Genomic DNA, 72,089 nt, shown 5'->3' with positions numbered 1-72,089 from the left:
TTATTAAGGTTCTATTTGGAGCTTTTTGAATCTTAAAATTATAATCCAGTGAAAATTCAAGATATTTTAATGAAAAAAATTAAAATGAAATATGAGTATATATTAATAAGACCATTTTAATATGTTTTATATTTTAAATTTTATATTTAAAATATGGTAAATTTAAAATAGAATTAGGAAATAAATATTTCTTTTGTACTCAGTTATCTAAAGTAAATAAAATAATTACATTGAAAATGTTTTATTTTATTTTTATTTGATTTTTTATAATTTGTTAATTTGTGAAAGTAGTCAACATCTTTATTAGGACAAGAAAACACAATTAAGGATCTGAAGGCAACAAGATTGACTATTCTGAAAAATTAGATATACTATATTTAATATTATTAATAGAAATGGCATGCTTTAAAAAAATCAAGCCGTATTATCAAAAACATTTATTTAAACTTTTGTAGCAATTCAATTAGTGAAATGTAATTTGACTTATATCTTTTCAATTCTACAAACTCAAAAAGACAACTTACTACAATCCTCACCTCATTATTGAGAATAATGAAAGATTTAGAGATTAATTGAATTTATATTATATCAATGGTATCTATATAACAATAAAAATATATGGAAGCAACCTTGTTAATAAGAATTCAATAGATTCTAGATCCTTAAAGAACCTGTTATAAAAGAACTAGAAAAAAGTAGAAGTTTTAAAACAAAGAAAAAGACATCTATATTTTTAAGAAGAATTACCACCAAAGAAGAAATAACACAAAGTTTATAAGAATTTGGAATAGATAGGACTTGGAGCCTAAACAAGTTAAAGATTTTTTTTTGAATTTTAATATGAAATTTTATTAAACAATTGCAATGAAGTTTTAGATTTAAATAATGAGTAGCAATTAAATGAGGCCAATTGGAATAAAGAGCAAAAATAGCTCTATATACATATATGTATGCTTAAATTAAAAAAATAAGTCTTAATAATATTTTAGTAGAATTAAATCAAAGAATAAGTATAATATTATTTGAGAGTAAAAAATAAATTCTATTAGGTTTTTTTGTACTAAAATAAAATCTAAATAATAAAAAATATATATATAAAAAAAAAAATCTACACTATCAATCCAAAGAAATTGATGTATTCTAATAGTACCAAAGATTTATATTTTAAATATAAAAAATGATATATTATAAAATTTAATTTATGAATGATCTTAAAGAGAGTCAAATATTGATATTTTAATGCTAAAAAATAATAAGAATGAATAAAATTTAAGAAAAAAAAAACTTTCTATAGATATAATAAATTATTAATTATAATAAAAAATAATTAAACATACTTCACATTAATATAAAATCCTATTATAATAAGAGTGCATGTACTTTTTTCAACATACTTCAATATTTATAATAACATATAAAATTGTGCTAGTTAAGGTTTGATATTTTAATAGATGAATATTAATTGGCTTGATAAAGTAAAGAAAATTTAGAAGAACCAATTTGATAAGGAGATTTAAACCAATAGAATTTAAATAGTAAAAAATAGCTCAAAGATACTCAATCCATGTAAAATCCAAACTTATAGAATCTAAACAATAGTAAGAAAATTAAATATATTTAATCTATATAAAAATTATATATCTTTAAGTTTAGATGAAAATAAATTAAATTAAAAATATATATACTAACTAATAGAAGTAACTACAAAGGTCAATAGTTACAAGAGAATGAAGAGAGAGAGAGGATATAGATAGCATCAAGTACCAAGTACCAAGTTCAAGGTAAAATGTTATTATTGTTGTCATAGATAATAAAATAATCGTTGAGGTAATTATAAATATGGATTACTTTTAAAATATTAAAAAAATATTTAGAAAAATTTATGTACCTACTTCTTAAAAATATTAGTGCTTACAACTTAATTGACATAAAAATTACTATTTTGCATCCAAAAAAATATTTAAAGTTTAATACTAGAACATTCTATCAGATGTTGTTCTAAATACATGTCTATCAATGACCACATGATATAATAATCATCTCTTGTCTTTATTACATCCTTCTCAAGCATTATTTTTATACTTGTGCACCCAACATCTTTGGACTAGCTATCAATGTTCTAAACTATTTTTAAAATAAATAAATAAATATGGAAGAAAGTTGTTGAATCCTTCCTTTGATGTAGATTGCTAAAATATAATAGTTCCACATTAAATCCTTCCAATTTGCATTCATATACATTCAAGATTCTAAAGAATCTATATTGTATACCCACAAGATTCTACTAGAATTCAATTTAAGTTCAAGGATCAACAATTCAATTTTGAAGACAATAATAGTTCCTTAATCTTACATTAGAATCAATTGAAGTGCCTTTGAATTGAAAAAATTTCAACAAGTTAATGATACAAAGGTTGTAAAAAAGAGAGATATTACAAGCTTTATATGAACCACTTCAACCAAAATTTAATGTGAATTCAATCTTCATCAATAGGCTCAATATGCAACACAATCTGAGTTGAGATTGAGGTCCAAAACTTCTTTTCAATGGTTGCATAATTGTTGTATGATTCAGTTGCAAGTTTGTTTCTTAGAAGATTATAAGTCTATTTAATCTAAGTCATGCTTTAAAGTGAGCATTATGCATATCTAGCATGCATAGGAAATTGAATGCAAGCTTGTCAATCTTACTCCATGAGGAAATTCACATCCCAAAGTTGTAGCTTAAAAACCTATCCATCACAATCAATAATCTTATATTTTATATCTTACATTTTATTATAAAATAAAGTAAGGATCACTAACAAAGATCCCACATTGTACGTAGAATTCACATAAAAGATCTTGCTTTATTAAACCGGAATCAAAGTGTTACAAGAGAAATAGAGATTCACTTAGACTTTATTGAAATCTACCATGAATAAAGAGGCCAATTGAGCTCACCAGCATCTAGACATAGATTTTATTTGGATGCATCTCACACATCATGCATTCAACAAGCTTCAATAAATCAAAAGCTAGAACACAAATTTGAGATGATTTTGTGCAACTTCCATAAGAATTTTTTTTCTCTAATGTGCATTTAGTTTTGTCAAAAGCTACACAATTCAGCATATGAGGGACTACTTCTAGCTTTTTAAAGATGAAAGAATGACTGTAACACTTGCTGGTAGCTTTGGATAATGTCATTGACTCATCCTACTAATAAGTGAACCATCTATTATAAGTAGTATATCAACATGTTCAGAAGAGGACTTGATTTTTGTCTTGGATAGTCTTTACAACTACATCATATTATAGATAGAAGCAAAAGAGTGCTTAATTAAGTAAGATATTATTTGATTGCATTTCATGCATTAAAATACATAAGAAAATACACGTTTTTATTTCACCAAAAAGTGCTTATAAGAATAGTCATTGTATGCAAAGTCTAACAAATAGCAATACAACAACCTTTATGGCATATTTTACAAAGCCAAAAATGGAAAATATATCCAATAATCACTTGAAGTTGTCTAGAAATAACCAAGCAAAGTATGATTGGATGTTGCAACCATCTTTGAAACAAGGCATTGGTATGAAACAAAACCAAAATGATTAATATTGAGTATTAATAATTCCAAATTCTATCAATTTAATTAATCAATTAATAAACCAAGAAAATTAAGTAATCATAATAATACATTATTTATATAAAACTTATTTGATAGCCAGCAAAATATTTTGGAGATAGTCATGGTAGTAGTTGATGTGAGTGGTATTGTTCAATTGTTGCACAATTGGCAATGTCTTTGTTGTGTTAAATTTTTCAATGCCTGGCAATATTCACATGAAATCATAAAACATCATACATACATACATACACACATTCACATATCATACAAGGAGATATTACTAGCAAATGAGATTGTGAAAGATCACACACAAATTATAGAAGAAGATAATAATAATAGCTTTAGGAATAGAACAAGTCATGTAATAGAATGAATCATGCAATGCAATATGAGAATTAAATGCAATGACAATATGATGGACTATACCACTTTTAGTAATGTAGATGGGAGGATTGCTGTAGTAGTGGTGAATCCAGTTTAGGAAGATGCAAATGCTTGATGGATAAATTCATAACCATGGTGATACAGCCTACACATGCAAAGACATGCTTATTCTTTTGTAAATAGTAAATAGTTTAACAATGGAATGTATAACGTTGTAAATGAAAAATATTATAATATTGAAATTTAAAAAAAAAAAATATATATATATATATATATATATATATAGACAAAAAAAACAATTAAGATAATAAGTGTTTACTTACTTTTGGAGTGATAATTGTTCTATTGCAAAAAGCTATGAGAAGAAATAAAATAAAATAAAATGAATAATAAAATTTTGTAATACTTGTGTATAGAGAAATTATTTAGTTGTATTGTAGATTTTTTTTAATAAATAAATTATATATATATATATATATAACAAAGAATTAAAGGTAACATATGTATAAACCCACTCCACTATCATTATCAATTGTTTGATTGGTGTGATGTGCATATTGGATTGAATAATGATTAAACCCAATCCAATCATATGATCTTTTGATCTTTTTTTGTGAATTTGTATACTTGAGCTCCTAAATATTTATGCATTGAAAGTGGATAGACTCCAAATATAATAGAATCCATAGACTTATTAAATTTTAATAATAATATTAAATATTTATATATAAAAATATTTAATTTAATATTAAATAAAAATATTTTTTCAAATATAAGAATTACTTAATAATATAACATAATAAAATTATAAAAACATAATTTTTTTTATAAAATATATTCTTACTATCTAAGATAGAATTCAAGTCCTTATTGAACTGCTTCTTTATTTTCTTTGGAATTTGTAAGAAAAAAATACCACATGCAATCATATTTAATTCCAATAGTTTAGTTTTGATGGTTTTACAAAATATGTATGTACGTAGAAGTTAATTATTTATTTTATAAGAAAAAATTAACAAATAATAAATAAAAGATAGGTAAAAAAAACTCACTTGAAATTCTTTTTTATAAATATAAACAATATGAGCACGTCTATTTAATGCATTATGTCCTATTATCAAAGGTTCTATAAAAGAGTTTCTTTTTGTATAATTGTATCAAACTTTGGAAAATAATTAAGATTAAAAAATTTAAAAATTAAATAGTAAAAAAAAAAAAAAAAAAAAGTATTAAAACATATCATTTTTAGTTTTATTAAATTATCATAATTTTAAAACAAACCAAAAATTTCAAACAAAAAACTAATTATGGAGCAAAATTTTAATCTACTTCTAATAAAGCATCAAACATTTTGTGGTAAAAATTAACTCCTTTATTTTATAATGAAGGTATAATAATTCTTAAACTTGTTATAGTTTTGACACATTAGATAACGATGATAGTGATTGATGATAATATTTTCCATTGAATTATCAATAATTGTTCCTATGCCACAAAGCCTTTAATAGCTATAATTTAAAATCAAAAAATAAAATATATATTATTATAAGTTTTAAAAATAGTATATCAAAAAGATATTTATTTTATTTTTAAATTTAAATTTTAAAATTAATGAAGAAATATCAAAAATATTAAAAATTAAAAATTAGAGAAGAAACTATACAAATTCGAGTTACAAATTCATTCCAAATACTTCTATTTTTACTTCCATGAAAAGCGGCACCTTCGAGCTACAAACAATCACAAAATCATACATTGAAAAATCGCACGTATACTTCTATATTGTCATTATATTACTAAAAATATATTAATTCCACCTAAACAATTGTATAAAAGGATGTCACAATTTCCTCCTTTTCAAGTAGTTCTTTAATTTTTTAAAACACTAATATTAATTAAAACATGCACACCAATCTGAACCAGAAATATCCACATTGAAAAACATTCGATCACAAAGCCCTAAAACTACATATAAAACAAATCTAGATATGCAAACGCATGGTGCCTGATATGCAGACCCTGCTGGTCCGAAGATAAATCCTTCAGGAAAATGGGGTCTCGTCAATTATCCAGGGAATTGCTGCGTCGCATAAACATTCAACTTCGACGCAGCAAGCGGGTCCGACGATTCATCGGAGCTTTGGCTCCGCAAACTGTAGTGATAGTGCGATCGAGCATCAGCAGAAACAAACGCCGACACCAGAAAGAGGATCACAAACAACCCACGTATGCATCTCGTCTTCATTGTAACAAGCTTCACGTAGACTGATCTGCACTTTCGCCTAGAAACGCACAAACAATGCAAAGGGAACGGAATAATCTGTACTTTCGCCTGGAAACACACAAACAACGCAAAGGGACCAGGATGAGGGTGTGCGAATGGATTATATGTTGATTTTAAGAACTCTGGAAGTAAAGCAAAGAGGAGTATACATGGGTTGATTCTAATCGTTTATAGAGTTACTGTAAAAGCCAGTGGAAGTCTTACTGTTTGTGAAGTGAACATCCGAGTACTGTTTGTGCTTTGGGTCGACATATCCTATCGAGTGGATGCGATTCGGACTTGGACATGGACGCCGTGCCCTGGAGAGAGAGGACAAAACAAAACAAAACAAAATAAGTAAATAAATGAGAAAGACATCAGAACAACTTCCACACCGGACGCATCGTTTTCTACGCATATGTTTTTTTCTTCTCTTTAGTTTTATTTTTCTGTTTTTTTCTTTCGATGCGTCAGCGTGATTTCTAGATCTTACACGACAAAGCAAGTCTCTGTTTTCTAGCCTTTTGGTTCACTTGTGGGTAATCGACTGAGGCATCCGCGCAGATCGTGGGGGGGTGACGACCGAAAGAGAGATTCTTCTGTGTGTTAAGAGTATCTTTCCACAAGTTGGTGGGAGTGTTATTCCCAATTGCCGTTTCAGTAGTGTTTTTTTTTCACGGAATGCAGGAAGCTGTGAGGACACTCTTCAATTTCATCGTTTCATCTCGATGTCATATTACAGGCACCGTTTCAGTCAGTATTACTTCAGACCAGAGTGAGTTATCCTAAACAATGCTCCAGTCAAGGATATTGTGGACCACAATGCTTGAGAGGGTGCAGGGAAAATTTGAATGGTCCTCCACTACAAGACCTGCAAAGCCTATAATGATCAGGACACCAAATAATCAGCGAAAAGAAATAGAAGCTGTAAAGCAACGAACTGGGGGTATGACACCACCACCAACTTGGCGTTCTGGCGGGAGGGAGGAATTTTTTTGTGTAGTTGCGAATTACAATGATTAAGCGTCAGGAATATCGAGCAAATACTGGTAGTTGGCTGTAGGGAAAGGAGCGCTTAGAGTGGAGCGATTTCGGAGCATCTTGACAGCTTATTGGTATGTGCTACACGAATCTGCTACAAAGCTAGTGCAAATTCAACACATATAAAGCTCGCTAATGACACACCATGGGATGTTTAATTATGCTTCGGTCTTCGGAGAACCACGCATTATGCTGCGGTACGTCTCAATCTACGTTGGATGCGCTTCGGCTCTGGATGGTTTCACAATAGGACAAAAGTGTAGTAAGAGATCACTACATTTGTCATTATTTGAAGGGTATCTGTAAAGGCAGGACGACCTTCATTTTGCGCTACTTTGACGCGATGTGATATCAAGGGAATATTATCGGTTCAGGCATAATGACCTGAGTACATGCCAGTGTTGTGACGAATATTTCAGAGCTGTATACAATTGGACACAAGGCGTCAGAATCCATAGTCTAAAAGTCCAGAAGTTCACACGCCCATTCAGACGCACTAGCTAGTTTTCGATATCCCAAAACATGCTTGAATTTCGGCTTCCCACCCAACTCAGAGAATTGAGGATAGAGCCGGCGTTTGAACAGACAGTTCGGTTGTTGAATCTAACGAAATCCTATCCAAATAAGTTCTGGAAATAGTAATTGAGGGCAAGTCCAGCAAACTTGCAGTCGCCTAGCAAGTCTACTCGACTTCAGCACGGCTGCTTTCCATTTCTGAGACGGACAGCACCGAAGTTTGTCGATTTTTTTGTTTTTATTTTTATGTTTTTTCTTTTTCTTTTCTTTTCTTCGATTGTTGGTGTTCGGAGGCGGCGATTCCACCATGATTGAAGATCATGCTAGCAAAGATCTTACAGGCGGCAACTGAGCCTCTGAATCGTGGGCTTTAGTTGTTGTTCCAACACCGGGTGACGCGTTTATTCCAGATTGAGTATTGACAGATCAGGGGAGAAGCTCACCGTCGTTGTTGCGCAGATTGAACTGTCTTCTCAACCACTATCAATGTCACCGCGGACGAAAGCAAATCGGGGTAACGGATCGATCCAGACCCCCGAAGGTCGATCCTCATATTCTTTCGCCTCCCCCCACATGTTTCGCCAGAATGGCTTAGTCTTTGGGTCATAGAACTACGTCTGTCGGTCACGAAGACTTCGTGACGCATCCCCAATGGAAAATCCGCTCCGAGGGGACAGCATCGCAGCTCTTGCTCAACCTTAACTGTCGAGACTGAATTCAACCCTGCAATCGACGAAAATCTACGTCTTGGATTGCTGGTTTCGACCTTGTAATCGATCAAATTCATCCTCAAGGATTTCTGGATTCTTCTCCTCTTGGAAAAATCTTGATCTCGTCTTGTCTCGATTGCGTTACCGACTTCATGTCTGTATTATGGTTTTTAATTGTGAGTGGATAGTATAAAATTTTCACTTTTACTAGATGATTCTTTTTGAATGAGGGATATTGTTTTCAAGTTGGATTTAAGGTCGGATGATTGTTTCTAATTTCAAAATCAAAATCACATCAGAGAATTTTCTGAAATTTTCGAGGAATGAAATTTCTTTGTTAATTGAAAATAATAATTGAATCAGCTCATAACTTTATGTTTCTATGTTGGCATGATACAATATGATAATATTAATTTATATTTATATAATAAATAATTTTGCAAATGTCTACTTTTAGAATGTTTGAGAATTTTGTACTCTCTTATTAATCCATATAAGTGATTTCTTTTTCTTTTTTGAAATTTGAAATTTGTTTTTTTATAAACTAGTCATAAATGTATGAGTACTGAATCTTATTGAGAAGTTTATTGAGTAGCTTATAGAAAGTTTCTGGCAACTTAAAAAAAATATTATCTAAATTTTGTAGTTAATATAAGTAAAAGCAGAAATTAAGGTGATACTAAATTTTGATTATCGTGTAACCTGTGTAAGTCTTGGCACAGTCATTTAATTCTCATTTTATATTTTTATAGACTACAATGTTTTTTCTATTTCAAAATTTTACATTCAATAGATTACCTATTTTTATTTAAGATATGTAGCAGTGTTTTTATTAAATAAAAAAATTAAAAATTAAAAAAAAAATACAAGTCTTTCTTTATTGAAAGAGAGTGCTTTAATATGTATATATAACATAATATTGATTATTTTTTATATTGGATTTTGAATTCAAGTGTGCTTCCAAATTTCGAATGAAAGAGTGAGACCACTATATGATTAAAGTCTTCAAGACCTCATTACGTTTTGTAATTGTTTGCACTTGATAGTATATGTAATGACTAGCAATGACATATTGCAATTGCAAAATTGATTTCTTCTATTGTGAGAATCTCAGTTTGGAGTTAGTATTTTACTTAGAATTAAGAGAATTGTAAAACATAGACTTCAAGGAGACACAATTTGTCTCCACAATCACAATCAGGCATTGAACCATTTAACCAAATTTAGTACATTTACAATAAGAATTTTTGTTTTCATTCCCAACAAGGTTCAACATTTAATTGAATTACTTGATACTTTGTTGCTAGTTGATTTGTGACAATATATAAATTTAACAAAGAATTGTGTCATATTAATTTGGTACTTTAAAATCAAGTATCACCTATTACCTCAAAGTATTGAGAGGAATTAAAAATTGGTGGAAATGGTTTGAAGTTTAGACAATCATGAAATTTAATAAAAATGATAACTATTAGATCTTAAAAGAAATTATGATGATTTAAAAATAAATTAAATTAAATTAAATTGTAACCTACATCTTCAAACTCATGCTTTTCATCTAAGTTTTTGTGGCTGCTTTGAATTCATAATCAACTAAGTTGTGTTTTCATGTAATTATTATTTCACAATCCTTTAAAAGCACACATTTACTAACCTCACATCCAACTATTGTTTACCTAAATAACCTTGTCAAACTACAATAAAAAATGAACCTTTGGAATCAACTTAAAAGTTGTTACTTTAGAATGAAAAAGTATAAAAATAAGCCTAGAAAGTTAGGCAATGTAAAAAAAGAAAAAATGAAAAAGAAAAGATCTTAAACAAGCACTCATCATCTCGTATAAAACCCCACAAACATGTCATAATCATAATCCCATTCACTAATGTTTCCGATGAAAATGTGCATATCACAATTACTACATTTTTAAATGCATCTAGGCAAAGTAAACTAAGAATATAGGCACAATTTAGGCATAGAATAGACATATGTTAAATGCAAGCCAAAGAGAGACTACAAACCTAAACACACCATAACTTTACCCCTATCTCTGTTTATTCACTCAATTTTTCAGAAATGTTTTACAATTCATTCGATTATAATTGCAGGGGGAACATAAATTTCAATGATATCACTGTTCCAATTCTGTACATGAATGGTGTGTCTGTCTCAAAACTTAATACAAATTTATCGAAGGCAACCAGTAGAAGACCAGAATGGTTTTGCAGAATGGCCAGTGTAATGTTCACTACCTTGTATCCTCTTAATCTTCACGCCAATTCCCAGAGTTATCCCACCTAATCCAGGTTGAAGGAAAGTTTAGAAAGTCGGTGGGGCACCTCTATAAGTCGAGCCCCAATTTATGCTGTAGGAGCCACAAATCCTGCATCATACTCGCTCCTGCTAACTCCTTGCCAGAGAGCGATGGCGGGAAAAAGTTCCCGGTCCTCCCACTCTGGTTTTGTGGAGCCATGCAGTCGATACTCTTGGTAAGACAGGTCAAAGTGTAATTCACTGCCCTGCACGCCAGCGCCAGAATCCACACAGCAGGGGTCAAGCCACTGCTTCAGCTGATGGCTTGCAATTTCGTCGCCTATATGGATCTCGCTAACGAACATATTGACCGATGGTACTATCGCCTTGAAGTATGGGACATTCAAGTCCGCGAGCCGCGACAGGGTCGCCTGGTCGATCTTGTGCATTTCGTGGGGCTTGTTGTGATTTCGTTTGTAGAATGCTTCCACGCCATTGCAAAATAATAAGATAGAGTCTAAAATCTACATTTAATTTGTGATAGAATTGCACCTAATGCAAAATTTGATGTATTTTTTTCCATAAAAAAATGGCTTAAAAAATAGGAGTTTAAGTAAAGGTTGTGTTTAAACCTTAGATATGTTGTAGTAGTTTGCATATTCAAAAAATTATTTAACATCACATATACTTCTTAGATTTTTCTAATTCATAATAGTCTTTGCATTCTTAAAATCCATTTACAAACTATCCTTTAAAATTATGTATCCAAAAGCTTTTTCTAATATTGTCTAAAATACACAATTCTTCATCTTGGCATAAAATCCTACATTTCTAAGTTTTTGTGGTATAAGGCAAACATGTCGTCCATGTTCGTCTATATTCATGGAATAGATAAGAAAGTTATCTAAATAATATATAAAATATAATCTAAATATTTACAAAATTTATCATTTATCAAATGCTAAAAAGTAGATAGAGCATTTGTAAGTCTAAAAAATATGATATTTTATTCAAAATAGCCATATTGAATATAGAATGCAATTTTGAATTCATTTCTTTTATTAATACATAAAAAATCATAGGATCTTCTTAAATTTATTTTAATATGGATTCTAAATTCACTCAATTCATCAAAAAGTCATAATATGTAGAACAAAGCGTAATAATTCTTAATTGCCAATTTGCTAAGTCTATAATAATTTGTGCACATTTTAAAGGATCAATTTTTTCCTTCACAAAGAAGTTGGTGCACCTCTAAAAAAATTTTAATATTCAATATAATTCTTTATAAGATTTTTATAAATATATTCTGTAAAAACAAGAAGTTTATTTTGGAAAAAATTATAAATTAGACAAATAGAGGTTGAACTCTTTTTTGAAGTCAATTGTGTAGTCATGAAGTCAATGTTTTAGTAATATATTAACATTATTTTTTTCTAAGACATCTTGATATTTCTTATATTGCTCTAAGTTATTACAACTTCTATTTGAATAAAGGCTTGGTATTCAAAAAATGAAAAATAGATATTTAATTTAATTTTATAATATAATTGATAAATGAAAGAAAAAAATATATATTATAAAAGACCTTAATTAAAAATATAATAAAAAATAATTTTAGAAATATAGATAAATTTTAAAAAGGTAGTAAAAAATATAATTTAGTATAAATTTAAACCAATATCACTATTAAATATAATAATTATATTACTATTAAATATCACTATTAAATTTTAAATCTCAAATTAATAATTGCTATTAAGTATAAAAATTTGCTACAAAATTTATTTGGAATTTGGTTAGAATTTTTTTAAATTTGATTTAAAAAATTCATATATTAAATATTTAATCATGATTTAATTAAAATTTTATAAAATATATTTAAGATTTAATTAGAATATGATCTAAAAACATTATATTTATTTATAGTTTGATTAAAATTCAAAAATATTTAATTAATATTTGATTAGATTTAATTAGGATTTAATTAGGTCTTTTTTAGGATTGAATAGAATTTAGTTAGGATTATTTTAGAAATTCTTTAGAATTTTTTTAAAATTTCTTGATGATTTCTTTAGCATTTAATTAGAATTATTCAAGAATTTTTAATTAATTAGAATTTAATAATATTTTTTTAGGATTTTATTAAATTAATAAGATATATTTAGCATAATTGGAAGTTTATTAAAATTATTTAAGATTTCCAATAAATAATTTTAAATACCTTATATATATTTTTTTGGATTATAAATCCAACTTTAAGATAAAATAAAATTATTATATTATTAGATATCTAATATATTCTAAAGTTAATTTTGACACAATATAACACCTCTTTTTTATAACTTCTACTATTAAATAAAAATTTCGATACAAAAAAATAATCTATTCTCTTTAAAAAAAAAAGAATTGGTGTTTGAGTATAAAAATATATTATTTTAAAAGTAAGTAGTATATATAATTTTAAAATATAATAATATATAATTTAAAATATTATAATCTAATTATTTTAAATATAATAATACATAAATACTTAAGGTTTTTGTCTAACTATTAAAGATATGAAACACAAAAAAAATTTAAAGAGACAATACATTCTTATATTATTAAAAGAAAGAAAGTAGACAAATCAAAGATGAATATAAGATTAAAATTAAAATGGCTATTGCCAAATATAAAGAGACTAGAGAGTCTTGAATTAAGAATAGAACACAAGAAAGATCTTAAGAGTAAAGAAGGCCTTATTCTTGCTTATATATATATATATATTATTTATTAAAGAGCTACATAGCAATATTATTTTGTGTTTTATTCTTAATATTATATATAATATTAAATAATATATATATATTAAATAATATATATTATTTATTAAAGAGCTACATAGCAATATTTTTTTAAGTCATATGACATGTGTCCAACTTGTGCAAAACATGTCTAACTTGTAGAGCAAGTTTCTAACATGTGCAAAATATGGCCAAGTTTTTAACCTATCAATTACTTACAAATAATTATAAATTTTTTTAACTTCTAAGAAGTTTTTCAATGAGATATTTATTAATTTAGTATATTTTTATTTATTTCTATCTAATTCTATTTATGCCTACTTATTCAAGTAAATATATCAGTAAATATAAATATCTACTATATTAGGATAGAATTGGCTTTGCTATATATTATAAGGTAAATGTATTAAAAACTAATAGCATTGATTAGATAGTAGTTTGGTGGTGATGTAGGCTTATTTTGGTACCAAATAGTAATAAAAGATAAGTATTAAGCTTTTTATCTTAAAGTAAGGATTATAAATAAGTATAATGATCAAAATATTTATATAATATATATGGAAATAGTTGGCTCTTGTTATAATGTTAATTGAAAGCAAGTTGGTAAAAAAGTGAGATTGCAATAACTACCACAAGTGTAAGAAGAAGAGTTGTATTTTAATCTAATGTATGAAGTGGTTGGATATGAGAAACATATGAGCTAAGTATAATTAGGCTTGTTATATCTATGGCATTATTTGCATAGACTATTAAAAAATAATTTAATAAAAAAATATATAGTTTGAATAATCTATCTTTGGTATATTTTGCAAAAGAGAGGCTTTTAAATAAGATAGCTTATAAAAAACCAAATGTTGTAATATTAATATATTCTAGTAATTTGGCACAAAAGTTATTTAATAAAAATGTATTAATAGAAAAGACTTTAAATTTTATAAATAATAACACTATATAATTATAATAATCATAGCCAGATTTTATTGGAATATTATAAAAATCTTAAAAATAAATATACACTTAGTTTCTAATAAAGAAAAATTGATAATAAAGCTAAATTATTACAAATATATCTTCAAAGAAATAGGTGGAATTTATTATAATGAAGGTCATAAATCACTTGTGATTATAAAAAACTTAGAAGCTATTCATGAATAATCGAAGTTTAATGGTTTATGAATTTTTCTATTAATATTAATAATATTATAGAATCTACAAGTATGTATCATTGAATACATTCTATTCTAGTAAATTGGCAAATTAACCACTTTTTGGATAGTAGTGGATTACACATTCATATATGGAATTAGAAATGTAGGTGATGTGAAGTCCATCAATGATCAAGGAGAGTTATGCTTGAAAAGAATAAATTATTGGATATTTTGAAAACAAATGTTGTTATAAGATTCGCTATTGAGAAAGGTGGCTAGAAAGAAGGTAGTTGATACACAACTTCAACAAGAAAAAGATGCTATAGGTTTGTTAATTGGATTGGCAACTTCTTAAGTTGGTGATTTTTTATCTAGTGTGAATTCTTAAATGCAAGTATAGATAAGTAGGCAGCAACCATTATTGCTTGAGGAGATGCCATAGTTTTTAATTGATACTTTTTTTGCAATAAAAGATGTAGATATTTAGAATAAATAAGATAAAAACAAGAAAGACCAAAAAATATATATACACCTCTTAATTTATAATTTGGACATTTTTTTGTAGAGTCTTTTGTCTAAACTTCAATTTTGTAGTCATTTGCCAATCCAAAGTTCAATATATTAGAATTAGCAAAATTTTGTAGATGATTTGGCCAAATTTGATAGTCAAATTTAAAAAATTCTTAGATAATTTTAATTAGAATTAAAATTATTTTATAATAAAACTCAATACAATTAACTTCTACTAAAATAAATAAGTTGAAACAAAACATAGATTCTAAAAATTTCTATACCAACAACAATTACAAGCAAAGAATAAAACAACATCACTTTCATTAATACAAAAAAGAAGAGGAGAAAAAAATATATATTAAAATTAAGTTTGTACTATAATAATTTAAATAGGATGTAAGAATTTAATAAGATCAAAAAATACTAGAGAGAAAAAGAAATCCTTTAATTTTGATTTGTAGTATATTTAAACTAATTTTATCTAATTATGGTAGCTAATTATTTATTTAGGTGGCTAATTTACTATTATGCCTTGATTTGTTTAAAACTAAGTATCTAATTTTTAAGTGAGTTAAGTATTTTTGACTTAATTTTTTTAATTTGATTTAGGAGGTTTAATTTTTAGTTAGATCAAGTATGTCTAACTTGCCTTAGGCTATTTTTTTAGATCCTACTAATTTAGATTTTTTTTACTATCCAAATCTTATTGGTGTAAGTTTAATGTTTAGCTAATCAAGCTAATATCACGGACATACTCATGTAAGCTAGTAATTACATATACAATTAGGTAGAAATAAGTAAAAGTAGGTAAAAATAAGTTAATTCTATAGTATTTAATATAGAAGCTTCTTAAAAGCTTCATAGACGCTGCTTTGACTTCATAGGTGTCTTTAATTGACTTTTTGGATTAGAAACGTGGTCAACAAGTTGGCCATGTGCCACACATGTTGTTAGCATGAAGATCAAGCTAACTATGTGGTCCACACGTAGAAAAACTTGCCTTGTAAGTCAAGGCATGTGTCCTACAAAGTCGAAACATATTGGAGGTCCTATAGAACGTCGCCACATAGCCCCTAATTAGATAGTATATATAGAGACAAGAGTGAAGCCTTCTTCACTCTTGTCAACTCCTTTCTTGCTTCTAGTCTAGTTTCAAGGGTCTCTAATTTTCTTGTCTTTTGGTAATAGCCATTCTAGTTTCTCTTTCAATATACATACTTTTTTATTTATATTTTGTTACCTTTCTTTGAGTGAAGGCTCACTTGTTTGGATTATTTTTTCATCGAGTTCTTGTCCTTGACAGATTGACAAGAGTACACTTACAATATCAGAGCTTTGTCTAATCTTGATTAAGAGTAGATTACCCTTTTTTCTTGATAAGATATAAGCATATTAGAAGTTGCGGATTACCCTCTTCTAAACTGATATTATCTTTAGTATTTTCTTTATTTTCAAGTCCTCTCTTCTATTTGACTTAAGCGATATTAGACATCTTCTCTTTTCTAAGTATTATCATGGCAGAACTTGTTGAAATGAAGAATGCAATGGCACAAATGTTAGAGCAATTGAGGGAGTTAATGCTTGCAATGCATCAACTCAATTTACCACCACAAGGAGCAACAAGATTGGCAGGAAGTGAAGATATAAAAATGGTTGGAGCTGCTTCAACATCTGCACCAAACCATGTCTTTTCTCCTATGGTGGAACACCCTTCCAGTATTAAAGAACCAAGAATTATCCTACCCGAGAAGTTTGATGGCACTAAATCCAAATTTCGAGGATTTATCAATTAAGTGTAACTTGTGATTGAACTTCAACCCCAAAGCTATCCTACTCCAAGATCGCAAGTTAGATTCATTGGTACGCTTCTTTCAGGTTCAGCACTATCATGGTTTTCATCTTTTCTTGAATGACGAGATCCAATATTGGATAATCTAGAGGCTTTTCTGGTGGAGTTTTGATCCATGTATGGAGAACATGATGCAATTCGTATTGCAACCAATAAGATCCATATTTTACGACAAGGCAATCAATTAGTAACGTTGTATGTTTAACAATTTTGACAACTTGCAACTGATATCAAGTAGGATGATGCTGCACTTATTAGCCAATTTCTCTATGGATTACAATATGAGGTAAAAAAATTAATACTCAACTTATCTAATTCTCAAACATTGAGTCAAGCAATTGACTTTGCTGTGAAGTGCGACAATTACCTTTTTGAATTTCGATCTGAAAACCATACAAGTAGACCTCAACGTTACTAGAATTCAATGGCAACACCAACACCTCTTCAACACATACATTCAAAAGTGGAGGATACGTAAATTAATGCAGTACATTTCAAACCTCTTATTAAGCAAGAAAAGACTCGTTGTCGTCAAGAAGGATTATGTTTATATTGTGGTTTATCATGGTTAGAAAAATACAACCCTCAAATAGATTGGATTTCTTGAACTCTTACTTTCTCTAAAAGTATAACTAACAGTGTAGTTAATCAAGTAGAAAGTCATAAGTCCAGTTCAATTAAACCCATATTTATAGGTGCAAAAGCTTTCTTGCATGCTGCTATGAAAGAATCACCATATATTATTTATGCCACACCTATTCCTATTAGTTAAAAGACTTCAAGTGGCATTTCAAGCCAATATCAAGAATTTCAAGATGTATTTGAAAAAAAGAATGCAGATACACTTCGAAAACATCGTCCCTATGATTGCTCAATTGACCTTCAAGAACAAGCACAACCGCCATTTGGACCAATCTACAGTTTATCACAAAATGAGTTGACTGAATTCAAGGAGTATATTGAAGAAAATCTAGCCAAGAATTTCATACGCCATTCTAAATCTCCGGTAGAAGCTCCAATCCTATTTGTGAAGAAAAAAGATAGATCATTGCGAATGTGTGTTGATTATCGAAGATTCAATAAGATTACCATCAAGAACAGGTATCCACTACCTTTAATATCTGGACTTCTTGATGAACTGAATCAAATTAAGATCTATACAAAAATAGATCTTCGAGGAGCATACAATCTAGTATGCATCAAAGAAGGAGATGAATAGAAGACTGTGTTTCGAACTAGGTATGGACATTTTGAATACAACGTCATACCTTTTGGACTTACAAATGCACCAGCAGCTTTTCAACATCTAATGAATGATGTTTTTCGAGAGTTTTTGAACGATTTTGTCATTTGTTATCTAGATGACATCTTGATCTATTCTAAGAATTTAGAAGAACATGAACTTCATGTTCGTCGTGTGTTACAAAAATTAAGAGATGTAGGACTCTATGCCAACATAGAAAAGTGTATATTCCACACCACTCAAGTCGATTTTTTAGGTTACATCATTTCAAATGATGGACTTATGATGGATCCTAAGAAAGTTCAAACTATTATAGATTGGAAGATCCCAAAAACGGAAAGAGATGTCCAATGTTTTTTAGAATTTATCAACTACTATCGGATCTTCATCAAAGACTTCTCTCGAGTTGTAGCTTCACTTACACGTTTGACTTGTGAAGACAAACTCCAATAGAATCAAGAAGTAGAAGTTGCTTTTGAATCTTTGAAGACAGCGTTTGTTTCTGCATCAATCTTGTATCGTGTTGATTTTTTCAAAGCATTCTTTCTAGAAACAGATGCATCACACTTTGCTCTAGGTGCAATTTTATCACAAATGGGAACAGTTGATAAACTTCATCCAGTAGCCTTTCAATCAAGAAAATTCTCAGTAGCAAAAATCAATTATGAGATCCACGACAAAGAACTTCTTGCAATTCTAGATTCTTTTCAAGAATGGCATCATTATTTAGAAGGTGCTTCCAATCTAATCATCATGTATACGGATCACAAGAACCTCGAATATTTTATGTCAGCACCCGTATTAAATCGTCGTCAAGCTCGTTGGAGCATGTCTTTATCAAGATTCGAGTTCATCATCACTTATCAGCCAGAAAAATAACAAGGTTTGTCCGATGCCTTGTCTAGACATTCTTATCTTGCACCAAAAGAAGGAGATGCAGCTTTTGAGCAACAAAGAACAGTTCTCTTGAAGCCAAAGCAATTTCATCTTCGAGTAATAAAATCAACATTGACTATTGATTTAACTTTTCTTAAGCAAGTCCAGTTAAGTATGTCTTCAGACCTTCTTGTTCATGATATCAAGAATAATTCTTCTAAATCTCATGATCCCTCTAAATTTGAATTCAAGAACAACCTACTCTATTTCCAAGGATACTTATATGTTCCAGAAGGGGAAGCACATTTTCGTGTTCTTCAAGCTCGTCACGACTTCCCAATAGTAGGACATTTTGGATATAATAAGACTTTGGAGCTGATATCTAGGGATTTTTGGTGGCCTCAAATGTAAAAGGCACTCAAAGATTTTGTACAATCATGTGATGTTTGCTCAAGATCAAAAACTCCTCGTCATCAACCTTTTGGACTTCTTCAGCCATTATCCATTCCAGAACAACCATGGTCTTCTATTTCTATGGACTTCATCACGGATCTTCCAATCTCAGGTTCTTATGATTCTGTATTCGTGATAGTAGATCATTTTACCAAGATGGCACATTTTGTACTATATACAAAATCTATCACAGGTAAAGAAACAGCTAAGCTCTTTTTTGACAATATCTATTGCTATCATGGATTACCTAAGGATATTATATCAGATAGGGAAACTCAATTTGTATCAAGATTTTAGCGGACTCTTTTCAAGTTTCTAAAAGTAGATGTAAAACTATCTTCGACATTCCATCTTCAAACTGATGGACAAATGTAGCGTGTTAATCAAGTTTTGGAGCAATATTTAAGATGTACTATTAACCAACAAGATGATTAAACAACTCTTTTGCCATTGGCAGAATTTGCTTATAATAACACGATACATTCTTCTACAAAACAAAGACCTTTCTTTATTAATTATGGTTATAATCCACGACTTGATACTTTTGACTTTTTAAAAGTTGATAATTCTGCTGCGAAAGATTTGGCGATTCATTTATCAGAGCTATATACAACGATGAAGGCGCACTTAAAAGAGGCTCAAGAACAACAAAACGTCAATGTAGATATCTATCGAAAGGAACAACCACCATTCCTCTTGGGTGATAAGGTATGGATACTTCATCGCAATATCAAGACCACTCATCCTTGTGACAAGTTAGACTATCAAAGGCTGGGACCATTTTCTATTTCTGCACAAATCAATCTAATTGCATATCGTTTACATCTATCGGAGTCAATAAAAATCCATCCAATATTCTATGTGTCTCTTCTTGAACCATACAAGATAGTGGACATACCAAGAAGACGACAAGCTCCACCTCATCCTATAGAAGTAGATAATAATGAAGAGTTTGAAGTAGAAGAAGTCCTAGATTCAAGGCGACGCCGAAATAAATTAGAATATCTTATCCATTGGCGCGGATATGGTATTAGTGAACACACATGGGAGCCAATAAAGAATCTTGTAAATGCAACAAAGATGGTGGAGGCTTTTCATCGACGACATCCATCAAAATCAAGATGAAAATCTTCTTTATAAAAGAAACAACATCTAGACAAGATAACATTCTACTTTCAATCCTTATTCGTAGCTTCTTTATAGTTGTGATATTCAGGAGATGGAGAACCAACAACCAGTGGATTCGACTCAAGAGCCTTCATTTGCTGACCTGCTAGATGAGATATTACGATTGTTACAACCTTCAAGACGACGCAATTGAGATGAAGATCTTCAAGAATGACATGTTCTTCCTCGAATAGATGGCGAGATACAATGCATTTGGTATCACGATTTGGGAAGGGACTCCCGATGTTTGGTGATTTTACTAGAGGTAGGAACAACTCCTAATGGTGTTTAAAATGTTTTATTCGAAGGAAGTTATGAAGGCCTCAACAATGATCAAATAACTGGGTGGTCTTTCCGTCCTAGTATAGGAAAGTACCGATGGTTGAGAGGCCCTATCAATCATCTTCGAAGAGAACAAAGATCAGAGTATGTGGTGAATACAATTTGTCGCATTATAGATTTCCTCAACATATGATGACCGCTCTTTGTGGAACTCATCCCTAGGAAGGGAAATAATGTCACAGACATACTCATGTAAGCTAGTAATTACATATATAAATAGGTAGAAGTAAGTAAAAGTAGGTAAAAATAAGTTAATTCTATAGTATTTAATATAAAAGCTTCTTAGAAGCTTCATAGACGCTGCTTTGACTTCATAGGTATCTTTAATTGACTTTTTAGATAAGAAATGTGGTCAACAAGTTGGCCATGTGCCACACATGTTGTTAGCTTGAAGATCAAGCTAACTATGTGGTCCACACGTAGAAAAACTTGTCTTATAAGTCAAAGCATGTATCTTACAAAGTCAACACATATTGAAGGTCCTATAGAATGTCAACACATAGCCCCTAGTTAGATAGTATATATAGAGACAAGAGTGAAGCCTTCTTCACTCTTGTCAACTCCTTTCTTGCTTCTAGTCTAGTTTCAAGGGTCTCTAATTTTCTTGTCTTTTGGCAATAGCCATTCTAGTTTCTTTTTCAATATATATACTTGTTTATTTATATTTTGTTACCTTTCTTTGAGTGAAGGCTCACTTGTCTAGATTGTTATTTCATCGAGTTCTTGTCCTTGACATCTAATAAATAAAGATTAAACTTTATTCTTTATTTTTTACTTATATTTTATTATAAAAAAATAAAATTTACTAATTCAAATAATTTTATATTAAAACTACAAATAAATTTCTTATCTTCTATTATAATCACATATTACAAACTATAGAATCAGCTTATCTATTTCTTAATCCACCAATCTTATATTTAATAATTACTTACAACAAATCTATTTATTTATTTTTCTAATAGTCTTGATTGCTAAAAGACTTATGATCTAAAGATTTTATAAATATTTTTTTTAATTAGTTTTCCTTCAAATAATAAAATATTCAAAATTAATATTTTTATATAATTAATATATTTTAAACTATTTAAATTGAAATATATCCTTGATTAATGCATAAAATGATTATTAGATCTATTTATATATTTTTAATATTATTTATTACTAACATCAATTAAACTACCTATATTGTTAGGGACATAGTCCTTAAAGATGTTAGGGACATAGTCCTTAAAACCTTCTAGAGACAAGTTTCTAGAACCTTCTAGAAGCAAGTCTCTGAAACCTTCTAGAAGCTTCCTAGTTGGTAGAAGTTACTTGAGAAGCTTCCTAAATAGGAGTATATATTGGAATCGAGGCTAAAGAGTTCTTCAGTCTCGACAACACATCTCTTGGAGCTCTAGCTCACCTCTCTAGTGTTGTTCTTGTATTCATTTGATTAATCTAGTTCTTGCCAGTTCTTCTTGAACTTCTTGTTAGATCTCGAGTCTGTATTTCTGTGTCTGTGACAATTTATCGAGACTTCATTCATCTCAAATATCAGAGCTAGTTTCTTCCTCGTTAAAGTGTGGATTACCCCTCTGCTTGGAAGTGTACTAGCATTTTAGAGGTTGCGGATTACCCTCCTCTAAACTGATACTTCTTTTGTTACAATATTGGAGTCTTATTCTTCTTGGAAAGAGTAGATTATCCCTTTTCTTGAAGCTCTTAAGGCATTTTAGAGGTTGCAGAGTACCCTCCTCTAAACCAATATTGTTTTCTTGTACAATCATTTTTATCCTTCTCTTAGAATGGCCGGAGGCCAAGACATTAGTATGACAAAAAGTTTAGAGTCCAAGTTGGATGCTATCATGAATGCCCTTGCTACATTATCGCAAATAACTGTAGAGATTGAAGGAGTCATGGCAAGGCTTCATAATGATAGAGCATCTGGGATGGCACAATCTAGGTTGCACCAGCCTCAAACTTCTGTACTTGGAGAAGCAACTTTGCCTCAGATTTGACAAACACTGCTGGTTCTACAACATAAGGAGCTTCGAGTTAGCCTTCCACACAAGTTCGTTGATACGCGTTTCAAGTTCCGAGGATTCGTCAACCAAATCAGGTTGATAACAGTTTTACAGCCCAAACGCTATCCAACGGAGGAGTCACGTGTTGGGCTTATTGGAACCTTACTTACAGGGCAAGCTCTATCATGGTTTGCTCCTTTGTTTGAAAAACGATCGTCCATACTAAACAACTTTGAAACCTTTTTGGAGGCATTTGCGGAAGCATTTGGTGAACATGACAAGGTTCGATGGGCTACAACAAAGATTTGTTCACTACGACAAGGGATGCGCTCTACATCAGTCTATGCATCGGACTTCAAGCAATTAGCATGCGACATCAACTGGGACAAAGAAGCATTAATGAGTCAATTCTATTGGGGTTTAAGGGACGATGTGAAGGATTTGTTGTTAACTCTTCCTGATCCGCAAACACTTAACGAAGCTATTAGCCAAGCTGTGAAGTGTGATAACTGCCTATTCCAATGCCATTAAGACCAACATTCAAAACAACATACGGTTCGCCACGCCTTTACTATGTCGGCAAGCAGCGTGAATTCACATTCAGAGATAGAAGACATACAAATTGATGCGGTATGTGTCAAATCTCTTACTCTAGAAGAAAAAAAGCAGCGTACGGGGGAAGGTCTATGCTTGTATTGCGGTGAAGAAGGCCACAAAGTTGGAAACTATCCCAAGAAGCAAAATTGACGTATTGTCAAGACTAGGGGCGCATTTATTCAGAAAAACGATGATGCCCAGCCACAATACGAACTAAGCGGCTGGACAATGAAATATCACAACAACAACCAGGTTCCTTTTTTTCCGCTCAACCTGCCCTTTGTTTTACAATCTCTTTGCTTATTGGCCCTCAGAAACTAAGAACCTTAGCATTATTAGATTCAGGAGCATTTGCTTGTTTCTTAGACGAAGAATTTGCGAAGCGTCATAGGATCCTTTTAGTACAAAAATCCAAACCTATTCACATTGAGGTTAAAGATGGGCGACCTTTATTATCTGGTAGAGTCACCCATGAATCAGAACCTATAAAAGTGACGTTTAAAGGCCATAGTAGTCATATTATTTTCAATATTATTAGAACCCCATCAAATCTTGTTATTCTTGGTCTTTCCTGGTTGAAAAAGCATAACCCATCTATAGATTGGAGGTTGCGGAAGATGACCTTTCCCACAAAACCACCCAAGAGTAAGCCTAGTAGAAAATCCCAAATAGAGAAATCCTTATTTATTGGAGCAAGAGCGTTTATAAGATCGTCCAAGGAAGGCACACCATTTGTCATTTATGCGGCTCCAACTACCGGGGAGAAGATCTCAACAGTAAGTATACTGTAGCAATATAAGGATTTTAAAGACGTATTTCAAAAAAAGAATGCTGACATGCTACTAGAATACCAACCATATGATTGCGCCATAGACTTGCAAGAAGGAGCACAACCGCTTTTTGGCCCAATCTACAATCTATCGCAGACGGAGTTGGCGGAGTTGTGGAAGTACATCGATGAGAATCTAGCCAAGAACTTCATCCGTCATTCAAAATCGTCAGCTGGAGCACCCATCTTATTTGTGAAGAAGAAAGATGGCTCGTTGTGGATGTGCGTGGACTATCGAGGCCTCAACAAGGTAACAAAGAAGAATCGTTATCCGTTACCCTTGATTTTTGGTCTCTTAGAACAACTTGGATGTACAAGGATCTTTATAAAAATTGATCTAAGAGGAGCTTACAACCTCGTATGAATCAAGGAAGGAGATGAGTGGAAGACAGTGTTCCGTACAAGGTATGGCCATTTTGAGTATAATATCATGCCCTTTGGTCTTACCAATGTTCCAACGGTCTTTCAACATATGATGAATGTCATTTTCCAAGAGCACCTTGATGATTTTATTGTCATCTATTTAGATGATATTTTGATATTCTCCGAAAACGAGGAAGAGCATGAAAAGCATGTTCGTTTGGTCTTGGAGAAACTATGCGAGCGAGGATTATATGCCAAGTTGGAGAAGTATTTATTTCACCAAATAGAAATGGAGTTTTTGGGATTCGTTGCGACTATGGAAGGCTTGAAGATGGACCCCAAGAAAGTGGAAGCAATCGTGTCCTGGGAGGTTCCGAAGACGGTTACAGACGTACAATATTTTCTTAGTTTTACCAACTTCTATCGGATCTTCATCAAGAATTAATCTCAAGTTGCTGCTCCTCTCACTAGGTTGACATGCAAGGATAAGCTGGAATGGGGACCTCTAGCAGAGAAGGCGTTTCAAGACCTGAAGACCGCATTTACTACAGCTCCAATCTTGGTACATCCAGACTTTACAAAGGCCTTTTATTTAGAAACTCATGCTTCGGATTTTGCTTTGGAAGCTGTACTTTCACAAATGGGAGAAGACAAGAAGCTCCATCCGGTTGCATTCTATTCTCGAAAGTTCTCTACTGTTAAAATTAATTATGAGATCCACGATAAGGAACTTCTTGCTATAGTAGATTCTTTCCAAGAATGGCGTCACTTTCTTGAAGGAGCTACACACCTAGTAACTGTTTACACAGATCACAAGAATTTGGAGTATTTCATGTCGGCTCGAGTTCTAAATCGACGTCAAGCTTGGTGGAGTATGTCGCTATTTAGGTTCGATTTTGTTATCACTTATTGACCTCGAAAGCAGCAAGGACTATCTGATGCCTTATCGAGGAGATCGTATCTTGTACCAAAGGCTGAAGAAGTAATGTTTGATCAATAATGTACGACGTTGTTGAAGCTAGAGTAATTTCGACTTTGTGCTACTATTATGCCAATTGATGCTGACTTCTTGAATCAGGTATGTGCCCTGACCATTGAAGATTCAGTAGCCATTGATATCAAGCAACATGCCAATGATGACAAGTTCAAGGTAGAAGGAAATCTTTTATACTTTGAGGAGCGATTGTATATCCCAAAAGGACCAACACGACTCCGAGTTCTTCAATCTCGCCACGACTTTCCAAGTGCGGGACATTTTGGATTCAACAAGACCTTGGAGTTTATTTCTCGAGATTTTTGGTGGCCCCAAATGTGGAAGGATGTGAAAGATTTTGTCCTCTCTTGTGACATTTGTTCAAGATCCAAGAATCCTCGGCATCACCCTTATGGACTCCTACATCCATTGTCGATTCCACGTCGACTATGGTCTTTAGTTTCCATGGACTTTATCACGGACCTGCCATCATCCTACAAGGCATCTACAGATAGATTTCGAAATCAAGCACCTACTTTCAAAATTGGAGATAAAGCATGGCTTCTTCAACGAAATATCAAGATCAAGTGATCATGTGATAAGTTCGACTATCGAAGATTGGGACCATTTATCATCTAGAAGCAAATCAATCCAGTGGCATACCATCAGGAATTACCGGCTTCTAAGAAGGCACATCTAGTCTTTCATGTTTCTCTGTTAGAGCCTTATCGAGAGTCGTCTTTTCCTGGAAGAGTACAATGTCCGCCACCTAGTATTGAGATCGAGAACCATGAGGAATATGAGGTTGAAAAGATACTGGATTCATGGTGAAGGTGGGGCAAGTTGGAGTATCTTGTTTATTGGTGCGGCTACGACATTAATGAGCAAATGTGAAAGCCAGCTGAAAATCTTGCCAATGCGCTACAAAAGATACAGGAGTTTCATCAACAACATCCTCATAAACCTAAGTCGATTCGACAATAGCTTCCTTCTAAAGCTTGCTCACCCAAGAATATAAGACAGGAAGAGAGCACCACCAAAATTCACAATTGATGTAGTTATTTTCTCCAAGATAAAGTAGAATTTTTTCAGTAGCCATAATTTGGTATTCTGATATGGATAGCCAAGAGATAGATACTATGCCAGTCAGATTATCTCAACCAACTAGATCACGAAGGCAACCCCGAGATAAAGAACCGCCTACACCACGACGACGACAGAGGATATCGAGTAACCGATCACTAGTGATTGTATTTGAGTCCGAGCCTGCTTACAATGGTCAACCAGAAGGCGTGTTTGCAGGACAATTTCACAATGAGGACATGGAAGTTCATGCTTGGTCAGAAGTTGAAGGAATGGGCCACTACTGTTGGCTTCAAGGACTAATGAACCACTTGCTTCGTAAACAACAGTTGGAATTCATAGCAGACGTTATGCGACAGATCTTCATTTTCTTACGTTGGTACTGATTAACAAGAACATTGCTTCTCAGAGATCTCGAAGCTAAAAGAGTGGGTGATGTTAGGGACATAGTCCTTAAAGATGTTAGGGACATAGTCCTTAGAATCTTCTAGAGACAAGTTTCTAGAACCTTCTAGAAGCAAGTCTCTGGAACCTTCTAGAAGCTTCTTAGTTGGTAGAAGATGTTAGGGACATAGTCCTTAGAACCTTCTAGAAGCTTCTTAGTTGGTAGAAGATGTTAGGGACATAGTCCTTAGAACCTTCTAGAGACAAGTTTCTAGAACCTTCTAGAGACAAGTTTCTAGAACCTTCTAGAAGCAAGTCTCTGAAACCTTCTAGAAGCTTCCTAGTTAGTAGAAGTTACTTGAGAAGCTTCCTAAATAGGAGTATATATTGGAATCGAGGCTGAAGAGTTCTTCAGTCTCGACAACACATCTCTTGGAGCTCTAGTTCACCTCTCTGGTGTTGTTCTTGTATTCATCTAATTAATCTAGTTCTTGCCAGTTCTTCTTGAACTTCTTATTAGATCTCGAGTCTGTATTTCTGTGTCCGTGACATACATTGCATAATAATATATTGCCAAATTTATTTTGTTTAATTGAGATGTATCTTAAAAAAATCATATAAAGTCTATGACTATCATAGATATTTTTTTAATATATAAGTGAATTATTTCTTTTTCAATGTAACTACCTTCATCTTATACATAAGTTGCTTTCATTTTTAAAATACTTTTAAAATATTTATTTATTTTTACTTTTTTCTTGTAAAATTATTTAAGATTAAAAAAATTGAAAATTATATATTTATAAAGATATTTATTTTTATAAAATAAAAATTAATTTTTAATAATTTATAATATATTTGTAATAAATAATATTTTTTAATCATTTTTGGACTATTATTAGAAAATACTCTAAATTACTCTTTCAAAAATAAATTTCTAAGTATTGATGCAAAAATATTTATCTTTTGTGAATATATATATATATATATATATTACAAAAAAGTTTACATCGACATATTTTTCATACTGGCTTAACTAGGAATTTTTACTCAAACCAATTATTGATTTATATTAAATTAAAGATTGTCTATAAATTCACAGTTCTCAAAAAAATATTTCAGTAAGTATATGTATACATATATTCTTTTATCTCTATTTAAATAAGGTATTTTTAATCATGTTTCAAAATATGTTCCATAGTCTAAGACTTTATTTAAGGGAACATCTAAAATTTAACTTGCTTTTTAGCATATTTGTTACCAACCTAAGAATTAAGGTCTTAATATTAAAAATTCAAAAAAAGCAATGAAATCTTTATTAGACAAATGGATTATACAAGCTCTCTCTCTACGTGAGTCAAATATTCAAAATATCATTAGATATAGACTTATGTTTGCCAAACTAACAACACTAAAATCATATCAGCAAGTCTTTACTTGAACTTAGATTTATAAATACAAATAAAAGATAAATTCTAAAAAATATAATAAGGTAGGAAAAATTTAGACTAGTGTGGTCAAATGTGGTCACTACACATTTTTTAGAATATTTTGTGAAATTCAAAATTTAACAAGCTTGGAATATGAATAAAATTAAATAGAGAGCAATTATAAATTCTAATTTTTTCTTTTATTACAAAGACAATTGCTTTTGACCAAGAGCATGTAAAGAAGCCATGTTTATTTGACTTATTTGGCATAAAGGAATTGCAATATGTATATATATTAAGCACCAAAACTAATTCTAATATAGATACACAATTCTTCTTATGTATGCCAAGCAAGCAACATTATTACATAGATTTTAAAAATATATGCAAGCAAAAAGAATTTAGAATTTGACATCTCTTTTATATAAACTTACTTCTAATCTAAAAATTTGAAGACCATTGAAAGTCTTTTTATTAAATAAGAATTATCTTTGATTTCAAAAAAGTTTAATTTTAAAAGATATTAGTATGTATTAACTATTATCATATTATAAAAAACTAAAAATCCACTTTATTTATTTGCAACTATATTAATATTTTAAAAATTAATTTTTTTAAACCAATTTTTCATTAACCAATCTATAAGGAAGAAGTAAACAATTGTCTTTATAGCACTTTTAATATTGTAATTCTTGCAACCAAATCAACCAAAAGATATTATTTAAATTCCAAAGGACTTTTAAATGTAAATTAATATTAATAAAAAATTAAATTAAAAATTAAAAAAAAAAAAAAAAAAAATTCAAAAGAACTAGGAGAGATGGAAACAAACAACAAAGATGGTCTATTGAAGAGAAAAAAAAAAAAACAAAAATAAATAAATAAATAAATAAAAATCACAAATCACAAAATAATGATCACAAAAAATTATTATTATTATTATCACTATTAATAAATTAAGCATAGATTTAATTATCTAACTTACGAAAAATACAACAAATTATTAAATTTTGTATTAGAGCTTGATTAATATAAATCTTTTAAGAAAAACAAATCTTGTTTTTTTTTTCTTCATGTAATGTTTTGGAATCTTATTGTATTTGATATTGAAATAGACTTTCAAACCACAACCTTTTAAAACATGCTTCTAAGTAATAACATGCCTTATGTAAGAAAGTTTTCAAAAAAGTACATTAACAATTCAATAATTTATTAAACAATTTATATTATTTAGATATACTAATATCTAAAAAAAATATCATATCTAAATAAATATCTTAATAATATCCAAATAATATTAAATAATTTACGTTATTTTACAATTAACACATAAAATTACAACAATGTGTTTCTTTTCTATTAAATGATATAATAGAAGTAAAACAAGGAATTCTTCTCAAAGAATCTATAATACAAGCAACTATCATTAGTTTTGTAAACCATGAATAGATATAATATCATTTGCAATTTTTCCAACTACATAATAACCTTAGCTTAACAAGATTTATCATATTATTTAGATTCTATCTACTAATTAAAATATGCACATAAGACAAATACATATTCTTCTATACTTTTGTCTAGAGGATTGTCTAGAATATTGTTATGTTTCTCTCCTATTTTTATTGATAAATACTGATTTTAATAATTCTAACAGAACATAAGATAAATATTATATTCTTTACTATGTTGAACCAAATTTCTCATATATTAAATCAACAACAATCAAAAGCACATCTAATCAAGGACTACTTCACCAATTGATACTAAAATTATTAAAAAAAACCACTGCACATGAATCTTGAAACTACAATTTTAACCACAATCTTGTAAGCTGCAAAAATCTTATATAATAAATTACAATATCAACCCTTACGCACTAAAACGATCACAAATTGAGGGCAATCTCCCAAACACCCACTTGAGTTTCATTACCCAATTCCCAATATTGATTCATGATAGAATCATATTATCTATACATAAAAGATTTTTCCCTATTCATATTCAATTTCCATCATTGCATAAACATCTAACATACAACTTCGGTTCGATTAAAACGACCTTAGTATAGTTGTACTTGAGATATAAAATATGAAAAAACCTGCAATCAAATCGATCTTCCAACAAAACAAAAAAGAAATGAACCAGAAGACGTAACGGTGACGTAAGGACGCCTCATCACCATTACATAACTCCAACAGATCATAAAAATTCGATGCCGATGACCAGCATAACTACCGCTGATCTACTGATAAACTGAGGAGGTACATTAGTCACAAAAGACGAATTCGAACCTTCACTTAACAAACATGAATCCATTCACAAGCAAAATACTCCATCAGGAAATAAGAAAATTGAAAAGAGGATCCAAAATATCTTTTTTAAAACCTAAAGACAGAATAACAAGTCCAAATCATCTACAATAAGCTCGCCATGAAAAAGGCAATCCAGTCGAACCTTTGGAATTAACAAAAGCATGTGCGCAAGACACACTGCAGAATTCATGGCCCACAATTCATACTGCACTGCACCTAAAATTACACTCAACTAGCTTCAATAGCCATATTATGATATACATTTGATGAACCAGTGAACTACGAAGATCTCCAGAATGCAGCACTACTATTTAATCGTCATAATGCACTGGAACTAGATACGCCCCAAACCTATGACAAAGCACAAGTCACCACTGTTTTGTACAATATAACATCAAGGAAGATGTAAAACCTCAATCCAATTAGTGCAATTACCCAGCACTACTCATCAGAGTAGATAAATTTGGGAATGCAAAGTAATAGCACTCAAGTATACTAACACATAGCATTGGAGGAGCCGAATACAAGACCCTAAAAAGACTCTGTCCCATTTGGCAACAGCCGGATCCATCTCATACGAAAAATGCCAAGCTAGAAAAAGATCAATGTATGAGGTAAAACTAACTCCCGTAAGCTCTACAAATTGTGTCAAATCTGCGTGTCCAAGCAGTCAGTCAGCCATCTTGCTTGACACGCCGCTTGCGGGGTTGAGTCCATTTCACCAACTTTGGCACGTAAAAGTCCTCCTCTTCAGCCTGCTGTATGACCAAAGCACAACACAGTGCATCCCACATAAGCAGGCAGCATTACAAACCCCCAAAGAAGAAAGCATCTCGCATGAAGTCAGGCCACCAAGTTGATGTGGCCATTCATTTCAGCCCCCACATTCCAGCTCCACCGTGGACCAATCTAAACCGAGAGAGAGCTTGTCTGCACCAGATACAAGCACAAAGCCCAAATCTGTAGGAATTCGAGATAACCCACCAACCAACACAAACCGCACACCGACCTGGGCTTTCCGCCCCAAACACCTCCTCCCACTCCTACTCTGCTACTACTCTCACCACAACGCCAAACTACCAAACGCCAAACAAATTTCATCAACGCAATAAAACTGCCTGCCTACAAAACTTCAATGCTCCTACCCATCCAAATCCACCATGCTCCCGACGCCTACCTTATTCGATGTCATCCCCTCCAGGTTCACCCTCTGCACCGACGCCTGCAGTTGCCTCCGCGACAAACCCGGTCCTCTTCGCACCTCCGGCACCAGACCTTCCCGCACCTGGATTGGAGTCCTAGCTGACACCGACTGCGACCACACCGGCACCGTCCCGCCTTCGCTCCCCCCGCGTCCCGTCACCGACGCCGATTCTGCCGTTGAATCCAACTCGTAATCCACCGCCGTCACTGTCGGCCACTGTATCGGGGCGCTTGCCTGCGCCACTTCCCCGCCGTTCCCTTCCACATGATGCCCACCGTAGTTCCCACCCATCCCCCTCCTCACGCTCGCAAACACCATCGGTACCGCCGCCCGCCCCGCTTCCTCCCCGTCCTCCACCATCGCCGCGCTCCTGTTCATGATCGACTCGTGCGCCCGGATGTGGAACTGGTTCGGCACTATCTCTGGCACCAGCTGGTCTCTCCTCGAGCTGTTGCACGACATGTCCGCATCCCGCTGCATGTGCACCATCACTCTCGGCACATCCATTCTCTCGTGCTCCGGTCCTCCCGTGCCTGCCACTTCCACCGTCTCTCCCAGTCCCTCTTCCAACCCGTTCGCCAGCGCCGCTTTCATTGCTGCGTCTCTTTCCCACATCTCCGCCAGCGACGCCTGCAGTCGCTCCCTCGCAGCTCCTATCTCCACGATCGGCCGCGGGTAATTCGTCCCCAACTCCACGCCCGCTGCTCGAAGAGCGCTCGGCGGAGCATCCCATGGGTGGTGAACCCACTCGTTCGGTAGTCGTGCCAGTTCTGGGATCCACCTCCGCACATAATCTCCGTCCGGATCGAACCTGTATCCTTCCACCTGATACATAACAACACACCACCAACCATCCTCAGCCCTCTTCACTCCACAAAACCATCCTCCTTCACCATGCCCGTCTCCACTCCGCATTGCATCAAACGCCACCGCTGTCGTCGGAGTCCTGTCCGCACTCACCAACCAAATCCTCACCCCGCACCAAATCATTTCCACCCACCCATCAACTCCGCCCCGACTCCCGACTGCCCCTTCCTTCTCTCATAACACACTCCACTCCACCACACAACACCAAAAACCATACAAAACTCCAAACCCACCCCATGCCTCGCTACCAGTATCCTCCACACCCCTCCTGCCACCTCACTTCCACTCCCACCACACCACTCCACCGCATCCAGAAACCACATCCACCCAAATTGCGCCTCACCCCAACTGCTCCCACTCCACTCCCCCACACACCACCCACACCCATCGGCCACCTCTTCAACCACCCACCCTCCCACAAACTTCTTCCGTCCTCATTCCAACATCCACCTTCCTATCCTATTCCCACTCATCCCACAACACGCCCCCCCCATCTCCCACCCACCCAACACAACCATCACCACCCCCACTCCTCCACGCAAGCGTTTCGTACCTCGGGATTCTCTATCCGATCCAGCTCGTGCCCGTCCGGTAAACTCCCCGATATGTACTGCCACCCTAGCACGTCGCACTCCAAGTCTGCGTCCAGCAGCACGTCCCAGAAATACTTCATCCCCCACCTCCACGGCAGCTGCAGAAACTTCACCGAGAAACTCGCCACCACCACGCGGATCCGATTGTGCGCCCACCCCGTCGCCCACAGCTCCCTCATCCCCGCATCCACCAACGGGTACCCCGTCCGCCCTTGCCTCCACGCCTTGAAGTACCCCTCGTCCGCGCGCCACGGAAACGACTTCAAATTCGCCAGCAGCGACCTCTCGTGCGTGAACGGAAAGTGGAAACTCAAATATCGCGAGTACTCCCGAAACCCTAACGCCCTCAGAAACATGTTCACGCTCGCCTCCCCTCCCGCGTTCCCCTCTCGAGCCCACGTTATCTGCCTCTTCCGCACCTCGTGGAATATCTTCCGCACGCTCAGCTCCCCAAAATGCAGGTGAGGCGACAGCAGCGACGTCGGCGTCCCCGATGCCCCATCCGCCTTCTGCCTGTCCCTCGCATAGTCGATCAGTGGCGACCGCAAAAACGAATCCAGCGACTTGTTCGCGAACCCCCATCCCGGACACCACGCCCGTGCCAGCAGTGCGTTGCTGCTCTTCTCGAACTCGTCCTCCAGCCCCAGCTCCTCCGCATTGCACCCCACGATCTTCCCTGAAACACCACGCCCCCAACCACTTCAACACCACCACCACACATGCACCCCATCCCCCAACCACTCCCACACACCACCCACTCGCCTCCAAAATATCACCACCCCACACGCCCCTCACATCCACACCTCCCGCTCCGCTCACACGCCCACCATGCCTCTCCCATCCCCCCCCCACCCCCCACACTCATCCATCTCCCAACATCCACGTACCAATCGGACCCGTCAGCCTCCTCGGCGGCAGCAGTGGTGCCTCCGGCTCGAACGGCATGCTCATGCACTTCTTCCAAAACGCTTCGTACACCGTGAACGCCTGCCCTTCCTCATCATACACCTCCCAAGGCTCGTACAGCAAGTCCCCGTTGAACGTGTGCACCACTATCCCCCGCTGCGACAGCCCCTGCTTCACACGATGATCTCTCACCAGCGACACGGGATCTGCAACCGTCACATCCAACATTCACTACCACATCTCGTCACGCACATTCCCACACATGCCCACCATCTCTACCATCCACTTCCTCCGCACCTGTCCCCCATGCTCCCCGCTATGCAAACATTCCCCCCGCCGCTACCCTGCATCCCACTCCACATCTCTAGATCCCACATCCCACATCGCCCTCGATTACCTCCGTCACTGCTCCTCCCCCCCCCCCCCCGCCACACCCGACTCACTTCACCAATCACTCACCGTATAGATGATTGTAAAACACTTGCGTCGCACCCGTCGCCTCCGCAATCTCCAGCAGCACGCTCAGCATATCCGGCGACTTTCTAAGGATCAGCGGAGAACCTAACTTCTTCAGCGACAGCTCCAAATGTGTCAAGCTCTGCTTCAGCCACCATCTCGACACGCGCCCCGGATGGAACTGACCGTCTTCCGCAGGAGACCACACGAACACTGGCACCACCGTCCCCGCCCTAGCAGCAGCAATCAGCGCGGGATTGTCCTCCAGCCGAAGATCGCGTCTGAACCACACTATTGTGCACGCCGCCATTCTCGGACGCCCCAAAACTCCTAATTCCTACCTTCTCAGACCCACCCACTTGTCCCTCTTCTCGCTACTCCGCTCCCTCGCGCATGCTCCGCCACCATACAGCATCCCAATTTCACTCCCCACTCTCACTCCTCCCTTCCAGAGCCACTTCGCGTATGCCAACGCCCCTCGCACCTGCTACCGCCGCAATCGCCACCGCCGCCGCCCTCGATGCATTCTAAGCCGCTCACGCGGAGCGCTTACTGCCCCACCCCGCTCCACACTTGCCGCCACCAATACCGGCGACCTCACACCTGCCGACTACAACCCTTTCACCAGCTTGCCGAAGACCTGATCTCAATCCTCATCGCTGACAGGTCTCTGGCGCTTCCCACCTCGCGCGAGACCGAGATCGAGACCTCCCACCACCACCACAACCTGTTCCACAGCCACTGCGTCGATCAAAGCTCCCGCCTCCTGCTCCCTGCACCAGTCCATAACCAGTACTGCCGGACGTCAACCCTCACACACAAACCGCAGCTGGCATTAACTACTGTCCTTCACGCCACCAAATCCTCACACCCTACATTACAGGGCACCGCACACACAACCGCGACAACTCGCCGCGGCAGCAGCAGAAACCAACCATTCCATCCACACCCGATTCAGAACGACCAAACCCTTCTACACCCCATGCCTCCACGACCTCACCCTGCTCAAATCAACCACCTTCCTCACCACGCGCACGGCCCTCATTCCCCCTACCTCCTTCACATCGAACCACATCCGCGCTGTCTCTCTCTCTCCCAGAACACTCACATCGCCACCCGCTAGCCGACTGAGGCGCTCGGTTGCGTAGACCACAAATACCAGGTCTCCTCGTTACCCAAGTTCGCCAAGCATAGCTCTTAAGCCCTTTCCCAAATCCCGTGTGATCTCTACCACTCACGAGAATCTCAGCACCATCTCCCTGTGATGAAATCCTAATTGCGAGCGACTTCACCGTAAAACCAATGACACCGCTTGTTTGTTTCAGAGAAGAATCGGTAGCACAGTGTTGAAAGCCGCAGAGACAACTGTACATGGGAGAGTGGGCACTGAGATTTTAGCTGGGTGAAGAGGAGGGAGGGGCATGGCATGGCAGGTGCCGAGGAGAGGTGGGAAAGGAAGGAGTGCAGCCGTGCAAGGGGAGGGGGGGATCAGTAGCATCGATGCAACAGAGAGAGTGGAGGACATATCCGCAACTGAGGGGGCATGCTTGGTTTCGAGTTGTATCTGCACGGCACGACGGGGTGCGAGACGGGTTGGATGAGCCCGATCCCCTTCCACTCGATCCCTTCCCCCCTCCCTTCCCCTGCCCGGCCCGGCCCAGCATGGGGCTCCTGGCCCTTTTCACTTCTTCGCTCCTTCGGGTTCGTTGTTCCCCTGTATTCCCCTGGTCCCTCCCCCCCCCCCACCTTTCTCTCCCGCGCGTGGCGTGATAGGCAGCCGCATTGCTAGAGGGTGGGAACGTCCAATGGGAACGCGAAGGAGGAAGAAGGTATCTCGGAATGGATTGCGTGCGTCTACGTGGCAGGAAGAGGGCTCGGAGAGGACTGCCATTCGACCACTCCGTCCGTCGGACTTGGACGTACGTCCATTCTCATGGCCAGACCCCGGCTGTCGTCACTTCTCGTTCATATCCGTCCCTACTTCGTTCCCCTCCCCGTTCCCCTTCCTTCCTTCTCTTTTAGGTGCCGTTGCCTCTTATGGGAGTGACTAATCATGCTTATGGGTGTGCCTAATCATGCTTAATGGCGATTGAGAATGTCTTGTCTCTCAGATTAATGACATTGTTTAGGAAAAGCTTGAAACATTGTTGTTAAAAGATATTTCATTCTCTGGGACAGGAAAAACATGTGAAACTTTTCCTTTTTTTCTTCCACTTTTTTATTTCTCTTTCCTTGAACTAGATCTTTTTGTACTGATTGATGGAAGGTCAACTTTGACATTTTCGTTTGATGTTGGGATTAATGTCTACAATTTTGAATGTGTTTTTAGAGGTTATGAGCAAAACTTTGGTGATTTTATCACAATTAATTGTTTCCTTGTAGACATGAATCATGTTATAAAGTTGGAACTATTTTTCAAGTTAGTTTATAACTTTATTTATGAATGAGATGCATGTAAAATGTAAAGTTTAAATACTAAAAATCATTTGTATCATTTTGGGTTTTATGCTCCTTTTTGTACTCTTGTTGCAATCTTTATCATATTTCAATGCGAAATATATATATATATATATATATATTCTTAAATTCAATTCAAATAAATTATTTTGGCATAAACATATTTAAGAAAACCCATCACATTGGAGAAAACAGTTACATACAACCTTAGATCATTTTCTTTATTTTATATTTCTACATATTTATGTAAATAATTATCACCATCAAAAAAAATTTAAAGCATGGAATGATAGTACAAGTACTTGTATTATTTAGAAATAATGGTTACCTATAAATAAATAATTCAAGTACTATTAAATTAAACGGAATTTCTGCTACTTGTAGCTTCCATATTAAGTTAATGGACAGGGGAAGCAGGATTACTATAAGATTTTGATGAATATTTAAAGTAGCATCATATAACTAAACAACTGAAAACTTTCATTTGCAAACTGCTAAATACAATCCCCTAAATAAAGTAATCAAACAGAATATACAGGGTATTTTTTTTCCCACTACTTTTTCCTCTCTTTCTTTACATCTAAAAAACTATTCACCCAAATAACGATTTTGGCAAGTGTTGTTATCCCATTTACAAAATACCACTAATCTCATAAAAAAGAAAAAAGCATTTGCAATAACTATAATAATTTGTCCTCATGGCTCACATGCTAATCAGAAACAGAAATGACTGTGGACACACATACTAATTTGGACACACACACTAATTTGGGTGCACAGTTGGCGAGGGTTGTTCCATGAGGGCCATGGAGAGAGCTCATCCATCAAATCAGTGAGATCAATGTAAACAACACATTGGTGACAGTGCCTTATATTCTTTTCACTCTTTGTTGTCTAATTTTTTTTTATAATTTATTTAAAAATTGCATCAATTGTATTTTGCTATGGTAGCCAAGGTCCATGCAGCCCTTTAGGGTCATGACTCATGGGCCAAGAGTGGGGGTAGCCACACCCACTTTGCTATTTTGAAGGTGAAGACGCACTTTGTTGCAAACCCAGATTTTCTTTGCTGCATTTATCATTCTATAACCCCACTTTTCCCTTGTCATATCTTTTTACTTCCCCTTACTTTATTTCTTCTAAATCTTCTTTCCAATTTCATTTTGGGTGTTGTAAAATCAATGTGGCTTTCACATGCTTGGAAAGATCTGAGGATGCTTGTCTTTTCCTTCGTCATCCTCTTTGCAACTCCAAAGTTCTCACACAAGATTTGTAGTGATGTGCACATCTTTACAAAAATGGTTGTTACTCTTTCCAACATGAATGATGCTTTTTTCCATGTTGATATTTCTAATGTTGAGCATTACAAATATATATATATATATATATATGTGTGTGTGTGTGTGTGTGTGGATGCACATCAAGAGTAGTGGCATTGACAACAAATTTATACCATTTCTGAAACTCAACTTAAATATCAAAGTGTTCAACTTATTATGTGATTTTGAACTCATACTGATTTTGAACTGTACTCATACATTGATTAAATTTACTTTCTGTAAAGCATGTGTGTGAAAATATTGCAATTCAGAAGTGTTATTTGTAAACTGATGAGGTTATGACCATAATACAAATAATGGATTGCAATGATTCCTATGCATTTTTTCAAATAGCTTTTACAAACAGCTCTGTATTGTAATTTTAATTCACATCCATTTTTTTTTTTCAGTTATTACAATGTTATTAATATTTTGTTGATATTTTACTTCTGCATCCTTTGTGTGTTACTTTTACTATATTTTTCATATACTTTTCTTGCCTGATATAATAATAGAAATACTGACAGTTATTGCAATGCTAGTTTTTTTTTTTTTTTTTTTTTTTTTACAATTTCAACGCAGTGAAATTATATTTTTTTATCACATATTCTTGATTGGGCATGCAATTGTACATGCAAGAAAATCATCTTTCTTAACACATTGAAGATTCATCCTTGATTGAGATTTAAGTTGCTGTGGAAATATAATACTTTCTGTTATATTTAATGGATATAAGTTTAAATTATTATATATATATATAATAAAATTTTCATTCAGGTATATCTTCCACTGTTGTATCTCGACACAATCTACTTTAAATATTCATTTCCAATTCAAAGTTGTATATTCTACAGTATATTATGTACTGTGATCCCGTTTTTAAAAGTTTAGTTCACAAGATTTTGGATTTTTTATTTTGTTTGTGTTGTAGAAGTAGAGATCTACAATCCTCATTTGGATAACATCAATTTATATATATAAATATATATTTATATATATGGAATCTTACAATCTTCACAAGAGAGTTGCTTTGTAACGACTAGAGACAGCAGTAAGCTTTACTTAATTATTTGTTTAAAGTACAATGTCTTTAGCATTTGCTCAAAGCTACTTTTTGCTGGATACATTGCTTTTAAAAGCGTGATACATGCACAAATGTGATGCTGTTTATTTATTTATTTTTCTATCTGAAAGATTGAAAAAGTATTCGGATTACTATATAAATGATACCACAACTTTACATATCCCTTACAATGGTACAATGAAATATCTCATGGCTCACTTTTTCTTTTTGGTACCTGTTTTGAAAAGTGCCATTTTAAACATAGTGTGGGTCAATCTCTACAATGGAACTTGTGATTTAAATTGTTGTATATACTAAATGGAAGAAAACGGCGAAGAAGATATGGACTTTTCTTTAAACTATTTGTCTTTTGAATCTTTTGCAACGTTGAAAAAGTCAATCCCATAGTGTCCTACCAATTCTCCTTTATATTATTACAAAAAATTGCACATTAGTGTTTATGTATGTATATATATATATATATATATATATATATATGAAAGCTATTTAGATCAAGTTCATGAGTTTTTTTTTTTTTTTTTTTTTTTTTTTTTCTAACAGCAAAGATCACCATTTTGAATGAACACAATTGAAAACGTGGAACTTTATATTTCAAAATTATAACTTGAACATCCAGCTTTATTTTCCATTTGGATAAATATTCTTGGATTCTTGTTGTTTCTAAGTTGGTAGATTTTTCTGGAGGTTTCCTTTTAATTTTTTTAGAATTATATTCTATTCAATAAATCATAAATTATTTTAATAGAGAATTTGTATTTTTATTTTATCTATCTTTGATTCTTTGTTCACTAAATTCATAAATTAGAGAATTTATATGCACATGTTTGATTTGAATATCTAAACTGTTCAATCATAAGGTGTTAATTAAAATCCGTATTTAAGCACAGTTACTCTTATATTAATTCTTACACAATTTGAAGGATTATTATTTATTTATTTGCTTATTAATGTATGTATGTGTTTGTGCACATGCAATTATAAACTAAACTAGTAAAATTATTTGTGTGCATGTAATTATAAAAAATTGGTAGTTAATTATAATATATTGACTCTATTCAAAAAAATACTATCAAATCTTTCAAAGCATCATATTTTTGACACTATATATATATATATATATATATATATACACACACACAATATATATTTTCAATTAAATATTGATAAATTTGATTAACTTAATGTAATCATATTTTTTTCTTATATACAAGGTTTTGATAGGAAACAACAATATCTTTTAACCTAATTGAAATAGGTAATGTTAATATCTCACTATTAACTGATTGATATGTTTCTTTATTTTATTTTTTGATATTTAAGGTTTAAATAAACATAATTCATATGTTGATTTATTATTTTCTATAAATAAAATAAAGTATATCAATCATATTGATTTTGATAAGCATAAATAATATATTATATTTCATACTTATAGCAATGAATTTTTTTACCATCAAGAGTATCAAAGAACTATATGAATCCAATTTACATTCTTATTTAATTGTACTAGTATATGCTTATATTTACACATATACTCCACTTAATTTATCATCTTGGTAAATAGAAATTTCATAAATTATATAATAAATATTATTTAAGTGATCTAAGTCTGTTATTTAGAAACAACCTCTATTTCAACAAATATTAATAAGGAAGAGAGAAATATTAACCAAGTGATATCAAATAAAGTGGTATATTTGAATGAATATATATATATATATATATATACATATATTAGCAAAAAAGCTATAAAAATCCACTCAACACTTTTATTTTTCTTTCCAGATGCTCTATCTAGATTGTGTATAATGCATGCATTATTATAACTTTTGTTTGAAAGTTGCACAATAACAGATACATAAACTCTACTTCTAAATTTCTCTACTAGAAGTGCTAAAGAAACTTTGAGGCATGCACAACCCTATATTTGGAATACAATGCCACTAAATAAATGTTGTAGTGCAACTCCTCCACATGCAAACATGTTTGTCCAATAAAGTGATGGTTCTTCATATCTTACTCCTAACACTCTAGCTTTGACATCACAATCTCTTGCACTACCATATATTCATTTCCTTATTTATCCATATTTTGTTACAAAAAACAAATTGCATATTAACAATGACAAAGATAGCAACTAGAAATCAAATGTAGAAAAATACAATAAGTAGTATATTTACTTACTTAAAAGCCTTATCCATAGATTAAATCTTTAACTCAATGCTTTACTAATGCTACACCTAGGGTACAATATGCTCATATAGAGCACACTTTTGCATTGCAAAATTTACCCTACATGTTGACATTTGACTCTAAGTCTACGTAAGACTATACCTCATGGGCCCCCAAACCAGAAACCCTAAACTCAATTCTATATTTTGAAATTTCTATTCACTTGTCACTAGTGATTCATACCCCAAATCCCACAAAGGTAGTATTATTTAACAAAATACAAGCCAATATCAACATGTTTGACAAATGAGAAGACCTCTTTATGTCTTTACATTATACTTAAACTATTTTATATATTTTGACAAAAAACTAGTGCTATTGGACACATATAAGTTTTTAATAAATAATAAATTGGAGTGCTTTCTGACATAGTGGTTATTGCAATGATTTTGGCAAAGGAGAAGACTTCTTTGTCTCTTATCTAAGCTTCCTTATTATTATATAAAAAGATATAGTCGTCTAAAATAATCAGTGGCTGTGTCTGGACTGAGAAGTAAGACATGACCACCGAGACGCATGACGAGTCTTGAGGTGTGAGCTCTCACAACTGAAAGCCAAGCACAAGCTCATTGTTTTTCGATCCTTTTTTTTCGTTTTGTTTTTGCCAGTTGCGTTCTTTGATCTTGTTTGGATCTCGTCCGTTGCTGTGATTGGCATGAGTCCCAAATACAATGGCACAGCAAGTACATCCTCGTTCAACAATGTTGACGAGAGGGAACACAAGCTTGAGGCGGTGGCTGGTTTTCTCAGTACTGCAGCTTGAGATGCTTGGACTTTGAGCAGCGGATGACAGCAAAATTATTATTAACCGCTGTAAATGGAGTATTAGTGGGTTTCTTTGTGCAGTCACTGGGAGGTGAGGAACATATGGTAGCTTGTGAGGTGTAGAAGCAATCCGGGTGAAAAAAGATTTTGGGAAGAGTTTTGTTTCGGTGAGCTCAGTCCTTGCGTTAAGGCTTGTGTAACACACGAGCCACATACATCGAAATAGCATTGGATGTGGCGGTCCGTGAGTGGATATCTGAAGAATCTCATAGAATTGCTTAGGATATGCTGCCAATCGCTGACTCTAGCCATTAGAAGAGCGAGGGGGAAAAACTTTTTTGGCAACTGCCCCTGGGTTGCTTCATTTCCTGGAGAGTTTTTGAGAAATCCCGAGCATTTTCCGACAAATACTTGAACACCCAACCATGCTGTTTCTTCTTGGTCTGATGTTCTGCTATGGACAAGGAATGCTGCCAATGATCGGGAATCTCCACACTGGACAACCATCATTCGATTTCCAGAACTTCCGCCATGCTGAATATCCCACTCGGTGATCGATTATTATCAACTTTAGTATCAAGTTGGATTCTGAAGCTGTTTCGATTCTCGTTCGTACATTATAAAGATGGCAAGAAATTCGTGGTATAGAGGATAAGGGTTTGATTTTAAGCAAGTCCGTTGTTGAATAGTATGACTTTCTTGATCCACCACCCGTTCCTCCCGACCCATACATAAATTCCCATGTAGCTAATACTATGTTTAGGTTATTTGAGTGATGAAATGCTCAAGGGTAAACAATTGAATGGGTTGCAGGTGAAATAAGTAAATTATTTTATTTTATTTTATTTCGAAGAAGAAGGAGATAAGAGATGAAAGAAAGAAAGCGACAGAAAGAGTAAAAAATGCAAAAAGAACGAAAGGGATTCTAAACTTGGAATAGGGCAAATAAGATCCTCGGTGACCTCAAGCACTGCATCTCAGCGCTTCCTCTTGATGAGCAACGAGAACAGGAGCCTTCCTTATCTGTCGACAGCCGATAGTAATCCAGGGCCAGTATTGAAAATAGCGACGACTTATGATCCATGTTCGTTCATAGTTGCAAGAGAATCGTCGTCGATTTGTTTTCCCCATCCACAGATCGACTCTACTCTCTGGTCTACCTTGTTTAGCTCCCTGTCAATCCCTTCTTCTGCGGACCCCAATTGTTTAACGCTCTTCACGGGGGGTCAGAATTTTCAGTGAGAATTAGGATTTTCCTTTTGCTCCAACAAGGTCTTGGACTTGTGACAGTCTTTGAGACGTTGGGACTGGGAACATCGTTAATGTCTACTTAATTATTTGTTTATGCTTTCCATGGTAAGTCTAAATTTTTGGATTCTGTTTGCTTCAGGTTGGCAGTAATGGTCTGTCAGTTGTGGAATTGTACTGGTTATCACATGGATTTGTCGACTTATTCTGCCCTGCCCTGTTTTCGGTAACCTACGTTCACCTGCTTGCAGATTTCTGTTCTTAATGTGGTTGATAACTCGCGGAATCTGAGACTCTTCGAGCTTTGTGCTTCCTAATCATGGAAGCTGTGAATTACGCTTCTACTTTGCTTACCTCAACCAGGCCTTCGTTGAGCACGTCGTTCGTTTGAGCGAGTTCTCCATTACAAAAATCTTTGGAATTTTCAATGGCGTGCAGAAATCTCAGTAGCGCAGCGTTAATGGCATATACTGTCGAAATTGGACACGGTGCTAGGTTTTCGTCCGCAGGCAGACACAAGGAGTGCCTATCTTCGAAGAATGGAAGGAGGTTGATAATAAATGCCTGGCGTGCGAGCCCTCACCGAATACTTTTGAGCAGACGAGCTTGTGGCAATAATTGGTCGTCTAGGTTTGCTATACAAGATGCAAAGTCGCAGTGGCAGAGCAAGATTACAAGTGATGGTAATTATTCTTCTAGATCTTTGGGAGTATGCAGTGCGGCTTCCAGTACTCAAGATGTTTTCTTGGACAAGGTATTCTTGCTCTTGCTTCGCTTCTTGAAACTTTAGGGTGCAGGTGCTATCGTATTCAGAATTGCACGATTAAGACTTAGGGTTGACATGTCCTTTGTGTTCGCCGGCTCTGTCAAGACCCTGCATTTATGGATAGTTGTGGGAGAAGAAGGATTTTTTCCAAGTTCTAGGAAAGGTGGAATCTCATGAGATAAGGGAGCCATGATAAATGAGCATCGTACGTAGGTTCACATATCAAAATATCTCTTCTTACCCAGAATGCTTTTATCCAAAAAAGGACCGCACGTGTTGTCAACTCAGCTTGATTTTGTATGAACTGGTAGTTCAACCTCCAGTAATTATTGCTTCGAATTGCTCTTGTTAATGTCACAACATGTTCTTATTTATAAAATGATTTTGTAACCTAATCTTCACTGTGAATCGTGAGCAGGAAGTTAGCCGTGATGTCTCCATTGTTACGGATATGTTGAACTTTCTAAACGAATCATGGACACCTTTTCATGCAACAGGTGAATCAGTCTTCTCGCTTGTGTTGAAACATGCAGCAATTCGCAATGAGTGTGCCATGCTGATGTCAGGGTTGGGTTTTTCATGATGAGTTGCAAAGAGTAGTTAACAAGTTCAGCGTTGGGTGCGAGCGATTAAGAGAGGGATCCGACTAGAGTTTGTTGATTCTCCTGTCAATTTACACTCAGAACAGAAATGTTCTTCACTACATGGTTTGAAGATATTTCGTCCAGTCTCTAGCTTCAACGTATGAGGTGTAACTTTCTAAATTTGAACATTTTTAGCGGAGGCAAAGCGGCAATTGCTGAAAGCGGGATTTCAGCAATTGAACGAGGAACAGGAGTGGACAGTGCAGCCCGGTGGCCGCTACTTCTTCACTCGGAACATGTCCTCCATCTTTGCATTTGCCATTGGACAAAAGTAAGCTTGTAGTCACATTTCACTTCTTGTGGATCAGTTATTGTGATCTTTGTGAACTCGGAAGTAGTATCCCGCAAATTTAGTAGCACAGTGCAACGGTTACTCCAAATCCTTATGTCATATTTTAGTATTTATCAATTGTTGTTTTCTTGTTGGACCTGTCTTGTTTATGTGCAACACAGGTATGAAGCTGGCAATGGCTTTAACATAGTGGCAGCACATACAGACAGCCCTTGTCCTAAACTTAAGCCTGTATCAGCAGCTTCAAAGGCAGGATTTTTAAATGTGGGTGTGCAAACTTATGGCGGCGGACTGTGGCATACTTGGTTTGATCGAGACTTGAGTGTCGCTGGGCGTGTGCTTTTGAGAAAAAAAAACGGGACTATAGTGCAAGGGTTGATAAAGGTTGACCGTCCAATCATGCGCATACCCACTTTGGCTATTCACCTTGATAGGTATGTTTCTTTTGTCTTCGAATTACCATAACTTCTCTTCAGCAAAACTTGTTCATATTATCACTACGATGTGCAATACAATTTATCCATCTTTGGCTATTCACAAAATCCTTTTTAGATTGATCTTCTAAAGGAAGTGGAAGGATCAACACATCCGCGCTTGGAGAAAAATCAGTTTCCGAGCAGTGAGAGTTGCCCATCTGATATTGATAGTACAATTATTTCAGGACCGTGAACACAGACGGCTTCAAACCAAACTTAGAGACTCATTTAGCTCCAGTGCTAGCAACCCAGATCAAGGCCGAACTTCTTGGCAAATCTGAGACGGGAGGCCAGTCTGAAGGTGGCAATGGAGCCATTAACTCCTCAAAGAAACCTCATCATTCATTGCTTTTGGAGGTCGCTCGCATAACCAACTTCCTTTTAAGCGCTGTGATTTCGAGTCATTTCTGAGCTATTGAAAATGAGGTTTTGTTGAATGCCAAAAATAGAGCATCCCATTGTGGATGCAGGATTTTGTTTCTCAAGTTGATGCAGCCAGTATTACAGGTATTCTATTAGACATGACTACCCAGAATTTTTAACCTTGCAGGTCCTTGCAGAGCAATTGAACTGCTCGGTAGAGGAGATAGTGGACTTTGAGTTGAATGTTTGTGACACCCAACCGAGTTGCGTTGGTGGAGCTCGAAAAGAGTTCATCTTCTCAGGCAGGCTTGACAATCTAGCATCGTCATACTGTGCATTGCGAGCCCTTCTGGATACGTGTCCGGATTCAGCCTCTTTGGCTGATGAGAGCTGTATTAGAGCAATTGCTTTGTTCGACAATGAAGAGGTAATCTTCATTGTATGGCCCTCGTTTTATTACCTTGGTGTTTCTCATTACCATGTGGCATATGAATCATGGCATATAAGTTTATTTTTATTTTTATTTTTCAGCTCCTTATTTATCTGTTACTCAAGGATTTTCAAATTTGTACATCGTTAATGATTCACCTTTACCGTTAATCCAACGTAGGTAGGGTCAGATTCAGCTCAAGGGGCGGGATCACCTGTGATGTTTCAAGCCATGAGTCGCATCACGAAGTGGCTCACGAGGGACACTCCTACTGAGGGCATTGAAGAGCGTACTATTCGAAAGTCGTTTCTTGGTAAGACATCAGCGAACTTGGAAATTTTAGGAGCTATTGTTCATTTGCCTGCGGATCACTACGTCAATTTCTGAGTCTTGTGTACATATTCTGTTGGAAACTTGTGCTGAATTTTCCTTTAAATAGGCCATTGAGTTGATTACAAGTTACTCCTTCCATGTCAAGTTCCACTCAGCACTTGTCTTTTCGCCAAACCCATATTACGTCGGTATTATTTGCATTGAGATGATGTGTTTTTAAGACGCGGTATGTACCTGTATGTTGACAGTGTCAGCCGATATGGCGCATGCTCTGCACCCAAATTATGCTGATAGACATGAAGAAAACCATCAGCCCAAACTCCATGAGGGTCTTGTGATCAAATATAATGCTAATCAGCGATATGCCACCAACACTGTGACGGCTTTTCTCTTCAAAGAAGTGGCAAAGGTTGCTGGTGTGCCAACACAGGTACTACAGTATTGTGATCATCATACTACGGCTTCTTTGTTTTGTTTTTTCGCCAAACCTATTGCTACGGTTTTAGAAGTTGCTGAATATATTATGGCACGGAAAGCATAAAATTATAGATGTACGAGACTTTAGTTTCTTCTCTTTTGAGTATTACCTTCAGAGGTTCAAAGCATCAGCAGAACTATTGTTCTGTGGCATTTAGAGGTAACGCAAACACCGTCGTAGTGATTGAATTCTCATTCCTCGTCTTTGTTTCTTGATGCAGAATTTTGTGGTACGTAATGATATGGGTTGTGGGTCCACAATTGGCCCAATTCTTGCTTCTGGTATTGGCATTCGGACGGTGGACGTTGGCATGCCTCAATTATCCATGCACAGGTATGCTCTATATATTTGATTTAACCCGGAAAAAAACTACGTATTTGATGTATTTGTTTGGGAGTTAGACAAATACATGGTTCAGTAGTCCATGGACTTTCTGTCACTGTTCATATTGTTGTGGTGTTATTGAATTTAGTTATTTTGTTTAATCCTTTAACAACTCACGTTTTGCCCTGAAAAAATATATATACGCTAAAGTATACCGTTTGAAATTCTCAGCCTTAGAAATTTACATCGAGATCTTTAACAAGATCTTATGGTCGGATGTCAAGAAACTATCTCCAAAATAGAATATAGTTTTTTGAAGGGTTGTCCTAGAACTTCAATGGGTCTCGCTACAACTTCATGGCATTTAGGGGTCTAAGGATATGTTGCATAAAGAATGCTGTTACAACGTCAAACAACTGAAATTGCTAATCGTTGTATAGTCCAGCTGGGATTCCTTCATTGGAAATGTATGAAAAGTACCCTTTGCTGTGGTTGATATTGTTAATTGTGCTTACGCACTTTCGAGAAGGGAGTTTGATTCGGACGAGGTTAAATCGAACATTGTAACTCACTTCGTGTTGGTGTACTTGCAGCGTACGAGAAATGTGCGGAACTGAGGATGTAGACCTCTCCTATCGACACTTTAAGGCCTTTTATGAGCTCTTCACTACTATTGATAAGCTAACTGTAGATTCGTAACTGTTAGAGTCTGAGCCTGGCTTAGTAAGATTTCGATTCTTTGCTTTGATGGCAATATTTGTTTTAACCTTTATATCGACCTGTTTCAATTGACGTCAACAAAATTATGTTTTGGCACGTTGCATGCAAATCTGGGGCACAAGTCGTGATCGAACAAGCTCTCGATTGCATGATGTTGGAGGCCTAGAGAATGTTTGAACTATCAGACTGCAGTGACTTGTCACAGAAAGCTGTTCAAATTAGTTTGTGTTTCTTTCCTCAAATCCTTCGTTGTCTCGCCAGATGGGATATGAGCTTTCAATTGCAATGTGTCCCCTACTCATCGATAGAGATCAACGACCCAAGTCACACTAATCCTTCAACGTTGTTCTAGAAAACTTAGTGGGTGCTGTCATCGAATACAGCACACCAATTGCTTAGATCCTGAACAATTTAAAGATGGTGTAAAGAGTTGTTAAATATCTAACACATCAAAAGTCTCTTACGTTGCTTCATTGCACAGGGAAAGAGAATGAAGCATTTCATTTTCAAGCGGTCAGTACTAATCTTTCGCCCAGTTGCAATTGGTGGAAGCTTATGGTCCTGTTTTGAAAGAGCATAAGGTGTGCAGGATCTCTATGGTAGAGCTATCCCAGAAGTTGGAGATTTCAGTAGAAAAAGTTTCCAGATGTGGGTTACTCTTGATGTTAACCTCAGGAAACTATACTTTCTGATTTCGAGGCTATAACTGATCTTGCACCAGAAGAGCACAAAAGAGCTCACGAATGTAAGTTTGTCTAGAGCCTCTTTATGAAAGCTGGAAAGATTTTGTTAGATATGAGAAAATATGACCATGGAGTTTTATCACTGAAGCCACTTGAAAGCAAGGAGTTTCTGGAATCAATGCTCAAGAGACAACTTAGGAAATTTTCTTGAAACCTAAACATGTTCTTTGCTGTAGCGCTACGTGCAATTGTTTGTCTGCTTGATGCTTCAGTATACATAATCAATTGTGAGAATAAGAGCTTGTGGATGTCTTTGTGTAATGGTTAGGCCAAGCGGTTGGAGGGCTTTTATTTATGATTTTGTAGGGTGTGGATTTAAGTTGTATTGCTGTCATGGAAACAATTATATTACGAAACTATATGTTGCATATATAATATATACTAATGCATCGCTATATACTAATGTTTCATCTTTTCTGACATGATATAGAATATTTGATGATTATTTCTTCTCTTACAATGTTGTAAATCTTTATAGACACAAAATCTAAAGATACACTGCAAATCAAAAACACCAGATTTTCATAGTTGCTCTTTGTATATCTATTTATTAATAAATTATAATTACAAATGGATTTTTTAAAATTATGTATATAAATTATGTTTTTCATATTTGCATGATTGTATGTTTTACATGTTTTGTTAATTTATTGTATGATTTAAAAAAAAACATAATTATATGATTCTTTGTTATATTGTTAGCATTATGATTCATTATTGTGTTGTTCATTATTAAACATCAAAAGCGTTTTTTAGCATGTTGTTCCAAAAATAATGCAAGGCCCCGAATACTAGAATTGTATCAAGAAGTAAATTTGGAAACAATGTTAAATACACTTAATTTATATTATTTTACCACCTTAGCTTGAATCTCATAGTTGTATTATATATAACAGGATAAAATTTTGATTGCTCAAAGAAATATGTTTTCAAATTTCAATTGGACATTATTATTATTATCTTAGCAAGGTTATCAATTAGAATACATTTAAAAAAATCAACATCTTTCATAAAAATATATTAATTAGTTTATAATGATTTTTTAATGATTTTCTTTATGAATCAATGTTGATGCATAAATTTCATTTCAAAAAAGTTGTGAAATCACTTGTTTTCACATAGTGTTTTGTAATTGTGAATTTTCTAGATAAGACAATAAGATTGAGAAATATTCAACCAATATTCATGTATAGAAAGTTGCTTACTTTTTAATACAATATATTATTCATAATCATCAAATAAAATGCTGAATCTTTTGCAATCAATGATGATTTTATTCCTCAAAGATGAATTTGTTCTAGCTTCAAGAAAATTGTTGTTTGTTGACCAAAAGCTGCATCTCCTTCTTTTGTTGTAAGATAGGAACGTTTAGAAAGTACATCAAATCTTGTTCTTTTTTGGATCAATAAGTGATCTTAAAATCATATCTTAATAAAGACATGCTCCAATAAATTTGGCAACAGTTCAAAACATGTGTTGACATGAAGTACTGAAGATTCTTGTGATCCGTATATATGGTGACTGGATTAGAAGTACCTTCTAAATAATGATGCCATTCTTAAAATGAATCCACGATTCGAAGAAGCTCTTTATCATTGATTTCATAGTTAATCTTGGCTGCTGAAAATTTCTTGGAATGAAAAGCTACTAAGTAGAGCTTGTGATCTGCTTCCATTTGTAACAAAACAACATACATAACAAAATCTGATGCGTTTGTTTTCATAAAGAATGCCTTTGAAAAGTTGACACAATAGAAGATTGATGCAGAAATAAATGATGTCTTATAGACTTTAAAAGATGCTTCAACTTCTTTGTTCTACTCAAGTTATCTTTATATATCATGTGTTGTCAAATTACATGTGTTCTTGCTTGAGAATGTATTAGGCACCTAATTGTGGAAGGTAAGTAGAAATGTAGCAACAATCCTAATAAGTCTAATAGAATTTCAAATAAACTTTAAATAAACCTTAGTAATCCTAATCAAACTTTGACCAATTCAACATAAATTTAAAAGAAGTTATAAAAGAATACAAAGAAATTTCAAACAAATAAATTTTACTTCAATCATGGTCTTTTGTTCCTATAGATTTTATTACAAATCATCTAATCTTAGGTTCATATGATTCTATATTCAAAGTAGTAGATCATTTTACTAAAATGTCATATTTTGTAATATGTATAAAATCTATTATTAATGAAGAAACAACTAAGTTTTTCTTTAATAACATCTATCGCAATTATAGATTGCATAAGGATATTATATTGGATAAGAGGACTTAATTTGTATCAAGATTTTGATTTTTGATTTTTGATTTTTGATTTTGATTTTGATTTTTTTTTAAGATTTCAAAGGTAGACATAAAGCTATCTTTCATCTTTTATCTTTAAACTTATAGACAAGTGAAGTGCATAAACTAAGTTTTGGAGCAATATTTAAGGTGTATTATGACCTACTAACAAGATGAAGACAAGTCTTTTGCCATTGATAGAATTTGCTTATAATAATACAAAATATTCTTCTATTCAACAAACACCTTTTTTTATTAATTATGGTTATCATCTACAACTTGATGCTTTTGACTTCTCAAAAGTTTATAATCCTATGGCAAAATATTTGACAAATTATTTATCTGAGCTACATACAATAATCAAGGTATAATTAAAAGAAGCTTAAGAATGACCAAAGATCAATGCGGATGCTTATGGCAAGGAACAATCTCAATTCCATATTGGCTACAAAGTATGATTACTTTGTTACAGTATCAAGAATAGCCGCATTTGTAAAAAATTGTATTATCATAGGCTTTGACCATTTCTTATTTGTAAAAAAATAAATTCTATTTCTTATCAATTACATCTACTAGAATCTATGAAGATTCATCCTATATTTCAAGTGTCTTTTTTTGAACCATATAAAATTGTGAATATCTCAGAAAAAGACAAATGCTACCTCTTCTTATAGAAGTGAATAATAATCAAGAGTTCAAGATAGAAGAAGTCTTAAATTCAAAGCAATGCCAAAATAGGTTGAAATATCTTCTTCATTGACATGGATATGATATTAATAAATGCACATGGGAGCTAACAAAGAAACTTGCAAATATAACAAAAGAAGTTTAAGCTTTTTATTGACAACATTTGTCAAAACTAAGATAAAGAATAGTAAATCTTTGCTACAAAAGAAACAAGATCCAAAAAAGATAGTATTTTATTTTCTTTTTTAATTTTTAGTTTTTATGTATTTAAGGCTTTAAAGAGATGAAGAATCAACAACCAATAGATTTATTTCCATATCTATTATTTGTTAACTTATTTAATAATTTATTATTATAATTATTATAATCTTTAAGATGATATAATCAAGATGAAGATCTTTAAGAATGACATATTCTTCTTTGAATAGATAACAAGATACAATGTATTTGATATTAAATCTTAAAAGAGACTTTTAATATTTAGTGATTTTATTAGAGGTAAAATGACTCTTAACAATATTTCAAATGTTTTATTTGAAAAAATTATGAAGGCTTTAACAATGCTCAAATAACATGGTGGATTTCTTACCTTGATATAGGACACAATGAATGATTGAGAGGACCTATCAACCATCTCCAAAGAGAACAAAGATCAAAATATGTAACAAATACAATTTGCTGTATCTTAAAAATTTTCAACATATAATAACTACTCCTCATAGAATTCATTCCTATAAAAGTGGATAATATCACGGATATACATATTTACTCTAATAATTATGTATATGATTAAATAGAAATATGTAAAAATAAATTAATGTCAAGGATATGAATTTCAAAGAAAGAAAATCCTCAATACATTCTTGTGTCATTGAAGAGAATTAGAGTCACTTAAAAGGTGATGTAATATTAAACTAGAATGGCTATTGCCAAAAACAAGAAGACTAAAAAGTCTTGAAACAAGACTAAAGACTAGAAAGGCATCCACAAGAGTGAAGAAGGCTTCACTCTTGTCTCTATATAAACTCTTAACTAAGAATTATGTGGCTATGTCCTATAGGACCTCCAAAACATGTTGACTTTGCAAGATACGTATCTTAACTTACAAGACAAGTTTTCTATATATGCACTATATAGTTAACTTGTTTTGCAAGCTACCAAACATGTGGTTAATTTATTGACCAAGTTTTTAACCTACCAATCAACTACAAATATATGTAAAGTCAAAATATCATCTATGAAGCTTTTAGAAAGCTTCATTAGAAGGTATTATGAAATTAACTTACTTTTATCTACTTTTAATTATTCCTATCTAATCATATATGTATTTTGTAGAATACATATGTATGTCCGTGAAATTATTCCACCTTTTAGGGATGAGTTCTACAAGGAGCAATATTCATATGTTGAGAAAATCTAAGATGCTATGAATTGTATTTGCTATATACTCCAATCTTTGTTCTCTTTGAAGATGGTTGATAGGCCCTCTTAACCATCGATAGTGTCCCATATTAGGGTAAAAAGACCACCTTGTTATTTGGTTATTGTTGAGGCCTTTGTAACTTCCTTCAAATAAAATATTTGAAGCACTGTCAAGAGTTGTTGTTACCTCTAATAAAATCATCAAACATCAAGAGTCTCTTCTAAGGTTGTGATATTAAGCATGTTATATTTTGCCATTTATTTAAAGAAGAATATGTTGTTCTTGAGGATTTTCATCTCAATTTTGTAGTCTTAAAGGTTGTAATAATTGTAATGTCTCATCTAATAAGTGCACAAATAAAAGCTCTTGAGTTGAATCTACTAGTTGTTGATTTTCCATCTCTTTACAATCACAAATACATAGAAGCTACAAAAAAAAAATAGAAGGTAGAATGTTATTTTCTTTTGAACTTGTTTCTTTTATAGCAAAGATTTTTTATTTTTCATCTTGATTTTGATGAATGTCGTCGATAAAAGGATTGAATTCTCTTTGCTATATTTACAAGATTCTTTGATGGTTTCTATGTACATTCACTAGTATCATATTCATACCAATGAACAAGATATTTCAACCTATTTTGATACTGCTTTGAGTCTAAGACTTCTTCTACCTTGAACACTTGATTATTATCTACTTCTATAGGAAAACGTGGCATTTTTTTTTTTTTTTTTTTTTTTTTTTTTTGAGATATTCATTATCTTATATGGTTCAAAAAGAGACATGTGAAATACATTGTAGATCTTCATAAACTTTGGTAGATATAATTGATAAGCAACAAGATTGATTATTCACAAATAGGAAAAGGTCTTAGTCTATGATAGTCTAACTTATCACAACTACAAGTAGTCTTAATATTATAATAAAGTAACCATATCTTGTCAACTATGTTGAATTTTGATTGATCCTTGCAATAGGCATTTGTATTGGTCTTTTGTTGTTCTTGAGTTTCCATAAATTGTGTCTTCATTATTGCATGTAGCTCCAACAAACGATTTACTAAATCTTTCGTCATAAGATTATCAACTTTTACAAAGTCAAAAATATAAAATTACAGATGATAATCATAATTGGCAAAAAAAGATATTTATTGAGTAGAAGAATGTACCAAATTATTGTATGCAAACTCTACCAATAGCAAAAGAATTGTCCAATCATCTTGATGATAGTTGATGGTATACCTCAAATACTACTCTAAAATTTGATTCACTTGTTCTATTTATCCATTAGTTTGAAGATGAAAAGCCAAAAAAATCTTTATATCCACCTTTAGAATCTTAAATAGGATTCTTTAAAATCTTGATGCAAATTAAGTCTCGCAATCTGATATAATATTCTTTGGCAATCCATGATAGTGATAGATATTGTCAATAAAAAAATTAGCTGTTTTTTTCTCTTGAAATGGATTTTGTACATGGTACAAAATATACCATTTTTTTGAACCAATCTACAATTACAAATATAAAGTCATATGAACTTGAACTTGGAAGAACTGTATTAAAATCCATAGAAATTAAAGACCATAGTTGTTCATATATAGACAATGGTTGAAGAAGTCCATGAGGTCAATGTAAAGGATTTTTTGATCTTGAATAAATGTCACATGACTGGACAAAGTCTTTTATTGCCTTCTACATTTGCGGCTACTAAAAATATTTAGATATAAGCTCTAAAGACTTCTTGTATCCAAAATGTCCTACTACTAAAAAGTCATGACGTGCTTGTAGAATACGTAAATGGGTTTCTCCTTATGGAACATATAAGTATCCTTCGAAGTAGAGTAGGTTGTTCTTAAACTTGAACTTTGAAACATCATGAGACTTAGAAGAATTTTTTTTGATATCATGAACAAAAGGATCAAAAGAAATACTTAATTGAATTTGTTTGATAAAGATCAAATCAATAGTCAATGTTAATTTCATTACTTGAAGATGAAAATACTCTAGCTTCAAGAGGATTGTTTTTTATTGATCAAAACATATATATATATATATATATATATATATATATATATATATATTATGCAAGATAAGAGCATCTAGAAAGAACATCTGATAAATCTTATTATTTTTTAGGTCGATATGTGATCTTGAAATCAAATCTTGATAATGACATGCTCCAATACACTTGGGGACGATTCAAAACACATGTCGATATGAAATACTTGAGATTCTTATAATTTATATATACTATGATTAGACTTGAAGCGCCTTCTAGATAATGATTGTATTCTTGAAATGAATCCATAATTGCAAGTAGTTCTTTATCATTGATCTCATAATTAATCTCGATTGGTGAAAATTTCTTGGAATGAAAAGCTAGTGAATGGAATTTGTTATTTGTTCCCATTTGTGATAATATTATACCCAAGGCAAAGTCTGATGCATCTATTTTCATAAAAAATGCTTTAATAAAGTTGACGTGATAGAAAGTTGATGCAGAAGTAAATTCATTCTTTAAAGCAACAAACAATACTTCAGCTTTTTTATTCGACTCAAGTTTGTCTTTATAAGTCAAATGTATAAGTGAAGCTGTAACTTGACAGAAGTTTTGATAAAGATACAATAATAATTGACAAAGCCCAAAAAACATTCCACATCTCTTACTGTTCTTGAAATCTTCCAATTTATAATAGTTTGGACCTTCTTTGGATCTATCAAAAGGCCTTCATTGGAAATGATGTATCTCAAAAAGTCAACTTGAGTAGTGTAGAATATACACTTTTTTATCTTTGCATATAATCCTACATCTCTTAGTTTTGTAACACATGATGAACATGAACTTCATACTCTTATATATTCTTAAAATAGATTAAAATATTGTCTAAATAAGAAATAACAAAATTATTAATAAATTCACAAAAGACATCATTCATTAGATGTTCAAAAGCAGTTAGTGCATTTGTGAATCCAAAAGATATGAAATTATATTCAAAATGTCCATACCTAGTTCGGAAAGCAGTCTTCCATTCATTTTTTTTTTTTTTGATATAGATCAAATTATATATTCTTCATAAATCTATTTTTGTATAGATCTTTACTTGATTTAATTGAATAAGAAGTCCTAAAATCAAAAGTAGAAGATACCTATTCTTGATGGTGATCTTGTTAAGTCCTTGATAATTTACACACATCCATAGAGATCCGTCTTTTTTCTTCACAAATAAGATAAGAGTGCTAGTTGGAGATTTAGAATGATGTATAAAGTTCTTAGCCAAGTTTTCATTAATATATACTTTGAGTACAGACAATTCATTTTGTGATAGGCTATAGATTGGTCCAAATGATGGTTGAGTTTCTTCTTGAAGATTGATGGCACAATCATAAGGATGATGCTTCAAAAAAATATCTACATTCTTCTTTTCAAAAACATCCTAGATATCTTGATATTGGCTAAGAATACTACTTAATATCTTCTCACCATAAGCAATGGATGTGGCATATATAGCAAAAGATGGTCCTTCATTTGCGACATGCATAAAAGTTTTTGCATCTATTAATAAGGGTTAACGTATATTAAACTTATGGATTTTTATTTGTCTAGCAAGACCTTGGACTGTCCTATGGAAAAAATCAAGATTGTGAGAAATCTAATTTATTTGAGGGTTAAATCTTTCTAATCACAATAATCCTAAAATTATTGGATTAGGAGATTTAATTACATTAAATATTACTAAATTATTGTAACCATTGATTGCTACTTCTACAAAAATAGTTTTATATATAACATCCTGAGAAGATAATGAATGTTCATCTATTACTTCTATATGTACATGTTTGATTTTCTTAACTAAGGATATAACTTGTTTTTTGATTAATCTTCATCTATAAAACAAGTTGAGGCTCTTGAATGCAACAAAGCTAAGACTTTGTGATTTTTTGGTTCTAAACAAACTTCTATTGTAAAATAAGGTGAAGGATCACATGAAAGAATAGGACCTTTATTAGATGTTGTAAGTCCCTATTGTAGCTGGAGCAACTTATTTTTCAACACATTTTTTTTTTTGGCAATTGTACTTCTTATTTTGTAATTGTATTGTTTCTTTGGACAATGTTGAGTAGTATGTTTAGCTTCTCTATAATATAAGCATAAGTCCTCTTATCATTTTTGATTCTTTTCTTGCTCTATGAAGAGTTTAAAATGTACCATATCAATTTGCATTGGTTCTGGCTTTGATAAATAATTTTCTGAAAACTTATGAGCTATCATCATTATTTGATTTGTTTCTCTGTAACCATATCTTTATTCTTGATTTCTTTCAAATAATTGATTATCATATGCAATGGCTTGAACAATAAATTTTTCCAAAGATTCTATCTTTGGTATTGTGAATAACAAGTCTTTGACATTATCCTTCAACCCATATTAAAATTGATTGATAAGGGCTTTGTCATTCTAGTTCACATTGCAAGCAAGGTTTTAGAATTTAGCAGCATATATAGTGGCTGACCATGATCTTTGTTGTAAAGATAAGCATTTGGTCTTTGCTATTCTTTCTTGATCACTTTCTCCAAATGTGGCGATAAATACTTCTAAGAATGAATTCAAATTATAAAAGAATCACAAATATTTTTTTATTAAAGGTACAAACAAAGAGAGAGCATTTTCTGATAGAAGTGTGTCTATAAATCCAACTGGAGTAAATCCATAGAGGTATTGGAAAGGATGCAACTTTAGATAGAGCTTGACTTGTTCCAAAAATCCTCAAAATTTTGATCGTATTCCAACAAACTTCTAAGGCATACTAATCATTCTCATCATCATACTTCTAGAAGCAAAATTCACTAGATTTGGTTGTAAGATCAATCTATTTGCTTCTTTTAACTATACAACTTCTTACCGCAAACTCTAAACTTCTTCTATAGGCGTAGGAATAGTACCTCCGTGATTCTTATTAAAAATATGTGAGATCTCTACTCTTAGAATGTTGATAAGTTCATGAAGATCTACAATAGTTACAAATCTATTTTTACTTTTATTAAGAATAGCATCCATAATCTTTTTTTTAATAGATAATTTAAATAAATTCAAAAAATTAAATTAGAGGAAGGTAATCCGCATCTTTTTATAAAATTTTCCACAAATAAGAGTAATCAACTCTCTTTAAGGAAAAGATAAGTATTAGAAAAGAAGATTTTTTGTTTAAAGGTGGATAGTTGTTAGGGACATAGTCCTTAGAACCTTCTAGAGACAAGTTTCTAAAACCTTCTAAAAGCAAGTCTCTGGAACCTTCTAGAAGCTTTTTAGTTGGTAGAAGATGTTAGGAACATAGTCATTAGAATCTTCTAGAGACGAGTCTCTAGAACCTTCTAAAAGCTTCCTAGTATGTAGAAGTTGCTTGAAAAGCTTCCTAAATAGGAGTATATATTGGAATCGAGGCTGAAGAGTTCTTCAGTCTTGACAACACATCTCTTTGAGCTCTAGCTCACCTCTCTAGTGTTGTTCTTGTATTCATCTGATTAATCTAGTTCTTGCCAGTTCTTCTTGAACTTCTTGTTAGATCTCAAGTCTGTATTTCTGTGTCCATGACAGTTTGTCGAGACTTCACTCACCTCAGATATCAGAGCTAGTTTCTTCCTCATTAGAGTGTGGATTACCCCTCTACTTGAAAGTGTACTAGCATTTTAGAAGTTGCGGATTACCCTTCTCTAAACTGATACTTCTTTTGTTATAATATTGGAGTCTTATTCTTCTTGGAGAGAGTAGATTACCCCTTTTTTTGAAGCTCTTAAGACATTTTAGAGGTTGCGGAGTACCCTCCTCTAAATCAATATTGTCTTCTTGTAGAGTCATTTCTATCCTTCTCTTAGAATGGCCGGAGGCCAAGACATTAGTATGACAAAAAGTTCGGAGTCCAAGTTGGATGCTATCATGAATGTCCTTGCTACGTTATTGCAAAGAACTGCAGAGATTGAAGGAGTCGTGGCAAGGCTTCATAATGATAGAGCATATGAGATGGCACAATCTAGATTGCACCAACATCAAAATTTTGCACTTGGAGAAGTAATTTTACCTCAGGTTCAATAAGCACCATTGGTTCTACAACATAAGGAGCCCCGAGTTAGCCTTCTGGATAAGTTCGATGGTACGCGTTCCAAGTTTTGAGGATTCGTCAACCAAATCAGGTTGATAACAATTTTACAATCCGAACACTATCTAATAGGGGATTCACGTGTTGGGCTTTTTGAAACCTTACTTACATGACAAGCTCTATCATGGTTTGCTCCTTTGTTTGAGAAACGATTGTCCATACTAAATAACTTTGAAACCTTTTTGGAGGCATTTGCGGAAGTAATTGGTGAACACAACAAGGTTCGATGGACTACAACAAAGATCCGGTCACTACGACAAGGGATGCGCTCTACATCAATCTATGCATCGAACTTCAAGCAATTAGCATGCGACATCAATTGGGACGAAGAAGCATTGATGAGTCAATTCTATTGGGGTTTAAGAGACGATATGAAGGATTTGCTGTTAACTCTTCCTGATCCGCAAACGTTCAACGAAACTATTAGCCAAGCTGTGAAGTGCGATAACCGCCTATTTCAATGCCGCTAAGACCAACGTTCAAGACAACATTCAGTTTGCCATGCCCCAACTATGTCAACAAGCAGCGTGAATTCACATTCAGAGGTAGAAGACATGCAAATTGATGCGATACGTGTCAAATCCCTTATTCTAGAAGAAAAAAAGTGGCGTATGGAGGAAGGTCTATGCTTATATTGTGGTGACGAAGGCCACAAAGTTGGAAACTGTCCCAAGAAGCAAAATTGACGTATTGTCAGGATTAGGGGCACGTTTGTTTAGGAAAACAAGGATGCCCAGCCACAATAGGAACTGTGCGACTAGACAGTAAAATATCGCAACAACAACCAGGTTCCTTTCTTTCTGCTAAACATGCCCTTTGCTTTACAATCCCTTTGCTTATTAGCCCTCAGAAATTGGAAACCTTAGCATTATTAGATTCAGGAGCATCTACTTATTTCTTAGATGAAGAATTTATAAAGCATCATAAAATCCCTTTAGTACAAAAATCCAAACCTGTTCACGTTGAGGTCATAGATGGACGACCTTAATTGTTTGGTAGTATCACCCATGAATCAGAACCTATAGAGGTGACGTTCAAGGGCCATATTAGTCATATTATTTTCAATATTATTAGAACCCCATCAAATCTTGTTATTCTTGGTCTTTCCTGGTTGGAAAAGCATAACCCATCTATAGATTGGAAGTTGTAGAAGATGACCTTTTCCACAAAACCATCCAAGAGCAAGCCTAGTAAGAAACCCCGAATAAAAAAATCCTTATTCATTGGAGCAAGAGCATTTATAAGATCGTCCAAGGAAGGCACACTGTTAGTCATTTATGCGACTCCAACTACCAAGGAGAAGATCTCAACAACAAGTATACCTGAGCAATATAAGGATTTTAAAGACGTGTTTTAAAAGAAGAATGCTCACATGCTACCAGAACACCGACTATATGATTGTGCTATAGACTTGCAGGAAGGAGCACAACCGCCTTTTGGCCCAATCTACAATCTATCGCAGATGGAGTAAGCAGAGTTTTGGAAGTACATCGACAAGAATCTAGCCAAGAACTTTATTTGTCATTCAAAATCGTCAACTGGAGCACCCATCTTATTTGTGAAGAAGAAAGATGGCTCGTTGCGGATATGCGTGGACTATCGAGGCCTCAACAAGATAACAAAGAAGAATCGTTACCCATTACCTTTGATTTTTGGTCTTTTAGAACAACTTGGATGTACAAGGATCTTTATAAAAATTGATCTAAGGGGAGCTTACAACCTCGTACAAATCAAGGAAAGAGATGAGTGGAAGACAGTGTTCCGTACAAGGTATGGCCATTTTGAGTATAATGTCATGCCCATTGGTCTTACTAATGCTCCAGCGATCTTTCAACATATAATGAATGACATTTTCTGATAGCACCTTGACGATTTTGTTGTCATCTATTTGGATGATATTCTAATATTCTCCAAAAATAAGAAAGAGCATGAAAAGTACGTTCGTTTGGTCTTGCAGAAATTACGCGAGCGAGGACTATATGCCAAATTAGAGAAGTGTTTATTTCACCAAATAGAGATGGAGTTTTTGGGATTCGTTGTGACTACGGTAGGCTTGAAGATGGACCCCCAGAAGGTGGAAGCAATCGTATCTTGGAAGGTTCTGAAGATAGTTAGAGACGTACAATGCTTTCTTGGTTTTGTCAACGTCAATCCGATTTTCATCACTAACTACTGTCAATTTGCTACTCCTCTCATTCGGTTGACATGCAAGGATAAGCTGGAATGGATACCTCTAGCGGAGAAGGCGTTTCAAGACCTCAAGATCGCATTTACTACGGTGTCGTATTACGTGCTTTCCTGCTCAAGAACGCGTCGGGCGTCTGGCTATAGAAGGTAGTATGGAGATTCACTAATATTCAAGCAGTCTATCGGTTATTGACTGTTGGAATATAAACGACTGCAAGAATACACTATAAATCTACACGGATGCCCTTCGACTGCTTGTCGAAGTCCTTTTTGTCCCAGCCGGTAGGTCTCTAGACGATATAAAGAACCCCGAACAACCCAAACTGCTAATCTTCGAAACCGCTTTATACTCACGATCTTGTATCCATTGACTGTCTTGTTAGATTAACCCAATAAATTTCATTCACTCCGCATACTCAATCCTATAGATACCCTTTTAATTCTTCATCACAGACGTAACTCGATTTCACAAAACAGTCAAGAGTAATCAAACCCACTTCATTAAAAATCCCGATTCACCATTACAACACTGACTTCAGCAACGATTGCCTCAGTCTTTCCAAAACCCTATGAAGAAAAAAAACCCAATTCTCTGTCTTTTTTCCCCGCCCGAAGCATGAAGCTAGTTCTCCGACCCTTCTCAAAAAAAACTTATTCTCTCCGCTTTATTTCTTAACCTATCCTCCCCTTTAATCCTAATTCTTCCCTCTCTCAAATCGTAGACTCTGAATTTCTTCAATCTTCCGTCTTGGATCCGAAATTGGCTCTGTCGTCAGAACTTCCTCCTCCGTTTTTACCTTTAAGAGATCTTTTTACCGAAAGGACGTTTCCGGAATGGCACAAAGGATGGAACAACCTGAAACGGAATCGGAGCCCCATACCCCGTAATTGGGACCACATTGAGTCGCCCGACCAATTCAGGTCTCATATTGGCTAAGAGGCTCGTAGTAACCTAGATGTTCCCGAAATTGGTCCGCATTGGATTGTTTGACCAAGTCAGGTCTCATATTGGGTAAGAGGCCCGTAATAGGATCTGGATTGGATGTCTTGAAATTGGATCCAATTGGCTCTTCGAACCAAGCTCACCCGTCATGTAAATTGGTCCTTTATCTTTCTGGTGACTCCCATTATTGGAATCGAACGGAGCATTTCAGTATGCCCCGGCTGATTGTAACGGGGTGACTAAACCTAGCCTCTCAGTATTTGCACTGGAATTGGTCGTTGCTCCTAATATTTGAGGTAACTGAACATTAATAAAAGTCCTATTTCTTTATATTTTCACAGTATACTCGTGTTACAACACGACAACAGCTCCAATCTTGATACATCCAGACTTTACAAAGGCCTTTTATTTAGAAACTGATGCTTCGGATTTTACTTTGGGAGCTATACTTTTTCAAATGGGAGAAGACAAGAAGCTCCATCCGGTTGCATTCTATTCTCGAAAGTTCTCTGCTATTGAAATCAATTATGAGATCTACGATAAGAAACTTCTTGCTATAGTGGATTCTTTTCAAGAATGGCATCATTTTCTTGAAGGAGCTACACACCTAGTGACTGTATACACAGATCACAAGAATTTGGAGTATTTCATGTCGGCTCGAGTTTTAAATTGACGTCAAGCTCAGTGGAATATGTCGCTATCTAGGTTCGATTTTGTTCTCACTTACCGATCTAGAAAGCAGCAAGGACTATCTGATGCCTTATCGAGGAAATCGTATCTTATACCAAAGGTTGGAAAAGCAGCGTTTGATCAACAATGTACGATATTGTTGAAGCCAGAGCAATTTTGGCTTTGTGTTACTATTGTGTCAATTGATGCTGACTTCTTGAATCAGGTACATGCCATGACCATTGAAGATTTAGTAGCCATTGATATCAAGCAGCGTGCCACTGACGACAAGTTCAAGGTAGAGGAAGATCTTTTATACTTTGAGGAGCAGTTGTATATCCCAAAAGGACCAGCATGACTCCGAGTTCTTCAATCTCGCCACGATTTTCCAACTGCGGGACATTTTGGATTCAACAAGACCTTGGAGCTTATTTCTCGAGATTTTTGGTGGCCCCAAATGTGGAAGGATGTGAAAGATTTTGTCCTCTCCTGTGACATCTGTTCAAGATCCAAGAATCCTCGGCATCACCCTTATGGACTTCTACAGCCATTGCCGATTTCACGTCGACTCTTGTCTTCAGTTTCCATGGACTTCATCACGGACCTTCCATCATCGAACTCATTTGACAGCATCTTTGTCGTGGTAGATCGGCTTACAAAGATGGCACACTTTGTCTCTTGTAAGAAGACATCGTCTAGTGAAGTCACAGCAAGGCTCTTTCTCGATAATGTATATCGATATCATGGACTACCAGATGATATCATATTAGATCAAGGAACCCAGTTCGTATCAAAGTTTTGGAGATCTCTCTTTGAGATACTGAAGGTGGATATCAAGCTTTCTTCAGCTTTTCATCTTCAAACTGACGGCCAAACGGAACGGGTGAACCAAGTCTTGGAACAATACTTACGATGCAGCATCAACTATCAGCAAGACGATTGGACCACATATCTACTGCTAGCCAAGTTTGCATATAACAACACCCTCCATACGTCGACTCAATATACACCATTCTTTTCCAACTATGGATATCATCCGAAGCTTGATTTATTAAGTCCGTTAACAAATAATAATCCAGCAGCTGAAAGATTTGTGAAACAACTATCAGAGCTTCAAAATACGTTGAAGCTTCAATTACAATCCGCTCAAGAATCCTACAATGCGTCTGTAGATAGATTTTGGAATCAAGCACCTACTTTCAAAATTAGAGATAAAGCATGGCTTCTTCAACAAAATATCAAGACCAAGCGACCATGTGATAAGTTGGACTATCGAAGATTGGGACCATTTATCATCCAGAAGCAAATCAATCCAATGGCGTACCATCTGAAATTACCGGCTTCTATGAAGGTACATCCAGTCTTTCATGTTTCTTTGTTGGAGCCTTATCGAGAGTCATCTTTTCTTGGAAGAGTGCAATGTTCGCCACCTAGTATTGAGATCGAGAACCATGAGGAATACGAGCTTGAAAAGGTGCTGGATTCACGGCAAAGATAGGGCAAGTTGGAGTATCTTGTTCATTGGTGCGGCTACGACATTAATGAACGAACGTGGAAGCCAGCTAAAAATCTCACCAATGCGCCATAAAAGGTACAGGAGTTTCATCAACATCCTCATAAACCTGAGTCGGTTCGACGATAGCTTCCTTCTAAAGCTTGCTCACCCAAAAATATAAGAAAGGGGGAGAGCACCACCAAAATTCGTAATTGATGTAGTTATTTTCTCTAAGATAAAGTAGAATTTTTTTAGTAGCCATAGTTTGGTCTTTTAATATGGATAGTCAAGAGATAGATACTATGCCAGTCAATTTATCTCAACCAACTAGCTCACAAAGGCGACCCCGAGATGAAGAACTACCTACACCACCATGACGATGGAGGATATCGAGTAATTGATCATTGATGATTGTATTTGAGTTCGAGCTTACTTACGATGGTCAGCCAGAAGGCGTGTTTGCAGGACAATTTTACAATGAGGACATGGAAGTTCATGCTTAGTCAGAAGTTGAAGGAGTGGGGCCACTATCATTGGCTTCAAGGGCCGATGAACCACTTGCCTCGTGAACTATAGTTGGAGTTCATAGCAGACGTTATGCGACAGATCTTCATTTTCTTGCGTTGGTACTGATTAACAATAATATTGCTTCTCAGAGACCTCGAAGCTAAAGGAGGGGGTGATGTTAGGGACATAATCCTTAGAACCTTCTAGAGACAAGTTTCTAGAACCTTCTAGAAGCAAGTCTCTGGAACCTTCTAGAAGCTTCTTAGTTAGTAGAAGATGTTAGGGAGATAGTCCTTAGAATCTTCTAGAGACAAGTTTTTAGAACCTTCTAGAAGCAAGTCTCTAGAACCTTTTAGAAGCAAGTCTCTAGAACTTTCTAGAAGCTTCATAGTTGGTAGAAGTTGCTTGAGAAGCTTTTTTAAATAGGAGTATATATTGGAATGGAGGTTGAAGAGTTCTTCAATCTCGACAACACATCTCTTGGAGCTCTAGCTCACCTCTTTGGTGTTGTTCTTGTATTCATCTGGTTAATCTAGTTCTTGCCAGTTCTTCTTGAACTTCTTGTTAGATCTCAAGTCTGTATTTCCGTGTCTGTGACAATTGTCTACAATCTTTAAAATACAATAATAGAAGTGGAGTAATCCACTCACTTCTTAAATAAGAAGAAAATAGTATGTTACCACTCTTGTCAAACTGTCAAGAACATGAATCTCAAAAAAAAAAAAAAAAAAAAAAAAAAAAAAAAATCCTCAACATATTCTTGTGTTACTAAAGATAATTAAAAAGTTATTCAAAAGGTGATATAATATTAAACTGAAATGGCTATTGCCAAAAAAAAAAGACTAGAAAGGCATTCATAGGAGTGAAGAAGGTTTTATTCTTGCCTCCATATGTACTCTTAACTAGGAACTATGTAGCAATATCATATAGGACCTCCAAAACATGTTTTTAGAAGATACATATCTTAACTTGTAAGGCAAGTTTTCTACATGTACACTACATAGTTAACTTGTTTCATAAGCTATTAATATGTCGTTAACTTATTGACCAAGTTTCTAACCTATCAATCAAGCATTAACATATGTAAAGTTAAGCAATATCTATGAAGCTTTTAGGAAGCTTCATTAGAAGTTATTATGAAATTAACTTATTTTTATCTACTTTTATCTATTCCTATCTAATCATATAGATATTTACTAGAATATCTATGTATTTTTGTGACAATTAATTTCATAATATCTTATAGAGAAGCTTTTTAGAAGCTTTACAAATGTAAATTTGACTTTATATATATTTATAGTTGATTGATAGGTTGAAAACTTCGTCAATAAGTTAACCACATATCACACATGTTGGTAGCTTGTAGAACAAGCTAACTATGTGGCTCACATATAAAAAACTTATCTTGCAAGTTAAGACATATAACTTGCAATGTCAACATGTATTGGAGGTCATATAGAACATCGCCACAAAGCTTTCAATTAGATAGTATATATAGAAGCAAGTATGAAGCCTTCTTTACTCTTATCAATGTTTTTTTTGTTCTTAGTCTAATTTCAAGAATTTTACTCTTCCTGTCGTTGATAATAGTTATATTAGTCTAAATATTATATTATTTTTGAAGTAAATATTTATTTTTCTTGGATTATATAAAAATGTTTTAAGATTATCTTTATTTTTTTTTTCATATCTTTGATAGATATTAATTCTCAAATCTATAAAGAATCTAATGTCAATAAAAAAGAGTGTGCTATGGATTTTTTGACTAGACCCACAACTGCTTTTGATATTACCAAAGAACAATATATATTTTTTAAACTAAGCTATAAACTTAATACTTTAGAATGGATTTTTGGCATATGCCTCAATATTCAAAAGGATTTTTATAAATATTTTAAAACTATGAAATCAGTGAATACTAATAAAAAAAAATAATAGATTCTAAATTTATTAAGGTTGAGGACTTTAAATCACTTTTTTGCTTAAAAAGATGTGAAATTGATTAGCTACAAGTTCAATATATCTTTATTGCTTTGGCCAAAGACTTAGAAAGAACAAATACTTAGAAGATTCCTTCATAAGATTTATTTTTAAAAGACATTCCATGTTCTACTAATATTGCTAATTTATACAAATATTTCAATAATGAAGTTCTTCATTTAGTTGCATTTGACAATGTTAGAGGCATATGAGTTGTTTTTTTAACAAATTAATAGTTAAAGGCCATCCCAACATATAATGGTACTTCATTGGTGAAAAAAAGACTACAAAATTTGACAATTTGCCATTAGAACAAGGGCCACGTCTTATTAATGCCAAAGCACAAAGAATATGGACTATTATCCTCTTGTATTGTAATTTTTTTTGGCTTTAGTCTTAAAGATCTTGAAGATTACAAAGAAAAACCTATTCATATTCAATTGAGAGATGATCATTCAATCTATTAACGACCTTATAAGCTTAATATTTTAGAAAAAGCTAGTATCCAAGTTTATTGTAAAGAATTATTGATTGTAGGCTTGATTGAGCTTTTCAATTGCAAATATGCTTGTACAATAGTCATGTCTTTAAAAAGATATTTTTAGAAATTAGATAAAAAAGTAGATATAAAGAAACTATTATTCAGTTAATTGTAAGACTAAGTTTGAGTGATATCCAATGCTAATGTAAGAAGAATTATTTGTTATAATAATATTTTCTTGAATATTCAATACTTTGAATTTAAATTCAAATTATTGCCAATTGCCATTACTTATTCAAGATTAGGTAAAGATAATATTTTAGGAAGCTAATCAAAATAACAAAGATCAACTCTATTGTTAGAAGTTTCTTCCATTTGATCTTAAAAATATATTGGCTAAATTCCAACATGTGATGGATCGGATTTTATGTAGCTTATTATTTGTTAAATGCTATATTGATGATATTACTATTTTTAATAGAAGCTCTTAAGATGATGTAAAGTATTTATAAGCATTATTTGAGCAATTACATGAATGGACATTATGCTTCTTTCATGGAAAGTATAAATTCTTCTATGAATAATTATCATACTTAGATCACATGATTATTCTAGGAGGTCTTAGCGTATAGTAACCAAAGATAGATGCCTTGCAAAAAATCTTAGCACTAAGTGATGTTTCTTAACTTTGAGCATTTTTAAGATTGACAAACTACTACCAAAGGTTTGTTGAAATTTTTAACTTAATTGCCAAATTTTAAACTATTTTCACAAGTAAGAATCAACTATGAACTTGGGGCCATGAATAACAATATGTATTTGACATGTTGAAGTAAAAATTGGATTCAGCTCTTGTGCTTTGATAACTTGATGCCATTAGATCTTTTCAATTACACACGGATTAAAGTGCACTAGAATTGAGAGCAAGCTTGACATAGAAAGATGATGTAGGATAGAAGTATGTCATTACATTTTCTTCTAAAAGCAATAATATTACCAAATCTATTATTCATCTTATGAAAGAAAAGCTTTGGCAACAATTTAGGCTATTACTCACTTCCAACCATACTTGTATGATCAACAATGTTATAATGTAATATAACTAATAGGTGAAAAGGGTGAAAAAATTATTGTATTATAAAAGATCTTATTTCAAATATTATAACAAATTATCTTAGAAATTAAACAATAGTCCAAAAAAAAGTAAAATTAAAGGTGTAAATGCTATCTTTTTACAAAATAGACTTCTAATTACTTTATAAGACTATAAAAAAGGCCAAATAAGATAGATTAGAAAATTAAAGGATATAAGCATATGAAAAAAGAAATTAAGAGTTGATTTTAGTAAAAAACTTAACTTAAAAAGGCAAAATTTGATACCTAAAGAGGATTAGATATCAACCAAGGTCAAAATCAGACCTAGAAGCACAAAACCAGGTAGCTACAACAACTTGGGGTTTTTTTTGCAGATCAAAGAGTGAGATTAGTGAAAAAACCTAAAAATGTTTCTTTTATCATTGATTTTGAGTGATTTAAGTGTATAATGACTTTGTAAGAGTTTTAAAAATTCATAGTTGTTTTAGGTAACTCTAAAATTTATGAAATAAAAAAGGGTATTATGTTTTAGAGAATTTCATGAGTTTGGTAGTAGATCTATGGTTCAAATTTTGAAGAATTATGAGAATAATTGTTTAAAGTGTATGCTATAGATTTAAGCTTGATCAAACGGTTGAATTGAAGATTATTGAATTTTAAATAGGTTAAAGACTCAAAAATTGGACTTTAAAGGATAGTTAGGGTTTCTAAGATCTTCAACAATCTACTAATTGGATTGGAGTAAAATTTCTATATAAAGATAACAAACTTGATTTTCTATACATATATAAAATTTGAAAATAATTGGTTAGTTTGAAAAGGAAATATTGGCACTAAAAGTTTAATATTCAGATTGAAGTAAGACGCCAGTTAATACCCAAGCAGATTTTAAGATTTTTCTTCTATTTAATAAGTGTAATTATCTTCAAATTTTGAGTGCTTATTGCTAACTTACTTATTGAGAAGTGTATAAATTCTTAACTAAGATCAATGGTTTGATCGATAGATGTTGAGATTCTAAATAATACTAGAGTTAGATTGAATTGATTAAGGTTTAGTTAGAATTTAGTTCAAGATTAGGATTTGGTTTATAATTTGGTTTAGGATTTAGGATTTTTTTAGGATTTAGTTTAGAGTTTAGGATTTTTTTAGGCTTTGATTTAGGATTTAAGATTTATCTAGGATTTGATTTAGGATTTAGGATTTGATTTAAGATTTAATATTTGTCTAAGATTTGATTTAGGATTTAAGATTTGTTTAGGATTTGATTTAGGATTTAGGATTTATTTAGGATTTGATTTAGGATTTAGGATTTTTTTAGGATTTGATTTAAGGTTTAAAGTTTGTCTAAGGTTTGGTTTAGGATTTAAGATTTGTCTAGAATTTGATCTAAGATTTAAGATTTATCTATTGTTTGATTTAGAATTAAGGATTTAGGGTTTGTCTAGGATTTGATTGAAATCCATTAGAATTTCAATGAGAATTAAATTAGAACTTTATTGGGATTTATATAAAATATACTTATAATTATTCTAATATTTTTAAAGATTTTTGAAGGATTCTTTTAAGATTTATTATGGATTTAATTTCAACTCTTATAAGATTTTTTATTATTTCTTTTGTAATTTCTTTAAGATTTCTTTTGAATTTGATTAAAGCTTATTTGGCATTGTTAAGGTTTAATTAGAATTTATTTAATATTCTATGAAAGTTACGATTTTGTTGTAGTAATTTCCATTCTACCTTCTACAGCTAGATGCCTAGTGCATTTTTGAGCAAGACTACATGTTATATGACAACGATTTATATTAGTCACTAACCATCAACTTTTGAAGTAGCTTATAGAACCAAGCTAACTAAAAAGCTTGCAAGATGGACTTTACTGCTTCAAGAATGTGATTTTAAGGTTGTGCATTGAAGAAACATTATCAATTTGGATGTCGACAAACTTTCTTATAATTCACATCTTTCAAAAGAAGATTTGACCAAAGCTTGGTAGCATGGAGATTGTGATAGAAAGGTAATTCCTAGATGGCATGCATCTATATACTTATTTTTAATGTCAAGTTCTATAATTGTGGTTTTTAATCAAAATTTAAATAAAAATTGGATAAAAATGAAGTGATTAATAAGATATGTGAAGATCTTATAATCTTAATATAAGAAAATTTTCCTTTAGCTATCTCTAATATATAAAGAAATAAGATTAGGTACCAAATAATAAGATTTTTTTGGAAAAATAATTTGTTATTTTATGTATGGTTTGATAGAACTATACGCATAGTTCCAAAGCCAAATCAAAGAACCTCTTTGGTATGACAAGTATATATAAAGCTTGGACATTTTT

The 72,089-nt window shown here is 33.8% G+C and overlaps 4 protein-coding genes and 1 long non-coding RNA gene across 10 annotated transcripts; 2 read left to right on the top strand and 3 right to left on the bottom strand.

Annotated features, from left to right (window-relative positions):
• Positions 1 to 5,770: 5,770 nt before the first annotated feature.
• On the bottom strand, positions 5,771 to 10,399 carry LOC149988578 (uncharacterized). The gene is made up of 2 exons (XM_090252241.1): positions 6,487 to 10,399; positions 5,771 to 6,330 (listed from the first exon to the last, which is right to left on the bottom strand). The coding sequence occupies exons 1-2, from the start codon at positions 6,532 to 6,534 to the stop codon at positions 6,064 to 6,066; spliced, it is 315 nt and encodes a 104-aa protein (XP_090108367.1). The 5' UTR covers positions 6,535 to 10,399; the 3' UTR covers positions 5,771 to 6,063.
• Positions 10,400 to 31,260: 20,861 nt separating this feature from the next.
• On the bottom strand, positions 31,261 to 35,787 carry LOC112284678 (cryptochrome-1). Of its 3 annotated transcripts, none has more exons than XM_090252087.1 (5): positions 35,169 to 35,787; positions 34,691 to 34,915; positions 33,764 to 34,479; positions 32,317 to 33,168; positions 31,261 to 32,069 (listed from the first exon to the last, which is right to left on the bottom strand). In XM_090252087.1, exons 1-5 carry the CDS (start codon positions 35,473 to 35,475, stop codon positions 32,049 to 32,051), a joined length of 2,121 nt encoding a protein of 706 aa, XP_090108213.1. In that variant the 5' UTR covers positions 35,476 to 35,787; the 3' UTR covers positions 31,261 to 32,048. The 3 variants fall into 3 exon arrangements, with proteins under 3 accessions (XP_090108213.1, XP_090108211.1, XP_090108212.1); XM_090252085.1 differs by having other exon boundaries at positions 31,261 to 31,897; XM_090252086.1 differs by having other exon boundaries at positions 31,261 to 31,894.
• On the bottom strand, positions 35,719 to 36,804 carry LOC149988577 (uncharacterized). Of its 2 annotated transcripts, none has more exons than XM_090252088.1 (2): positions 36,220 to 36,804; positions 35,719 to 35,938 (listed from the first exon to the last, which is right to left on the bottom strand). In XM_090252088.1, exons 1-2 carry the CDS (start codon positions 36,536 to 36,538, stop codon positions 35,916 to 35,918), a joined length of 342 nt encoding a protein of 113 aa, XP_090108214.1. In that variant the 5' UTR covers positions 36,539 to 36,804; the 3' UTR covers positions 35,719 to 35,915. The 2 variants fall into 2 exon arrangements, with proteins under 2 accessions (XP_090108214.1, XP_090108215.1); XM_090252089.1 differs by having other exon boundaries at positions 36,274 to 36,677.
• A 6,724-nt stretch (positions 36,805 to 43,528) lies between these two features.
• On the top strand, positions 43,529 to 43,959 carry LOC149988576 (uncharacterized). Its single transcript, XR_016504239.1, has 2 exons — positions 43,529 to 43,664; positions 43,836 to 43,959. It is a non-coding gene; the product is annotated as an uncharacterized LOC149988576 (long non-coding RNA).
• Positions 43,960 to 43,978: 19 nt separating this feature from the next.
• Positions 43,979 to 49,205, top strand: LOC112284941 (putative aspartyl aminopeptidase). 3 transcript variants are annotated; one of them, XM_024525339.3, is made up of 11 exons: positions 43,979 to 44,378; positions 44,522 to 45,024; positions 45,455 to 45,533; positions 45,816 to 45,951; positions 46,134 to 46,406; positions 46,634 to 46,805; positions 46,999 to 47,238; positions 47,422 to 47,554; positions 47,823 to 48,004; positions 48,273 to 48,385; positions 48,970 to 49,205. In XM_024525339.3, the coding sequence occupies exons 2-11, from the start codon at positions 44,698 to 44,700 to the stop codon at positions 49,073 to 49,075; spliced, it is 1,761 nt and encodes a 586-aa protein (XP_024381107.1). In that variant the 5' UTR covers positions 43,979 to 44,378; positions 44,522 to 44,697; the 3' UTR covers positions 49,076 to 49,205. The 3 variants fall into 3 exon arrangements, with proteins under 3 accessions (XP_024381107.1, XP_024381108.1, XP_024381106.1); XM_024525340.3 differs by having other exon boundaries at positions 44,227 to 44,378; positions 44,709 to 45,024; XM_024525338.3 differs by having other exon boundaries at positions 44,372 to 44,496; positions 44,709 to 45,024.
• Positions 49,206 to 72,089: the final 22,884 nt, after the last annotated feature.

Source organism: Physcomitrium patens, chromosome 7, assembly GCF_059467195.1.
Source record: "Physcomitrium patens ecotype Gransden chromosome 7, ASM5946719v1, whole genome shotgun sequence".
In the NCBI taxonomy this organism is placed as follows: domain Eukaryota; kingdom Viridiplantae; phylum Streptophyta; class Bryopsida; order Funariales; family Funariaceae; genus Physcomitrium; species Physcomitrium patens.
Note: the sequence above shows the minus strand (reverse complement) of the source record. Positions and strands in the feature narration are given on the sequence as shown.

Coding starts and splice junctions, on each gene's coding strand:
- LOC149988578 (XM_090252241.1), bottom strand. CDS start 6,534: ATGTCGACCCAAAGCACAAACAGTACTCGGATGTTCACTTCACAAACA. Junction 6,331..6,486: donor GGATGTTCACTTCACAAACA/GTAAGACTTCCA, acceptor GTGTGTTTCCAG/GCGAAAGTACAGATTATTCC.
- LOC112284678 (XM_090252085.1), bottom strand. CDS start 35,475: ATGGCGGCGTGCACAATAGTGTGGTTCAGACGCGATCTTCGGCTGGAG. Junction 34,916..35,168: donor GTTTTACAATCATCTATACG/GTGAGTGATTGG, acceptor TGACGGTTGCAG/ATCCCGTGTCGCTGGTGAGA. Junction 33,169..33,763: donor ATCGGATAGAGAATCCCGAG/GTACGAAACGCT, acceptor GTTATGTATCAG/GTGGAAGGATACAGGTTCGA.
- LOC149988577 (XM_090252088.1), bottom strand. CDS start 36,538: ATGTACAGTTGTCTCTGCGGCTTTCAACACTGTGCTACCGATTCTTCT. Junction 35,939..36,219: donor TGTGGTTCGATGTGAAGGAG/GTAGGGGGAATG, acceptor GGACTGGTGCAG/GGAGCAGGAGGCGGGAGCTT.
- LOC112284941 (XM_024525338.3), top strand. CDS start 44,423: ATGGTCTGTCAGTTGTGGAATTGTACTGGTTATCACATGGATTTGTCG. Junction 44,497..44,708: donor TCTGCCCTGCCCTGTTTTCG/GTAACCTACGTT, acceptor AATGGCGTGCAG/AAATCTCAGTAGCGCAGCGT. Junction 45,952..46,133: donor GCATTTGCCATTGGACAAAA/GTAAGCTTGTAG, acceptor TGTGCAACACAG/GTATGAAGCTGGCAATGGCT.